The sequence below is a fragment of the Erithacus rubecula genome (assembly GCF_903797595.1).
Source record: "Erithacus rubecula genome assembly, chromosome: 11".
NCBI classification, from domain to species: domain Eukaryota; kingdom Metazoa; phylum Chordata; class Aves; order Passeriformes; family Muscicapidae; genus Erithacus; species Erithacus rubecula.
The window spans coordinates 19,976,389-20,032,142 of NC_136663.1; the positions used below are offsets into that span (position 1 = coordinate 19,976,389).

General features: G+C 52.3%; 4 protein-coding genes across 6 annotated transcripts; 2 read left to right on the top strand and 2 right to left on the bottom strand.

The window, feature by feature from the left end:
- Positions 1-5,232: 5,232 nt before the first annotated feature.
- PROCR (protein C receptor) lies at positions 5,233-7,428 on the bottom strand. Its single transcript, XM_079315394.1, has 4 exons — positions 7,312-7,428; positions 6,995-7,231; positions 5,867-6,133; positions 5,233-5,785 (listed from the first exon to the last, which is right to left on the bottom strand). The coding sequence occupies exons 1-4, from the start codon at positions 7,364-7,366 to the stop codon at positions 5,673-5,675; spliced, it is 672 nt and encodes a 223-aa protein (XP_079171520.1). The 5' UTR covers positions 7,367-7,428; the 3' UTR covers positions 5,233-5,672.
- Positions 7,429-10,362: 2,934 nt separating this feature from the next.
- On the top strand, positions 10,363-16,528 carry PFKL (phosphofructokinase, liver type). Its single transcript, XM_079315355.1, has 22 exons — positions 10,363-10,529; positions 11,018-11,091; positions 11,184-11,261; positions 11,347-11,536; positions 11,630-11,795; positions 11,887-11,931; positions 12,000-12,108; positions 12,424-12,519; positions 12,598-12,690; positions 12,985-13,110; positions 13,198-13,262; positions 13,432-13,495; positions 13,582-13,728; positions 13,827-13,897; positions 13,985-14,072; positions 14,185-14,337; positions 14,438-14,602; positions 14,775-14,836; positions 15,155-15,266; positions 15,355-15,454; positions 15,562-15,667; positions 15,753-16,528. The coding sequence occupies exons 1-22, from the start codon at positions 10,445-10,447 to the stop codon at positions 15,898-15,900; spliced, it is 2,343 nt and encodes a 780-aa protein (XP_079171481.1). The 5' UTR covers positions 10,363-10,444; the 3' UTR covers positions 15,901-16,528.
- A 3,285-nt stretch (positions 16,529-19,813) lies between these two features.
- Positions 19,814-26,908, bottom strand: CFAP410 (cilia and flagella associated protein 410). Its single transcript, XM_079315399.1, has 7 exons — positions 26,714-26,908; positions 24,691-24,709; positions 24,066-24,112; positions 23,238-23,467; positions 22,351-22,510; positions 21,891-21,981; positions 19,814-20,734 (listed from the first exon to the last, which is right to left on the bottom strand). The coding sequence occupies exons 1-7, from the start codon at positions 26,788-26,790 to the stop codon at positions 20,618-20,620; spliced, it is 741 nt and encodes a 246-aa protein (XP_079171525.1). The 5' UTR covers positions 26,791-26,908; the 3' UTR covers positions 19,814-20,617.
- Positions 26,909-35,816: 8,908 nt separating this feature from the next.
- On the top strand, positions 35,817-51,072 carry TRA2B (transformer 2 beta homolog). 3 transcript variants are annotated; one of them, XM_079315386.1, is made up of 10 exons: positions 35,825-35,975; positions 41,446-41,723; positions 42,000-42,133; positions 45,432-45,594; positions 45,831-46,019; positions 46,801-46,916; positions 47,751-47,834; positions 49,573-49,635; positions 50,088-50,161; positions 50,658-51,072. In XM_079315386.1, exons 4-10 carry the CDS (start codon positions 45,562-45,564, stop codon positions 50,666-50,668), a joined length of 570 nt encoding a protein of 189 aa, XP_079171512.1. In that variant the 5' UTR covers positions 35,825-35,975; positions 41,446-41,723; positions 42,000-42,133; positions 45,432-45,561; the 3' UTR covers positions 50,669-51,072. The 3 variants fall into 3 exon arrangements, with proteins under 3 accessions (XP_079171511.1, XP_079171512.1, XP_079171513.1); XM_079315385.1 differs by lacking the exon at positions 41,446-41,723 and having other exon boundaries at positions 35,817-35,975; XM_079315387.1 differs by lacking the exons at positions 41,446-41,723; positions 42,000-42,133 and having other exon boundaries at positions 35,839-35,975.
- The last annotated feature ends 4,682 nt before the right edge of the window (positions 51,073-55,754 follow it).

Here is a 55,754-nt window from a genome sequence, read left to right on the forward strand (position 1 = left end):
TCCCCTGGAGCAACTTAAGACCATTTCTTCTTGTCCTGTCCTTTTTGTTCCCTGGGAGAAGAGCCCAGTTCCTTCAGGGATCTTGAGGGCTGTGAAGTGGGATCCTTCCAGCTTCTCCCTGCTCCATTCCCAGTTTGGGAAGTGGATGGGCTCTGGGAAGTGTTTGCTGGGGAGCAGCAGATGCTGCTCAAGGTGGTTTAGTTTTTGCTTTATTCCCTTTTCCTTCCCTGGAGCTGGAGCAGCTGGAGGTAGGCACAGCCCCTGTGTCCAGCCAGTCCCACCCACCCCTGCAGCTCCAGGGGGAGTGACGCAGGGGAAGCAGCAGCCCCGGGAAGATTTCCTGTTGGATCCTGTGCACATTTGCCTTGGCAGAGCACAGCAGGGGTTTGGGGAGCAGCTGAGACAAACCTGCAATGCCAAACCCTTGGTCTCTGCTTCAGAGTTCATCAGGATAAAGTGGTGACCCCAGCTGAGGCTGCTTTCTCTGCCCATGATTCCCTGCCTCTTCCAGGTGCTGCCCTTGCTCCCTCTTAGTTCAAGTTTCTAGGAAACCTCAGATTTCAAAGAAATTCCTTTCCATATCCCTGTGCATGGGGCTGTTTCCTGTTATTCCAGCCCCTTGCAACCCTGCTCACCTGTAGCAGTAAATCCAAATAGCCAGGGTTTCACCCCTAAGCTCCAGGCTCTCCCCCAGGGGAAGGTGTAACCTCTCCTACCTGCACCCCCAGCAGCAGCCAGCAGGTTTATTTTGGGCCTCAGTCCTTGTTCCCACTGCTGCTTTTCCTTTCCCTGCTAATTCCTTTCCTTCCTGTGGTTTGTTTTTATTGCATTGTGGGGCCAGACTCTTTGGAGAACACAACAATGGCTGCAGAGCCCCGGCTTGCACACCAGCAAGGAGAAAACAGGAAAAAAGCCCCAAATTCCAACCAAGCATCCCTGCTTCCTTCCACCCTTTCCCCCCTGCTGCAGGGTGTGTTCAGACCTAGCATCCAATGCCTTTCCCACCTCCACACAAAGCTTCCAGGGCTCCCATAATTTTGCCCAGCAACAACAGCAGTGCTTGATCAAATGCTCCCAGTGGTTTTGGTTCTGACCTATTCACAGTGTGATTTTTTTAGAGTCATGGAATATTTTTCCTCCAACAACTGGGAATGCAAATGGTGCTATGTGTCTGTGACATCCTCTGTTCCCTTCTCCAGTGACATGGAGCTGGTGGGAGCGAGTCATGGCACATATGGACTTCTTTATCCACAGAAGTGCTTCCCACAAGGTTTAGATGTTCACATTGTGGTCTGGCACCAAACAAGGATGCTGGCTGAACCTTCAGGCTGAGAATTCTGTCATGCACAGCTTGAATTTCCAGTCCTTTCTAAGCAACACTATTCCCAAACTGGAGCAAATAAACACAAATTTCCTTGGAAATGTGAGGGTTCAGGTGGAGGGATGTTGTTCAATTCTAGGAAAGCACTTGCATGGAATGCACTCTGAGAAGTCCATGCTGCTTTTGGGAAGGCCTGGCTGAAAGGGGGTCCTGGTTTATTCCTGAAGGGAATGGTTTTCAGCACCTCCAGGGGCTGTGTGTGTTCCTTCAGGGCCAACCACAGGTTGGTTTTTAGATGTCATCACCTCTATCAGCCCCGTGTTCCCACCCTTTGGTTGGATCCTCCCACCCCAGGTGAGGGGAAGGAGCAGATGGAAGGAGGATTCCATAGGAGATTGATGATGGGAGGGAATGCAGGGATCAGATCCACATTTCCATCATGCCTTGCTGCCTTGTCTGTGTCTTCTGTCCCTCCACAGCCTGGGCTGGCTGCACCTAGAGGCACATTCCCCATCCCAGACTGGATGGTGAAGTTTTGGGGCTGCTCCAAGGAGTTTCAGCTCTTGGTGTGGGGATTTTGGAAAGAGGGCAGTCACAGGGAAGGCAGCTCCCAACCCTGGGACATGGGTGAAAGTGTTGCCATTTTTCCAGGGAAACTTCTCTGAAAGCACTGTGTAAACTTGGGTTTTTCCAAAGAAAAATCTTGGGTTTTCATGTGTTTATCTCTCTGAATCTTTCTGCTCCAGGGCTGGGCAGTGGAGGAAGAAAGGAGAAGGGGCTGGTGCCAGGAGTAGAGTTTGTGTTTTTGGAGTGGGAGCCTCCAGCTGGGAAGGGAAGGTGAAGTGCTGATCCCTCCCAGCTGTGCCCCATCCCTGCTGCTGGAGCAGCCTGGTGCCCGGGAAGAGGACAGCCCTCTGGGGCAGGCAGAGGTGTGGGATGGGTGGTACTCTGCCTCCATCCCGCCTGCCCCGTATCCCTGCTCCTGGCCAGCAGCCAGCTCTCTCCGCTCCCGGGAGGTGAGCGGGAAGGGAAGGGACGAGGGCAGCGCTGGGCCCCGGCCGCCTGCGGGGAGGGAGCGCCAGCGCCGCCCTTCCCTGCGCTGGAGGCTTTTCCAGGTCGCTTCCATGTGGGAGCAGGAGGCTGCTAGGAAGAGCCCCATCACCCCAGTGCAGCCCCCTGGGGTTAACAGGGGTGTCCCGAAGTCAAGAATCAAAACATCTGCGGCTGCGACACTGTAACCTCTGAGCATTTGGGTTTGTTTAGTCCTGAAAAGCCACAATGACACCAGTGCAGGCTCCGAGTGCGTAAGAGGTGTTTACAGGGATAATCCTGCTTCCTGCCAGATGCATCCCATCAGCCCCACTTTTTTTCCCTCTCCCACCCCCAGCAGGCACCAGACCCCATCACTGGTTTTGGGCAACTCCTGCAGCTTTGTCCTGAGCCACGGCAGCTCCCAAAGGATGAAAATTCCAACCTTGCAGAGGGAGCAGATGTTCAAAATAGAACCAGGTGACCTGCCCACCCCATCCAAGTTCGCCATGGGATGGAGTGAAGGAAAGAGCTGGTTCCTGGAACATGGGCATTGCCTCACTAGAACAAGGATCAAGGCTTGGGCATCTTATCTGAGCCCTTATCCAAGACAGCGACAGCAGTGGGCTGATGGAAACCATGCATGGAAAACAAAGCCTTGCCCAGCAATCCCTGCAGATAGCAGGGATGGGTCACTCTGGGAGCTGGGTGAAGGGTTCATTCACTCTCCTGCAGAACCCAGAAGTTCTCCAAAGAGAAAATTGAAACCACCCCTCAGTGATGGAATACGCACTGGCGCCCGTCCCAGGCTGTGATCCGGGGCGAAAGAGTGGCCAAATTTGGGAAGGGATGAGCCATGTTGTGGCTGCTGCCTGCCAGGAAGCTGGTCTGTGTTGGAGCAGTGGCAAAACAGGAGCTCAGCTCCCAGTTCTGAGGCAGCCAGGCCACTGTCCCCAGCTGCCACACCCAGCCAGGCTTCAGCGGCCCCAGCATGAGGCACTTGAGGGTTTTGGGGTGAGGAAGAGAAATGTTGGGGCAACAAATGGTGATGTCTAGGGTGAGGAAGAGAAATTTTGGGGCTATGATGTGTTGGAGGTGGGTGCTGCCACCATAACCCCTCTGTGCTTGTCACCCTGTCCAGGTCAGATGCTGATGTTGGTCACTGCCAGGGAGGTGCCTTGGGATGGAGGTGCCAGGTTTGGGTGCCTTGCCCATGGACACCAATGGAGGTGAGGCTGTTCCTCAGGGTTTTGCACTTTTGGGGGATCCCCACTGCCCAGTCCCTTGTGGAAGCCCAAGAAGAGCAGCAGTCAGCTCTGTTCTGGAGTGTTCTCCAGACATACACAGGGGGCTCAGGGCCAGGAAAAAGGATTTTCCAGAGCTGTGTGAAGTGGAGAAGCTCAGACTTGCTCGTCTGTCCAAAAGATGACACATTTCTGGAGCAAAAAGCAAAACAAACTCTGTTGTTCCAGGCCTTCCCCCAGGGTTTGCCACTTGGGTCTGTCCTGGGTGCCATTCCTGCTCCATCACAGCATCTCAGCCACCCCAGATGGAGCAAGGAGCTGCAGCCCAGGCAGAGGGGACTGGGAATGGGAATCTCTCCAAGTCTTGGGGACCATGGTGCAACATCTGCAGGTAGCAGAGATACCCCAAGTCCAAAGTTCAGCTGGGAGTGCAGCAGTTTCTCCCAGCTGGAAGGGACTGAATCCCTTTGTGAGCAGCCAGTGCAACACGTGTGACCCTGGGCAGTGCCCTGGTGTCCCTGGGTGCTGGCAGCAGGGACACAGAGCACACTCAGCTCAGCTCAGCTCAGCTCCTGCCAAGGGCGATGACGTTCCCGTGCCTCAGCTGCCTTGTTTTGGATTCTCCACCTCTCGGAGCCCGCCAAGGGTGGGGAGTGCCCCAGCCCCTGCTCCAGGGTGGCTGCAGGCCAGGGTGATGAGACACCTCCAGGGCTTTGGACACCTCCTCCTCCATCCCTCCATGAGGACAAGCCCTAAGATCATCTTCACATCCCTTCTGTCCCTCGTCTCTTTTCCCATCTTCCCTCATCCCAGCCTGTTTTGCTCACAGGGTGCTGCAGTCAGCGACTCAGGGGTCTCTGAATTCTTCAGAGAGAAATCAGACTGCAGGGATTGAATTAAAGCCTTTGGATGGATTGAAGTATATTAAGTCCCTCACACTTTAGTAGAAGTAAGTTAATAAGTTTTAGTATGAGCTCTAATGCTGTTAGTAAGTAAAAAGTAAGCTAACCCAGGAAAGCCTCTCTCCTGTGCTGTTCCCAGCCAGCTCCTGGCTCATCCCCAGCCCTTCCTGTCACCAGAGCAGTGGAGATGCACAGGAGAGCTCAAAATCCCCTTTTGGGTGAAAGGGAAATGTGGCCAAGAGTTTCTTATCAATGCAATCAAAGTTTAAACAGTCAGAGTGGAGTGTTTAGTTTGGACTTGGATTGTGGAAAAGGAAAAATGTCCCCTCACAGCTGTGTGTGCTTGACCTCAGCACCTCACACTGAGTGAGGAAATGAAAAACGTTGAGAAAATGATTTAATTGAGTCAAACCAAAGCTGGAAGAAAATGAGCTCAGGAGGTACAACACCCTCCTGCAAACACCACCAGTGTCTTCTGGAAAACTTAGCACAGAACCCAAGCTCTGGCACAGGGGCTGACAACACCAACAAGCCCACCCAGCACCAGCAGCCGTGGTCCAGGATGGATCCACAGCCCCTCATTGGTGCTGCCAAGGGGAACAAGAACAGCCAAAAGTGTGGTGAGAGCTGATGAGTGGTTTTATTACACATCCTCCCTCCATCCCCACTGGAACAGGGAGAAATGAGGGTTTAACACCATCCTTTCAAACATTCCATGGCTGTTTCACCTGCTGCTTTTCCCCCATGCTGCTCCCCCCCATTTTTCCATCCATGCCCAGTGTTTCTTTGTGGAGTCTCAGTTCACTGCCCAGCATGAGGACTGTCCACAAGGCTGCTGGAGAGGCCAGTTGGCTGGAACAGAGAAGCCACTTGGTGTCCTTGGGGAGCAAAGTCTGTGGCACAAGGGACTTGCATCCCTTGTGAGGGATGGGCTTGGTCCCCACCTCCACGGGGAAATGAGAGATCCATCCTCTGTCTCTGTGCAGGGATGATGGATCCATCCCCTGCCTCCCCAGGGTGATGATGGATCCATGGAGAGTTGCTGGACCCTTGGGAAGATGATGGATCCATCTCCTGACTCTGCAGGGAGATGATGGGTCTGTCCCCTGCCTCCAGAGGGTGGTGATGGATGCACGGGAAGATGATGGGTTTGTCCCCTGTGTCCATGTGCCCAGGCTAGCAGCTCCCTCCTGTGCACAGGAAGATGCCCAGGGCCATGCCCAGCAGGGCCAGGCTTCCCAGGAGCAGCCCCAGGACCAGCGGGGTGCGCGATCGGCCGCTGACTTTTCCTGCAAGAGGCGAGAGGGACGGAGGTGACGACTCGGCCACGCCACCACGGCCCTGTCCCCAGCCCCGGCCCCAGCACGGACCTGTCCTGGTGCTCTGAGCCTGCAGGATGCTGACACAGGTGGTGTTGAGGAAATACTGCAGGTCCTGGGTGGTTAGCGGGTATTTCATCAGCTGCTCCTGGGCGAAGGCGGCCACCGGGAGCTCTCCGGGCCAGCGCCGCTCCCAGGTGGCGTTGGGGACGTGGAAGCTGAGGAACGCTGTCCTGTTGAGGGTCACCTCGTAGAAACTCTGGGCTGTGCCGTTGGGGTAGAGGCGGCAGCCGAGGTGGCAGCGCAAGTGCTGGGTGACTGCGGGGACAGAGGGAGGGGACAGGGTCACCACGCTCCACCCTCAGTCCCACCAGCAGCAAACCGGGCACTGAGGTCACACAGCTCCAGCCCCGCACCACCCAGCCCGCCCACAGCTTTGCTTCCCCTCGGTTTGACCATGGCTGTGACTTTTCCAGCAGCCGGGATTATTTTCCCTTCCTTATCTCCACACAGCTGTGGTTATATAGAGAGGGAGGTTTGGGACACAGAGCTGCTCGTGGCTCTCGCGGATGGAGCGGGACACCGGGACGGGGACACCGGGAGGGGCGGGTGATGACAGCGACCCCGCGGTGACACCAGGCTCGCCAGGGGCACAGGAATGTGCGGCTGGGGCAAAACCGGTTCTGGGGTAACCAAGGGAAGGAAAGGAAAGCACATCCCGGGCAGGAGCAGCAGAGGTGACAGGGCTTGTGGGGCAGAGCAGGCAGGAGCACGAACAGCGTTCCCACAAGCTGGGGATGCAGCTGGGATGCAGCTGGGATGCAGCTGGGATGCAGCTGGGATGCAGGTGAATACAGGTGGGATGAAAGCAGGGATGCAGCTGGGATGCAGTTGGGATGCAGGCAGAGCACAGGCAGGGAGCAGACAAGGTTCCTACACCTCAGCACCCCACAGGCTGTAGCCCCCAGCCCTTCTCTTGAGGTGCAGCAACAGGTTGAGCATGATCCCGTTCCCAGGGTGTGCTCCGGATAAGAAATTCTCCGTTGCACAGAAGGGCTCCCTTTGCCCGCAGAGAGGTTTTGCACATGGCCGAGTTCCCATCCATCCCTGGAAGCCCTGGCAGCGCAGAAGAGGTTCCCCATCCCCGGGGCACCCACCCCCGTCCCGGGTACCACTCACATTTGGTGGGTCTCTCCTTGTTGAAGAGCTGCACCAGCTTCCTGAAGTTCCACAGGTAGGTGATCACCTCGTTCTGCCGCCGGGCCCAGGCGTCCGGAGGCTCCAGCGGGAGCACCTGGGTGACATTATTCTCGTCCAGGAGATGGCTGAGCTGCCCATTCAGGCTGGCGTTGCCCCGGAACATAGAATTGCCCATGTAGACGCGGGTCAGCTGGAGCATGGTGAAGGCGAGCGGGGCTGCGGGAGACGTGAGACATCACCCCGTGTGCCCCAAGGCAGCCCCAGTGTCCCCAAACACCGCCGCGTCCCTGCCTTACCTGCCTGCTCCGCCCCGCAGCCCAGCGCCCCGCTCAGCAGCAGCAGCCGCAGCATCGCGGGGTTGGCACGGATGGCTGCTGTCACCAGGGCTGGCCCGACACGGATGGCTGCTGTCACCAGGGCTGGCCCGGCACGGAGCTCAGGCTGGGGACGCGCTGCTGTCACCGCGGCTGGCCCGGCACGGAGCTCTGCCCGGGAAGAGCTGCTGGCCCCACGGGCGGCCCATGGGATGTTAAGCGTGCCGGGGAGGTGGGGCTGGAGGAGGAGGAGAGCGGGACTCCGGCCAGGTCTCTCCCATTTCCTTACCCTGAGCCACCCGCACCCCTTCCCTGCCGGATATGCCGGGCCCCGCGGCGCCTGAGGATGCAGGATGAGGCTCGGAGCTCTCCCCGGCACAGATGGAACTGGGCGAGCTGCCAGCACCTGACTCAGTTTCCCCAGCCTTTAGCTGGGCAGGGCCCTGTCCCACTCCCCTGGGGGATGTGGGAGCCCAGGGGGATACAGTGATGGGGACCATTCCCAGGGAATGGGGAATATCTGGTGTGGAGAGGGCATCCAGCAACAGGACCCCCCTCCCTGGAAAGAGGGGGCAGTCTGGGTAGCTGAGCTGGGTAGTGGGGATGAGAAATCCATGGCAGGGCTTCCTCCATAGGTTTGTTTTTTAATTGCACCAAAAATAATTATCAATTTAAAAATTTAAAATGTGAAATTTCTAGTAAAAGCTCCAGCTTGTCTCAATGGCAGAGCATGGCACAGCCTGGGGTGGCACATAATGGCATCACACAGCCTGCTATGGCATGGAATATTGCCATGGAAAGCTCAGGATGGGAAGGGGCCTGGAAGCCCATCTCATTCCACTCCCTGCCATGGGCAAGCACAAGTCCCACTAGCCCAGCTTGCCCCAAGCCCCATCCAACCTGGTCTTGGATACTTCCAGGGATGGGGCAGCCACAGCTTCTCTGGGCACCCTGTGCCAGGACCTCACCTCCCTCACAGCCAATTTCTTCCCAAAATCCCATCTAACCCTGCCCTCTGGCAGTTTGAAGCCATTCCCCTCTGTCAGGGCCCTTGGGATTATTCTCTCTCCATCTTTCCTTGTTGACTCCTTCAGGTACTGGAAAGCCACAGTGAGGTCACCCCAGAGCTTCTCCATCTGAACAATCCCGACTCTCTCAGCCTTTCCTCCCAGCAGAGCTGCTCCATCCTCTGCTCATCCTGGTGCCTCCTCTGGCTCCACATCCTTCCTGTGCTGGGCCCAGGGCTGGGGCAGCTCTGCAGGTGGGGTCTCACCTGAGTGGGGCAGAGGGGCAGAATCCCAATCCCTCTCCTGCTGCCCACACTGGGGACCAGCCCAGCTCAGGGGGGTCCTGGCATGGGGCATGGCCAGCCCTCACCACCTGCAGCCCAACTCCTTCTCCAGGGCTGCTCCATCTGCTCATCCCCAGCCTGGATTCATCCCTGGGGGTTGCAGTTCTTGTGCCTTATCTACTTCAGCACCAACACCTGGTGGTGTTAAACCTCATGAGATTCCCATGAGCTCATCCAGGGCCTCTGGATGGCCCTGTCCTTCAGGAGTGTCACTGCACCCTCAGCCTGGTGTCACCTGCAAACTTGCTGAGGGTGCCTCAAACCCTCTGTGTCAGTGATGCAGATCTTGAGCATCACTGCTCCCAGTACAGACCCCTGGGACACCACTGGTCATTGATGGCCACTCTGAGCCACTGACCCTCTGGATGTCACCATCCAGCTGTTATAAATGCATATTATGGTACTGGCTTTTCACAAATATTAGAGTGGATACTATATGTGTGGTGGTGAAATGGTTTTTAAGATATAGTTTTCTTTAGGAGTGACACAGGCTGATAAAGTGTTTTTGTAGTAAGTGAACTGCCTGCTTGGTTGGATAACACCCAATAAAGACACCTATTGCTGATACACCAGCTATCAGCACTGACTGACTGTAGAAGTTGAAGATCACAGCCCAAATTAAATCTGATAAGAAAAATACATTAAAACCACACCAAAAAAACATGTATGCTCTAAAAAGGCAAACTCAAGGAGTAGCCATGTAAAACAGTTCTTGGAATATGGAAAATAGTTTATATAAAGTTTGAAAATGTATGATGGGTCTATGAATATGCAACTGATGAATTTAAGGGGTGTCTCCAAAACAGCAGGTGTGCTGTTGGCTGAATGCCAAACACCCACCCATGATAACCTTTTGCTTTATTATTTGTCTCTTCTTAAATTTTACCAGGAAAGGGAATCTCGTTTTTCACACAACCAATTCCTTATCCATCTAACAGTCCATCCATGGAATCCAGCTCTGGCCAATGCAGAGAGAAGGATGTTGGGTGGGATTGTGTCCAGGCTGTATGGAAATCCGGATAAAATTACACCCACGACCCTTCTGAGGGAGTCACCCCACCAGAGAATGCCGGGGCTGGTTTGGCAGGACTCGCCCTCCTGTCCCGATCCACGTCCCGTCCTCCCCTGCCCCAGCAGAGCTTCCAGGGGGGTCTGTCCCGGATCTCCCCAAGCACACAGGAGAGCCTGATGGGCGCTGGGTCCGCTTCCCAGGCTCCTCCTTCCCCCCTTTTAAAGATGGGGACAATCCCCATTCGCCTGGGACTTGACCGGAATAGCCAGGACATTCCCGGGAGCGGCTGGTTCAGCTCCATCGGCCAATTCCCGCAGGACTCTGGCACGGACTCACGCGGGATGGCGGGGCATGTGCCCACTGTCCGCCACGATACGGCGCACCATGTCGCGACACCCCGCGGCGGCGGGCGGGGCGTGTCGCGGGGAGTGTCTTTGGGCGTGTCCTGGGGCGTGTCCCGGGGCGTGTCCCTGGTCCTTGCGTGTCGCGGGGCGTGTCCCGGTCCCTGCGTGTCCTTGGGCGTGTCCCCGGTCCCTGCGTCTCGCGGGGCGTGTCGCGGGGCGTGTCCCCGGTCCCTGCGTGTCGCGGGGCGTGTCCTTGGGCGTGTCCCCGGTCCCTGCGTCTCGCGGGGCGTGTCGCGGGGCGTGTCCCCGGTCCCTGCGTGTCGCGGGGCGTGTCCTTGGGCGTGTCCCCGGTCCCTGCGTGTCGCGGGGCGTGTTGGCGGCGGCGGCGCCGGTGCCGGGAGCGCAGCGATGGCGGCGGCGGAGCTGGAGCGGCTGCGGATGGCGGGGGCCGGCATGGCCATCGCCGTTCTCACCAGCGGCGGGGATGCGCAAGGTGCGCCCGGCGGGGCGGGGGGCTCGGGCCGGGCCCGCGGCCTCTCCGCGCGTCCGTGCCCGCGACCGAGACCGCCCGGGGCCGGGGTCCGGGCGGATGGGAACCCCATCCCCAGTGCTTCCCCGTCCCCATCATCCCCATCACCCTCGGGCCGCCGCCGTGGGAGAGCAGGAGCCCACGGGGGGAGCCCCACGGAGGGGATGTGCCCGTCCCTGTCCCCATCCCCGTCCCCTCCCCGGGATAAGCAGCTCGCTCCCGGGCAGTTTCTCGGCCCGGCTGTGCGCTGAGCTTGCCCGGTCTCAGCCCACGTGGCTCCCCGCCCACTCAAGGGGACCTCAGGGTCACCGATAGGATCCCCTCTCTGTGGGGTGCAGGGTCCCATGGGGTTCCCCCCGCTCGAAGGGACGCCTCAGGATCACCGATAGGATCCCATCCCTGTGGGGTGCAGGGTCCCATGGAATACTCCAGCTCAAGTATCACTTTTCCAGGCATGAACGCCGCTGTCCGCGCTGTCACCCGCATGGGTATATACGTGGGAGCCAAGGTCTTCCTCATCTATGAGGTTGGGATTCCCACTGCTCCCCATCACGGCTGGGGGGATCCACCCCCCCTGTGCCGGGGTACCTTTCACCTCCACCTTCTGCTTCTCCACAGGGCTACGAGGGGCTGGTGGAGGGGGGCGACAACATCAAACAGGCCAACTGGCTCAGCGTCTCCAACATCATCCAGCTGGTGAGGGTCACCACGGGGTCACGGGACCCCAGATCCCAGCCCCCCGAAGGTGTGTGACAAGCCAGGTGCCCCGTTCTGTCCCCAGGGCGGGACGGTGATCGGCAGTGCCCGCTGCAAGGCCTTCACCACGCGGGCGGGTCGGCTGCGGGCCGCCCGCAACCTGGTGGAGCACGGCATCACCAACCTGTGCGTGATCGGCGGCGACGGCAGCCTCACCGGCGCCGACATCTTCCGCTCCGAGTGGGCCGGGCTGCTCGAGGAGCTGGTCCGAGAGGGTGGGTGAGCGTTTGGGTGGTGTGACCCCTCCGAGGGCTGGGCTCCAGCGCCCTGAAGTGACCGCTGTGCTGTGGTGGCTGTGACCCCCCCAGGGCAGATCAGCGAGGAGGTGGCCAAGAAGAACTGCCGCCTGAACATCGTGGGGCTGGTGGGCTCCATCGACAACGACTTCTGCGGCACCGACATGACCATCGGCACCGACTCGGCGCTGCACCGCATCATGGAGGTCATCGACGCCATCACCACCACGGCACAGAGGTGAGCAGGACGGGGCTGGGGCTGGGGCTGGGGCTGAGCCGGCCCAGCCATCACTCCCACCCACCTCCTCCTCTCACCTCTGTCCTTGCAGCCACCAGCGGACCTTCGTGCTGGAGGTGATGGGTCGCCACTGCGGGTAAGCCCCCGTGGGTGGGAAGGGTGCCATGTTTTGGGGCCAGTGCTGCCACCACCGTGTCCCCCCAGGTACCTGGCGCTGGTGTCTGGCTTGGCCTCGGGCGCTGACTGGCTCTTCATCCCGGAATCCCCTCCGGAGGATGGCTGGGAGGACCTCATGTGCGAGAGGCTCGGGGAGGTGAGGGGGTTCCTGCCATCCCATGCCCTGCTCCCCCCGGGGAGTCCCCACAGAGGCCGGGCTGAGCCCTGCAGCCGGTGCCCGGCCCCTGGGAAGCTTCGGGAGCTGCCGCCATTGTCCCTGTGAACCGGGGCACTCAGCCGAGCGCAAATCCAGCCCTCGCGTGCCAGGGGCAGCGCTGGCTTGGGGGCTCGGCTGCCCGTGAGCCGAGGCACCCCCGGGGCAGCACAGGTGGCGGGAAGGGCAGGGCGCTCACACGGCCCACGGTGAGTTTTGGCTGAGCCGTGATGGCCGTTTGTCCTCCCCTCGTGCCAGACACGCAGCCGGGGCTCGCGGCTCAACATCATCATCATCGCCGAGGGCGCCATCGACCGCAGCGGCAAACCCATCTCCTCCAACTACGTGAAGGATGTAAGGACTGCCCCGGCACCAGCCTGCCACCCACGGACACCCGTGGGTCCCCAGGGTGACGTCCCCTCTTCCCCACAGCTGGTGGTGCAGCGCCTGGGCTTTGACACGCGGGTCACCGTCCTCGGCCACGTGCAGCGCGGAGGGACCCCGTCCGCCTTCGACCGCGTGCTGGTAGGTCCAGGGGAGGGCACAGAGAAGGGAACACCGCTCCTGCCATCCCTCTGCCCAATGGAAAGGGTTTGCCAGCTGGGTGAGGCTCGGATGGACTCAGCTCCGCTGTTCTGGGCAGAGCTATGCACCCATTTCTCCTCATTTACTCCAAATTTCATGGATTTTAAATAAAACTATCAGCTTTCCAGCAGTGAATCAGCAGCCACATGGTTTCCAAGCCTGTGCAAGCATTTCTGAGTGTCTCACCCAGCTGGCAGTGGTGGCAGTGTCACAGGTGCCCCTGTCCCTTTGCAGAGCAGCAAGATGGGGATGGAGGCGGTGATGGCGCTGCTGGAGGCCACGCCGGACACCCCAGCCTGCGTGGTCAGCCTGTCCGGGAACCAGTCGGTGCGGCTGCCACTCATGGAGTGTGTCCAGGTGGTGAGTACCAGGGAATTTGGGTGGGGGTCCCACTCCCCTCCCTGTGAATGTGAGTGTCATAGTGCTGCATCTTTCTCTCGGTCCAAGACAAAAGATGTGCAGAAGGCCATGGATGAGAAGAGGTTTGAAGAGGCCATCCAGCTCCGTGGAAGGTGAGGAGCAGGGACCAGGACTGGAGGAGACATCCCTCTTGGTTAGGGGCTTTTCCTTGTGGGGAAGCTGTTGGCTCCTGCAGCTAGAAGGGTGTCCCCAGTCACTCCCCACTGGGGACTCCCACTTCCCCCAGATGTGCCTTAAGGACACATCACCATGTCCTTGCAGGAGCTTTGAGAACAACTGGAACATCTACAAGCTGCTGGCACACCAGAAGCCAGCTCAGGAGAAGGTGAGGGGTGATGGGGAGCAGCAGGGCACACCATGCCCGCCTTGGGGACACACAGGGATGTGCTGTTCCCATCCCTGTCCCCTTAGAGCCCTTTCAGCATGGCCATTCTGAACGTGGGAGCGCCGGCCGCCGGCATGAACGCTGCCGTGCGCTCGGCCGTGCGCATCGGCATCTGCCAGGGACACACCATCTACGTGGTGAGCGACGGCTTCGAGGGCCTGGCCAAGGGGCAGGTAAGGGCACAGTGATGGGGTGTCCTGGAGGATGGGGCTGGCCTTGGGGGAGAGTGGCTGGGCTGTTCCCACCCCTAAGCTGTCGCTGGTGCCCGCAGGTCCGTGAGGTGGGCTGGCACGACGTGGCAGGATGGCTGGGCCGTGGTGGCTCCATGCTGGGCACCAAGAGGTGAGTGCAGCCCTGGGGATGGGGGCACAGGGGAGGGGTGTCCCCACCATCCTCACTCCACCATCTGCCCCCCCTTCCCCACCACAGGACGCTGCCCAAGACCTGCATGGAGAAGATCGTGGAGAACGTGCGCAAATTCAACATCCAGGGGCTGCTGGTCATTGGGGGCTTTGAGGTGTGTCAGAATCCTTGCTTCACTGGGGGCAGGGTGGCATCCCAGAGGAATCTTTCTGGAATGTGGATCTGGCTGCAGGGCCAGCATTTCCCAATCCCTGGGCTGCTTGCAGGCGTACGAGGGGGTGCTGCAGCTGGTGGAGGCCCGCGGGCAGTATGAGGAGCTCTGCATCGTCATGTGCGTCATCCCCGCCACCATCAGCAACAACGTGCCCGGCACCGACTTCAGCCTGGGCTCCGACACGGCCGTCAACGCTGCCATGGAGGTGAGGGACACAGGGACAGCTCCTCCACCTTGTGTCCTGGCTGATGCTGGGGGAGCAAAGGTGGCATTCCCTGGTGTGAGCTCCCCTTCTCTGGGCACAGAGCTGTGACCGCATCAAGCAGTCGGCCTCGGGCACCAAGCGGCGCGTGTTCATCGTGGAGACCATGGGGGGTTACTGCGGGTACCTGTCCACGGTCACCGGCATCGCCGTGGGCGCCGACGCTGCCTACGTCTATGAAGACCCCTTCACTATCCACGACTTGAAGGTGAGCGGGCAGGAACGGCTCTCTGGCTAAAATGAGAAGGAAAACTGGGGAAGGGAGGGCTCCAGAGCAGGGCAGGAGCTGCAGGACATGGCCATGCTGTGCAGATTGATGGGTTGATGTCAGCACTGGACACTGTGGGATGGCTGCTGGAATCTTGGTGTTCATCTTGCAGGCCAATGTGGAGCATTTAACTGACAAAATGAAGACGGATATCCAGAGAGGGCTGGTGCTGCGGTGAGTTGGGGGCCCTTGGGGACAGTCACTGCAACCCCCAGCCCTGTGGCAGGGAGCAAGGCTGGAGCTGAGCCCTTCCCATAGCCAGAGAGAGGTCCTGGGCACGGTGAGGTGCCTCTGCTGGGTGCACTGGGACACTGGGTGCCTCCACTGCCATCCCCATCCCTAGCCACAGGATCCTCCTGGGGACAAGGGCCTGGGCTCTGGGCCTCGGGGAGAACAAAACAGCACAGAAAAGGTGTTATGGGAAACAAAGGGGGACCCCTGGACATGCCAGTGGAAGGAGCAGCCCCCCAAGCCCTTCTCTCTGCTCCCCAGCAATGAGAAGTGCCATGAGCACTACACCACCGAGTTCCTCTACAACCTTTACTCCTCTGAGGGCAAAGGCATCTTCGACTGCAGGATCAATGTCCTGGGCCACCTCCAGCAGGTACAGAGGTACAGGGGACAGGATGACATGGGCCCTGCTGGCCCTGAGAGCTGGGCAAGGCCTGACATCCCCATTTCTCTGTCCCCAGGGGGGAGCCCCGACTCCCTTTGACCGGAACTATGGGACCAAGCTGGGGGTGAAGGCGGTGCTGTGGATGTCAGAGAAGCTGCAGCAAGTCTATAGCAAAGGTGAGCCAAGGACTGGGGTTCCCATGGGAGGTGGGGGAGGCTGGTGGCTGCTGCTCCAGGCTTGGCGTCTAGTGAAGTAGCCAAGGTCAGCAGTGTCCCCCTCCCAGGGCGTGTGTTTGCCAACTCTGGAGACACTGCCTGTGTGATCGGGCTGCGGAAGAAGGTGGTGGCCTTCAGCCCCGTGACAGAGCTCAAGAAAGTCACGGATTTTGAGTAAGTCCCCCTGCCCCAGCAGTTCCCCCAGCTCCTGGGGGAACCTTCCCAGGGTGTCTGCTCTAGAGCTCTGTCCCCCTGCCAGGCACAGGCTGCCCCAGGAGCAGTGGTGGCTGAACCTACGGCTGATGCTGAAGATGCTCGCCAACTACCAGATCAGCCTCACCGAGTACATCTCGGGCCAGATGGAGCACGTCACGCGTCGCACCCTCAGCATCGAGAAGGGCTTCTAGTCCCACCAGCCTGACCCATAGCCCCCGCCGTGTCCTCTCTGTGCCCACGTGCTGCTGGGGGAGCACTGTGTCCCCTCTGTTCTCAGTAGCCCTGTAGCTTTGCCATCGACCCCTTACAGCAGGCAGAGCCTGGTGCTGGCTCCCAGCACGGCACAATCCTGCCCCGAATCACTGCTGTGGGTTCTGGTCCCTGTGCGGATGCAGAAGAGTTGCTTGAGCCCAGCCGCACAGCCCAGACCCTTAATTTTCCCTTAATAGTTTATTCTTATTTAATGATGGGGTATTTTGAGTCCTTATTTAGCGGCTTGACCGCCTGAGCCAACTGCTGCTGCTTGTAGTCGCCTGCCCCACGTGTGGGAGGGGAGTGAGGAGGATGCAGAGCCATGGTTGGAGCTGGTCCCAGGAGTTGTGGGTGCCCTGGTGAAGCTCCATCCCCCGTGGGGGTCTGGAGGGCTGAGCACGGGGGTCCTGGCGAGCCCCTGTCCCCTTGCATGACGCTTGGCTGCGATGTCACCGCGTGGCTGTGGGCGCCGTGCCCGTCACCTCACTGCTGCTCTGTGACCCCCGGATCCTGCACCGCCCACGGCGCTGCTGCTCTCCTCTAGAGATAAAACCTGCTGGAGCCAAACCTGCCTCCTGGAGTGCTCATTGTGGGGGGAACAGTGGCAGGACCGGGGACAAGCAAAGACTCATGGCTTTCCCAAGCCGGGTTAATGCTGGGCCAAGAGATTTCCTGGTCTGGTGCTTCCTCAAAGCCTGGGAGAGTGGGACCACAGGCGGCTTCTCCTCCCTGTTCAGGTTGTGGTGGGTGTAAGGTCAGCATCCTTTCACAATTGAGTCACAATTCCAGAGAAAAATCACTGGGTTCCCACCTTTAAGGGAAACAGCCATGTGCTGTAGGGGGGTGCTATGCTTGTTTGTGAGGCAGTTTCTCAGAGTTCTGGCCAAGTGTGCTGGCCTGGCTGAGCTCTGTGTGCTTGGGCTGTGCCAGACGCACACAGGGAGCCCCTTTCCCAGGACACTTCCCTCCTGGGGCTCTTGGCTGATGGCTGCAGCCCACAGGACAGCACCAGCATGCATCACAGTCTTTGGGGTCAAACATGCTGTTATTTTGGAGCTGTCCCCAAGTGAAAGTGCCCCCTGACTTGCTCCCTGATGGAATGACTCCCTCAGTGAACAAGGGAAAGGTTATAGATGACGTTCATGACGTTCTATACAGCCTGGACACAATCCCACCCAACATCCTTCTCTCTGCATTGGCCAGAGCTAGATTCCATGGATGGACTGTTAGATAGATAAGGAATTGGAGGGATGATCACATCCAGAGGGTCAGTGGCTCAGAGTGGCCATCAATGACCAGTGGCGTCCCAGGGGTCTGTACTGGGAGCAGTGATGCTCAAGATCTGCATCACTGACACAGAGGGTTTGAGGCACCCTCAGCAGGTTTGCAGGTGACACCAGGCTGAGGGTGCAGTGACACTCCTGAAGGACAGGGCCATCCAGAGGCCCTGGATGAGCTCATGGGAATCTCATGAGGTTTAACACCACCAGGTGCTGGTGCTGAAGTAGATAAGGCACAAGAACTGCAACCCCCAGGGATGAATCCAGGCTGGGGATGAGCAGATGGAGCAGCCTTGGAGAAGGAGTTGGGCTGCAGGTGGTGAGGGCTGGCCATGCCCCATGCCAGGACCCCCCTGAGCTGGGCTGGTCCCCAGTGTGGGCAGCAGGAGAGGGATTGGGATTCTGCCCCTCTGCCCCACTCAGGTGAGACCCCACCTGCAGAGCTGCCCCAGCCCTGGGCCCAGCACAGGAAGGATGTGGAGCCAGAGGAGGCACCAGGATGAGCAGAGGATGGAGCAGCTCTGCTGGGAGGAAAGGCTGAGAGAGTCGGGATTGTTCAGATGGAGAAGCTCTGGGGTGACCTCACTGTGGCTTTCCAGTACCTGAAGGAGTCAACAAGGAAACTGGAGAAGGACTTTGGACAAGGGCCTGGAGTGTCACGCCAAGAGGGAATGGCTTCCCAGTGTCTCAGGGTTAGACAGGATATTATTAAGAAATTATCAACTGTGAGGGAGGTGAGGCCCTGGCACAGGTTGCACACGGGAGTTGTGGCTGCCCCATCCCTGGAAGTATCCAAGACCAGGTTGGATGGGTCTTGGAGCACTGTGGGCTGGTGCAAGTTGTCCCTGCCCATGGCAGGGAGTGGAATGAGATGGGCTTTCAGGTCTCTTCCCACTCAAAACCATTCCATGATTCCATTATTTCAGTGCTTTTCCTCTAACTGAACACATTTTGGGCTCCCGAGGAATATAATAACTTTTGTCTTCTCCCTGGACCCATAAGAAGCAGACCTTGCTGCTCTTGAATGAGTATCTGCTCTGGAGACCCCAGGCAGAGACCTGGCTTCTCCTGGAGCTCCATTTCCTGTGTGAGAAATGGGCTCTTCCACTTTCCCATTTGCCCCTCCACCTTGGGAGAGCTCCAGCCCACTCTTCCCCTCTCTGCCTCACACCTGCCTCTCCACCAGCCTCTCAGAGTCTCTGAGGATGGTTTGAAGGGAAGTGGCTCAGTACAGCTGCTGGCATTTTCCACAGCTGGGAATCATCTGCATTCACCACTCGATATTCCCAGCTGAGGCAGGGCAGGGTGACAGCAGGTCATGTGGAAAATCTGTCGGCAGCACAGCCCTGTAACAAACAGGTTTAGGCTGTGAATGGGGACAGGGGTGTCCCTAGGCTCAGACCAGCTGCACGTTGAGGGACAAGAGTCATTACAGCCCTCACACCTCGTTTCCACCAAAAAAAATACCTGGAGGCCCAAATTCCTGGGAGAAAAAGGACAGGCACAGCCACTGCATTCCGAGGATGAGCAGGAGGGGATGTGACTGTGCTCTCAAACTTCCCGGCACATCCAGCCCACCCTGAAAAGAGGGCAGAGTGAGGCTCCAGGAGCATCCTGCACTGGAAGGCAGGCTGCCAGGGCACTGGAGGGGCTGAGCTCCCACTGGGCTTTACTGGGATGCTGCAAGGAGCAGTTGGGAGCTCTGAGGGCAGCACCAGCAGCAGCCAAGGATAACAAGCACAGCACATAGGCAGTGAGCAGCCCGACTTCTCCAGGAATTGTGTCAGTGTGGCCTCAAGGGCATGGAGATTGCTCCACCAGCCCCATGACCGAGTCCTGATGGATGCTTCCTTTGATCATTCACATCCCAGAAAAGCTAGGGTCCAGCTCACCCCAACAAGTCCCCTGTTCCTTGACATGGACAGGCCAGGGGCCTGGGAGAAGACTTGCACTCAGCAGGGTGAGTCTCCCAGGCTCTGGCTGTCAAGGGAAGTCTGGGACATCATAAATCACACAACTGCAGCTGGGTTTAAAGGAGAAGGCAAGACCAAAGGTCTTTCGAGGAGCTAAAGGCATGAGCAAATCTCTCCCTGAGTGACGAGGGTCAAACTGTGTTCCTTCCCACCAAGGTCAGGCAAACAGGCTTGTGGACACAGGGCTGTCACCATCCCTGAGGAGAATTCCTTCCTGGTAGCTCAGCCTTGACACTGTACAAACAGGGGCAGGGGGCCATGGGACAGCCACATCCCCAGTGCAGCGCTGGGAGGCACAGAGGGCTCGTGTCCCGTATCTCGGGGCCACCATCCTGCCCACATGGCTCTGCACTGAGCCTTCCTCACCACCTCCTTTGCTTCCCTGTGGTTGCAGGGAGGTTGCAGGCAGCCCAGTGGCCCTGCAGAGCAGCGCTGGGAGCAGGCTCACCGTGTCAGAGGTGCAGTGAAGCGGGAAGGCGCGGGGCTCCCAGCCCTCCTCCTGCTCCAGGATTCACAATGCACTCCCTGAACCAGAGGTAATGGAGCAGTGCCCCCAGCCAGGCCTTTGCTGAACCCAGCCACCACTTACACAGCCTTCAGGGATAATTGGGTTTATTTGGTATGTCACAACAGTTTAGTCTGTACTTAACAGCTCTATAAAACTTGGAAAATGCAGTTTTATCAGTTAAAGAGCAACACCCACCCCTGATGCCTGTGCAAAGCAGGCAGAATGCTCAGGGCCTTTTAACAGGAATGTTTCCTTAAGCTGCTCTAATGCCTGCAGGGAATGTTGGGGTGAAAGGACAGCTGAGCATTCAGGATGTGGGAGTCATTTCTGGTTCACCTAAGCTGCTCTGAGCTTTCCTCTGGGCTGCCTGACCACCACAGCAGGCGCTGTGTGCACCAGGAGGGACCTGAGGAAGCCAGCCTGAGCTGGAAAATAAATTAATAACGGGACATTGACCTTCACCACCTGCATCAGCCAGTAACATCTCAGGCAGTATCTCCCTGTCAGACTTTACCAAACCAAATCTCTGTGGTACAAGCTGCCCTCAGAGGTGCTGTGCACTCCCAGACTCGCTGAGGAGTAGAGACCTTTCCAGCCAGCAGCAGGCTCTGCTCCCCCTCGGATCACACAGAACCTCTGGCTGCAGCCCTCTTCCTTTCTGCTTTGCTGACTTGTCTGCAGCTCCCATCCAAGAGCCCCAGCCAGACAGGACACAGTGTCAGAGCCTGCTGCACAAGCAGGAAATCTCTGGAGAAGGAGCATCCCACCCCAGCCCATGGCCTGGCATGGGAGGCAGAGCAGGGAGCACCGAGGCTTTGGCTGCAGGCAGGGATGTGTGGGCAGGACAGAGCCGCGGGGCTGGGGCTGCAGGGAGCCTGGAATGGGATGGGCGTTGTCACTCTTCCTGCAGCTCCTTCTTCTGGAGCCGCCTGGCCACCGTCTGCTGGATGATCTCCAGCCCCTCTGCGTCCAGTTCCTTCATGAGCAGCAGGATGGCATTCAGGACATTGTTCTGTCGGGATAAGGCAGACACTGCTTTGCACCAGCCGGCCAGGATAAGGACACTCGATTTTCCCTGCTCTTTTTACCAACTCCTCCACCAGCAGCAGCACTGGCAGCAGTTTGGAACAGCCACCTGCAGCCACGGGAGCGGGATTAACAAGGAAGCCCTCGGGGCAAACACAGGCAGAGGCTGCATGTGGCACGTGACGAGGCTGGAATGCAGGACAAACCCACCCGCCCAGTCCTGTGCGGGCTGCCCACACGCCTCTGGCTCCTGGCCATGCTCCTGCCTGCCTTCTGGAAGGAAAAGCACATTCAGGGCCGGCCACCCTCGCTCCCCAGCATGTGTAGGATGGGAAAGGAGAGAGGACTCCTGCTCTGAGGAATGAAGAGAGCTGGTGCTCTCTGCAAAGGACTCTTGAAGGTCCCCAGCCCTGCCACAGGACCAGTGCCAACACCAGGCTGTGGCTCTGTCAAATCATGTCCTGAAGAAGTCCAGGGAGAGATTCCACAGCCTAAATAACTGCCCTTCTAGGGAAAATCTTTTGCCCAACATCCAACCTGAACTTCTGCAGCTGCAATGGAGGGCCACTTCTCCCCTTTTTAACGGTCAGAGCCTGTGGTGCTGCTCTAGGCAGCTATGGCAGAGTGAGGCAGTGTGGGTTAGATCTTGCTCTGCTGATTGATGCAATGGCACCGAGTCCACTACCCTGCAAGTCCCAGTTGAACCACCAAAATCCAGGTTCATCCAAGGCTACATGATGGAGGGAGCTGAGGAACCACCTAAGCTTCCTGTTCAGCAGCCCCTTCACAAGGTTGGACCCTCCTCTTGCTAAAGAAACACTTCCTAATGTCCAGACTGAACCTTCTCTGGCACAGCTTTGAACCATTCCCGTCTCCTATTGCTGGATCCCAGATAGAAGAGCTCAGCAGCCCCTCCCCAGATCCCCTCCTCAGGAAGCTGCAAAGGGCATGAGGTCACTCCTTGATCACCTTCTCTCCAAATCAAACAAATTCACAGCCCTCAGTTGCTCCTGGACATTTCTTCCAGCCCTGGCATCAGCTCTGCTCCCCTCTGGGGACATCCAAAGTCCTTCATATCCTTCAAAGCTAGGGCTCAGCCCCACATACAAGGAAAAGCAATTTGGTGTTTAAAAGATACTCACTCTCTTACAGCTGCAATCTGTCTCTTGAGAGGAAAAGGAGGAATATTTATCCCTGGGAACATGCTTCATATCAAGCTCCTCCTGAGTTTTGCTAAAAGTAGGAAGGAAAAGCAAATGTTATTATGATCAGGTGGGAAAACATTCTTCTGCCAGGCCAATCCTTCCCCATCACAGGCAACCATGCAAAGAGTATCTGGCTGGAGGAGCCCAGGGAACGGACTGGAGCTCCCAGATCAGAGAGGATGCATCCCTGCCTGCACATGCAGCTGATGAGCTTGAGTCACCCCCCCCACAGCAGAGCCTGTTTGGCAGACACACAACCAACCCCAGCAGCGCCACTGACCCAGTAACCAGAACAATGGGAACCTGCCCCAGCAGCAGGCCTGGCCCCTGGAATGTCAGGGTCCTTTCCTGCTGCACGAGCTCAGCCCAGAAATGCTGCTAGCTGCCCAGCCCTCACATGGTGTCCTCCAGGCTGCAGCTGAGCAGCTCCGTGCTGGACGCGGCGGCGCTGGACGCGCTGGACCCGGACCAGCCGTTCTCCACGCTGCTGCGCGCCGGCGGGGCCGTGATCTCCACACCATCCACCAGCGCCTGCGACAGCTCCTCCTCTGTCACAGCTGCAAAGGCCACAACAAGTGACTGCTGCTATCGACTGCAGCAGCCCAGGGGGATGGCACCTCAGCTGCTGCACAGCTGTTCCCAAGGGGCTCGGTCTGAAAATTGTCTGGCATTTTGCTTTCACCCTCCTCCTGCTGTGAAACCTGTGCGGGAGAATGCTGGAAGCAAGCACCAGCCTACCAAAGTGAGAAGAGTATCAGGGAGGGATGCAAACACGCTTTGCTATTTCTTGTCTCTGGAGAAGGCTCCAAAAGCCACCCAATTGTTGCTACTGGATAGAAAAAAAAAACAGAGAAGCTTTTCTACAGCAGCAGATCCAGTTATAGAACCTTTGTCTGGCCACAGCAAAGAGAGAGCTCTAAAAACCACTAATTAGTGGTACTGTCTGAGTTATAATGAGGCACTCAGTCCTGCCTGAAGGGATAGGAAAGGGAAAAGGAAGGGGGGAAAAAAGGGAAAGAGGATGGGGAAGGGGTAGGAGATGCAGATGTGGATGAGGATAGGGATGGAGAAGGAAAAAGGGAACGGAGGAAGAGAAGGCAGATGGGAAAGGGGAAGAGAAACGGAAAGGGAAGGAAGACAAAGAGAAAACAGCATAGAAGCACTGGATCTAACTCAACCCCTAACACCTCCCAACTCCAGGAAAACTCAAAGGACGCCTCTGAGAGGAGCCAACACACCCCCACTGGCAGGCCCTGCAGGTGCCCGCAGGAGCCCAAAGCCCACCCTGGTTGTCGAGCTTCTGCAGGCTGGGCAGGTTGCGCAGCACGGTCATGCGGTAGCGGTGGGGGTCGGGCCCGCAGCAGGGGTTCTCCGCCAGCCACAGCACCCGCAGCCGCGGCAGCGCCTTCAGGTAGAACAGCTCGTCCAGGCTGCAGATGTTGTTCTTCCTCAGGTACAGCTCGCTCAGCTTCTGGCAGCGGTGCAGCGGCTCCAGGTCCGAGATGCCGTTCACGCTGCGGAGACACGGTCAGAGCCCGTCCCACCCTCGCTGCCCCAGCCAGGAGCTCAGCCCACGGCTTGTGGCACTTCATCTTTGTCAGCAGAGGGAAGAATTGAAAGAGCTGCTGCTCCACGCTGCTGAGGATGACAAAAGCCTCTTCTGCCCCCTTTCCTGTAGCAGGAGAACCCATGTAAGATTCCCAAGTTAAAAGGCTCAAATTTGCAGAGCATTGGATCCATGGGATCCTCAGGATAGGTGAAAGTTGAGCGTATTATGAAAGCTCTAAGAGATCCACAAAATATTCCAACAAGCATTTTGGAAACAGGTCACATACAGAGGCCAAGAAGATCCCCATCAAAACGATGGAATAGAATTTCAAGAGAAACAATCCTAAGGGGTTTTATCACTTGTCAAAACAGAGAATATTTTCTCAAGGAGCACAGGGAATAGTGCAGACGAGCTGCTGAGGAATAATCATTTCTGTATCTCTGCTGCTTGAGGCATGAAGAGCCAGGCAGCTCACACACACAAACCCAGCAATGTGGGAAGAAACCATCCCCAGGAAAAGCTGATTTCCCTGCCCTCTCCAAAGCTGGCAAACTGGCATTCACCTGAACGTGATCACCTCGATGTTGGGCAAATCCCGGCATATGGATATCTGGGCAGGAAGAGACAGAAACAACAAGTTGGCACTTGTAGGGGAAAATATAAATAAACCAAATTGAAATCACAAAAAGCACCATTAGGAATTTGGGTTTGCTTCAGTCTAACCCGAGCTTAACAGCATCAGAGATTTTCTGACACAGCGAGTGCAGCGTCAGCAGCTCCTCCAGCCTCTGCTCAGGAGTGGAAGTGCAGATACCAGCCAGTGTCACATTGTTCTTCTGCTCCAGCAACTCTGCAGCCTTTACAGGCAGGAAAGGCTCCCTCCCACCCCTGCTGGCCATCCTCTGCTGACAGAACCTCATCCAAAATCACCACAGAGGTAGGACTTAGGGTCATGCTCTCCGAGGCTTCATGCTGGGCCTTGGAAAGAAATTTTCCAATGTGGAAACAGCAACAATCACTTTTTTTTAATGGTGTGAGATGCTAATCAACCCTGAAAAGCCCTGCAGCTCACAGGCACGGGGCCAGCCTGAAGCCAGGCCCTCCCCAGTGCCCTGCCAACCCCGTGGCCTCCATGGTGTCCCTGCAGCAGCTGTGGGCCCAGGCTCCTCTGGCTCCTCCAGTACTTACATCCGTCAGGTGGCTGCCCCTGCGGGAGGAGATGGGGGTCAGCAAGAGCACAGCAGGGCTGAGCCTCCCCCTGCACCCCCATAGCCCCACCAGCCCCAGTCTGCTCCACCAAACTGCTCCAGCACAGTCATGGGCCTTGCTGTGCCTCCCCTTCCCCAGTCCTGCCTGTCCTCCCTCACCCGGCCCTGCCCGACACCCCTCACCCAGCCCTGACACCCCTCACCCAGCCGTGCCTGATACCCCTCACCCAGCCCTGACACCCCTCACCCAGCCCTGACACCCCTCACCCGGCCCTGCCTGACACCCCTCACCCAGCCCTGACACCCCTCACCCAGCCCTGCCTGACACCCCTCACCCAGCCCTGACACCCCTCACCCAGCCCTGCCTGACACCCCTCACCCAGCCCTGACACCCCTCACCCAGCCCTGCCTGACACCCCTCACCCAGCCCTGACACCCCTCACCCAGCCCTGCCTGACACCCCTCACCCAGCCCTGACACCCCCTCACCCAGCCCTGCCTGACACCCCTCACCCAGCCCTGACACCCCTCACCCAGCCCTGCCTGACACCCCTCACCCAGCCCTGACACCCCTCACCCGGCCCTGTCTGCCCTTACCCAGCCCTGTCCATCCCTGCCTGACACCCAGCTCTCTCCCTTCCTGCCCTCCCCTCCATTCTTATCTCCCCTCCCCAGCCCTGTCTGAACCCCCTCTCCATCTCTGCCTGTCCCCAGTCTCAGCCCTACCCACCCCATCTCCATCCCTGCCTGTCCTCTCCCCATCCTGGCCTGCCACCCCTCATTCATCCCTGCCTGTCCCCTCTCCATCCCCGTCCCCCCTCCATCACTGTCCTTCCTCTCAGCCTCATCCGAGACTCTCCTCCTTCCTCATCCCTGCCTGTCCCCCCTCAGTCCCTGCCTGTGCCCCCTCAGTCCCTGTCCCCCCTCAGTCCCTGTCCCCCCTCAGTCCTTGTCCCCCCTCAGTCCCTGTCCCCCCTCAGTCCTTGTCCCCCCTCAGTCCTTGTCCCCCCTCAGTCCCTGCCTATCCCCCCTCAGTCCCTGTCCCCCCTCAGTCCCTGCCTATCCCCCCTCAGTCCCTGTCCCCCCTCAGTCCTTGTCCCCCCTCAGTCCCTGTCCCCCCTCAGTCCCTGCCTATCCCCCCTCAGTCCCTGCCTGTCCCCCCTCAGTCCCTGTCCCCCCTCAGTCCCTGCCTATCCCCCCTCAGTCCCTGCCTATCCCCCCTCAGTCCCTGTCCCCCCTCAGTCCCTGTCCCCCCTCAGTCCCTGCCTATCCCCCCTCAGTCCCTGCCTGTCCCCCCTCAGTCCCTGTCCCCCCTCAGTCCCTGCCTATCCCCCCTCAGTCCCTGCCTATCCCCCCTCAGTCCCTGTCCCCCCTCAGTCCCCTGTCTCCCCTCAGTCCTTGTCCCCCCTCAGTCCTTGTCCCCCCTCAGTCCCTGCCTATCCCCCCTCAGTCCCTGTCCCCCTCAGTCCCTGCCTATCCCCCCTCAGTCCCTGTCCCCCCTCAGTCCTTGTCCCCCCTCAGTCCCTGTCCCCCCTCAGTCCCTGCCTATCCCCCCTCAGTCCCTGCCTGTCCCCCCCTCAGTCCCTGTCCCCCCTCAGTCCCTGCCTATCCCCCCTCAGTCCCTGCCTATCCCCCCTCAGTCCCTGCCTGTCCCCCCTCAGTCCCTGTCCCCCCTCAGTCCCTGCCTATCCCCCCTCAGTCCCTGCCTATCCCCCCTCAGTCCCTGTCCCCCCTCAGTCCTTGTCCCCCCTCAGTCCTTGTCCCCCCTCAGTCCCTGCCTATCCCCCCTCAGTCCCTGTCCCCCCTCAGTCCCTGCCTGTCCCCCCTCAGTCCCTGTCTCCCCTCAGTCCCTGCCTATCCCCCCTCAGTCCCTGCCTATCCCCCCTCAGTCCCTGTCCCCCCTCAGTCCCTGCCTATCCCCCCTCAGTCCCTGTCCCCCCTCAGTCCCTGTCCCCCCTCAGTCCCTGCCTATCCCCCCTCAGTCCCTGCCTGTTCCCTGCCCACCAGCAGTTGAGGCGGCGGACGCCGTCGAGCGCGGCCGCCTTGGCCTGTGCGAGCACGGCCGCCCGGCTCAGCCTCATGCCGGGCCGGGCCGGGCCGCGCCGCGGCTGCAGGGGCGGGAGCGGCGGGTCAGGCTCCGCCCGGCCGGGGCGGCCCCGCGGCTCCGGGGATGGATTTTTCTCCTCCCCTCCCTCCCTCCCTCCGCTCCGCTCCCCGCCCCGCCGCGGGTCCGGCCCCGCCGCAGCCCCGCCCGCCCGAGCGCCGCGGCCGCAAGGCGCGCGGCTTGAGGTGGTTATTCATATTTAAGGGTAAATCCTATTAGCCGTTTAATTATGTCTCATTAGAGAATGTTTTGTACACAGAGCTGCGCCTTTGTGGGTGCATATTTATGCGAAAGGATCACCATGGGATCGTGGAATGGTTTGGGCTGGATAGGAAATGCCCATCTCATTCCAGCCCCTGCCATGGATAGGGACACCTGCCACCATCCCAGGTTGCTCCAACGTGGCCTTGTAGATGCCCAGATTGTTTATCTGGGCAACCTGTGCCAGGGTCTCACCACCCTCACAGAGAATTATGTTTTTTTCCCCCTAATATCTAACCTAAACCTACTCCTTCAATTTGAACCCATTTCCCCTTGGAATAACACGAGTGTATAACTTCGTATCTGACTTTACACATATATCCCCATATACCCCTCTATCCATATATGTATGTGTGCATAAATAAAATATTTCTACATTTTCTATAATAAGTGTATAATTTACGCCCTCTCACCCATCCCTGCCTGTTCCCCATCTGCATCCTTGGCCCCCTTTCTCCTCAGCCAGTTCCTGAACATTCCAACAGGTGATGGTTCAGCCCTTGAAAAGTATGTTTTGTACAAACAAGAGTTAATAACTATCTCAAGAATGACTAATACAGCACTACAGTTTCTTACTCCTCTTATCCCATGGGGCAAAAAGAAAACTAACACTCACCTTTGAACCAGCCTTGGGACTCAAGTGGTTCAGGACTCGTTTTTACAGAGCCAAAGTCCTGCAGGAATCCTCTCCTGGACTGCTGGGTTTCTACCACAGAAAAACCTCCAGTTTGTATCTTCAGGGGTGTAACAGCAGCAGGTGGTTGAATGGGAGAGCTGGAAAAAAGGGTCTAGAGAAGAAGTGTGGTTAGTCCAAAAAAAGGGATTAACAGAGTGTTTCCACCTTATTTGGCAACAGAAACAACTGCAGGATGGAGGTTGGGTGTTCCATCTTTGGTTGTGTGGGTGTTTGGGTGCTGCTGCAAAAGGAAGGGTTCAGGTGTGTGGTTCACAAAATCACATAATCATTTCAGCTGGAAAACACCTCCAAGATCATCGAGTCCAACATGTGTCTCATCCCCACCTTGTCACCAGCCCAGAGCACTGAGTGCCATGTCCAGGCATCCCTTGGACACCTGCAGGGATGGGGACTCCAAACCTCCCTGAGCAGCTCCTACAAGGCCTGGTCATCCTTACAGTGAAGAAATTCCTCCAATGTCCAACCTGAGCTTTCCCTGGCACAACTTAAGGCTGCTCCCTCTCCTCCTGTCCCTGTTCCCTGGGAGAAGAGCCTGACCTCCCCTCCTGATTGCCACTTTTCCAGGTAAGGGAAGGGCTGAGGGATGTGTTTGTTGGGATCAATGGGCATGTACTTTTCAGGAAAAATGCCTCTCTCTGTCTCAGCATTTAGCTGCCATCAGACCCACAGACAGCCAGGACACAGGTGGATTTTAGAGCTGGATACACAAGCACTTGGAGGCAGATGGAAAAATTCTTGGAATTCTTGGGTTTTCTGCATGCAGCTGTCCACAGGCCGGCTGGCATGAGGAAACTCAGGATCTGGGCACTTGGGCTGTGTGTCAGTGAGGGCAGCAGCAGGACCCAGGAATCTGTGGTACTTTTGTTCACCAAATCCCAGGCTGCTTTCACTTCCACTGGAACACAGAAACACCCAAGCATGACTCCAACCCCCCAGCTCTGCAATCCCAGCCCAGCCCTGCATTGCTGCACTGTGGGCAGCCAAGCCCGAGACAGCCTAAGGAGATTAGGGAATCTTCTCTAGATGCCACAATGAGATTTTTGTGCTCATCCCTCTGGAAAAAGCACAGGTCAGCCAGTTTTACTGGCACTGTCTGATCTGACACCTCTCCTGAGATTAAATCAGATGCAAACATTTATTACATTCAGGTTAATTAAATAAAATCTATTTTAATCCACTGTTTAATTCTCCAAGTAGTAGCAATAATCATCTCAGGCAAACCTCTGCCCCAGTCTTTTAAAAAGAGAGCAGTTAAATAATGCATTTAGGCTTGTAAAGTGCATGGAGAGAACAGGAGAGCCCCTGAGGCCTGGCACCACGTGGCCTCTCCAGGCTGCACAGGATCACCTACAATCCATGGCATGTCCACATCCTGCTCACAGCCCTGCAGTGTCACTAAGAGATCTTTCAGTGCTCCAGAGCAGGGGTCAGATCTCCCCATGGCACTCATGAGGCCTCACCTCACCCCCTAATTCCTGATGGTGGGTTGTGATCACTTTTTGAGTCTGTGGGAGTCAGAAAGAAAAAATCTCTTTGTACACTTGGGCTTATATTTGAAGTATCTTCAGTCAGGTCTGCACTATGCAGCAGCTTCACATTTCCTTTCCAGCTTCATATCAGTGTTTTATAAAATGAGCCTATTAAAACCTATTTAATGGCTTTGTGGAAGGTGCAGGAAAACCATTTCTTGCATGCAATCCTTGTATGTAGTTTTACCTCTCAATTCCAACCAGGACATTTGCTGGGATCTGTGATTCCTCTATGCAGGGTCTCACAGCTCACTTGTGATTCCCACAATAGCCTCAGAAGGAAAAGGTGGAGTGTCCTGGCTACTGAACTGAACTGCCTGGATATGGTGTGGGATTTCTCTTGGAGTGTGTGACACACAGGGAATTTGAAGGAGCTGACATCTGCCAGTGATAGTGATGACTGCCCTTGCTGCCAGTAGCAGCCACACCTCCACACTGCTCTCCAGGCTGTCACTGTCACCGATGGATGTCTGCCCTCCCAGGTATCACAGAATCATAGAATCACACAATAACCCACAAGGATCATCCAGTCCAACTCCTGGCCTTGCACAGACACCCAGCAATCCCACCCTGTGCATTCCTGAGAGTTGTCCAAATGCTCCTGGAGCTCTGGCAGCCTTGGGGCTGTGCCCATTCCCTGGGGAGTCTGTTCAATGCCCCACCACTTCTGGTGGGAAGAACCTTTTCCTATTATCCAACCTAAATCTCCCCCCAGGACAGCTTCCTGACATTTCTTCAGGTCCTGCATGGAGTGGTTTTTTGTTCCATTGGCCATGTCAGATCTCACTGACACTTTCTGGAGATGGAGATGGCAGTGCCTGTTTGGACACCTCCTGAGTCCTGGCAGCTGGGATGGCAAGCAGAGCCATCTCTCCCAGTGCAACCCCACTCTGCTGACAGCAGCTTTATGTGCTCCAAAAGCTGATCCCTAACAACATCCTGATTGAGAAAAGCTTTAAACAGGATAGAAGAAGCAACATGGCTTTGGGAGAACTTTAACTTCCTGGTGTCCTGGAGAGGTGGTCAGCCCTCCTGGAGCTGGGCTCTGTTCCCTGCCCTTTACTTTTCATTGGAAAAGCCCCATGCATTTGAGAATGCCTCATTTCTGAGCAACAAGTTGTTCCTGTAACTGCTGCAGTGTGGGGTCACTGCAGCCTTGGCCACACTGTAGTTCTGAGGGTGCTCATGGCAGTTCTCCAGCAGCTGTTCCACCCACAGGACATTCCCTTTCTGCAGCCATCACTGCTGTGGGTAAGAACACCAAGAGCAATCACTATTTAGATGTTGGCAGGAAATGCCAAAGTTTGGCAAGAGCCAACAAAATAATCATGTCATCATGATGGATGGAGACAGGCATGTCACACAGGCTCCATCAGTTTTCCAGTTTGGGAAGCATCCCCTCTTTAGTCCCTCTGAAGAGCCAGCCAAGAGGAACACCTGTGTCTACAAGACTCTTCCAGAACCAGGGAGGCAGATGAGCACTCCAGGGCCAAATTAACAGAGAGGTTTTTGCAGAAATTCTGAGGAAAAAGCTTTGGAGAGGATTTCCAAATCCTCTGTTGTCTCCTGTGAGCACACCAGCACTAGCCCTGTATCACCAGAAAGCAGCTGAACAGGCACCACAGCCACACCTCAAGCCACCTGGGGCACTGCACAGCTCCAGTGGCCTGACCAGGAGGAGGAATTTCCCAACAGACAAGATCTGTCTCACCCAACAAATAAGAATTCCCAAGGCAGACATCCACAGTGAAGGGAAATCACAGCCAACTGCATAGAGTGAGCATTGAGGGGCTGGAGTGTGCCCAGAGAAGGGAACAGAGCTGAGGAAGGGGCTGGAGCACCAGGAGAGGCTGAGGGAGCTGGGAAAGGGGCTGAGCCTGGAGAAAAGGAGGCTCAGGGGGAACCTTGTGGCTCTGCACAACTCCCTGACAGAAGGGGACAGCCAGCTAAGGGTCAGATTCTGTTCCCAGAGAACAAGCTGTGGACTCAGCAGTGTAAGATTTATGGATAGATTTGATTTATCCAATCTAAATGATTCTGATCTGTTCTGCACACTTCCCTCTTCTCTTTCAGCAGGAAGGTGAGCTGGCACTTGAGGATAAAGTTTATTCCTAGCAGGATGGTTTCTGTGATCCCCTTGCAGCAAAGAGCTGCACAGCTGCTGGGCATGGCAGAGTTCTGGGCAGCACAGAGCCAGGAAGGGATGGCAGTGGGAGCTCACATGGAAAAGGTGCCACACACACTCCAGGGAAAAGCTGTATGAGAGCCTGGTCCATCCCCCTTGGCAGCAGAGCCACCAACATTCACTAATGATTCCCAAGCTGGCTCACTCCCTGCTGTAGTTCCTGGTGCTCTGGAAGTGTGTCCATGTGCTGTGTGGGTGGTTTGGGGGAAGAGAGGTGAAGGAGAGCAGGAGCTGCCAGGCTGGCTCTGCAGCTGCACACATGTGCTGCTGGAAAAAACAAACTCCTTTCCATAACTTCCAGAAGTGTGGCTTTTTCAGCCTGCAATTCAGTAGGTAAATGCCACAACCCCCCCAGGTGAGCATCCCTGTTTGCCTTTCACAAGGTAAACATGGCAAATATAGCAGGTGACTCATTCTATCGATCCTGAAAAGAAACTGTGCAAGTGGATTTGTGAAACTTCCAAGATACACTTGGAATCAGAAATTTAAGTAATTCCCACTTTTGTGTTTATGTTTGGTTTGTTGTTTTGTTTTGTTTTTTTCCTTTGGTTGGTTATATGTTAAAAAACTGAAAAAATTAACATCAAAGTTTGATCACAGCACAGATTAGCAAGACCTAAGGATGTACTTCAGTGTTTGCTAAGCTGAGGAGCAGCTGGAATGTTTCTACCAGGATATAGTCAGAGCAGCCCAAACATCTCAACAGTGTAGGCACAAGCCAGTCTTCTCCACTTGGGAAAAATTTTGGGGATTACACATAACTGGATAGAGGGAAATTGCTGTTCTGGGAGCTGTTACAGCAGCTCTGAGCCACAAACGTTTTCTACTCATGACTTTCCACTCAGTATTTGTTCCTAATCTTTAATCTTCACTTAAATGTTCTTAATCGTCATTTAATCTTTGTTCTTGCATGACATTGACCTCCTAAGGGGGGATGTAAGGAAGGAACAGGATTAAGAGGTGAAACAACTTGGCTGCAAAGCAGCATTGTCCTTGGTAGATCTGGGTGGAGAAAAGTGCTGGTTCAGCTCCCTGTGCTTCTTTGTGGCCTTCTCCAGATCCCTTTTTAATTCCCTACAGCTCCCACTCTGGGCTCCCTTCACTAAATCCTCAGAAGCAGGAAGGCAAGAGGGAGCCTCCTGGCCCACCTTGACTCTAAAGTTCTGCTCTTTTCCCATGTTTTTTGGTCTCTTTATAAGGGAGGGACTTGATATCATCCTGATCCCTTCAGGCTCTTTCCTGTGCATCTCACAGCATCACACACTCTGCATAAAGAAACATCATATTCTACTTTGATTTGCAAGTCAGCAGGATCCCAATTCCCATGTAAATGTATTCACAGGATGTGTGTTACTGGCAAAAGGAACTGATAACAACTCTATCTACAAGCACTGGGCACAGTGGAGCTTGCTCCTTATTTTAGCATTTCAACCCTAATCCTGAGGCTGTTTCTTCTCCTCCTGTCCCTGTTCCCTGGAGCAGAGTCTGACCCCCCCCAGATGTCCCCTCCTGTCAGGGAGTTGTGCAGAGCCAGAAGATTCCCCCTGAGCCTCCTTTTCTCCAGGCTGAGCCCCTTTCCCAGCTCTGGAGGTGCCTCACAGGTCCCAGCACAGAGGGACAGCCCCAGCCATCAGCCAGGTTTTTGCCCAGCAAAGAGTATGCCATGGAAGCCATGAGCAGCCAGTTTCTCAGGGAGAATGCTGTAGGAAGCAGTGTCCAAGGCACAGTTGGGACTGTTAATTGAACTGCAAAAGATGTTTTACAAACTCTGGCAGGAATATGTCTGTGGAGATCATGGCCAGGAGGCCCCCAACTCCAAATTGACATTGCAATACAAGCTGGAAGTGGCCTAAGCAAACAGAAAAATATCTTTTCAATCCAGCTGCACTCCCTGCACAAAAGGCTCCCTGTCTGGGCACTGCTGGGAGCAGGGAGATAATCTCCTTGGGATCATCTCACACATCTGTGTCCCTGCTGCAGAGGCCAGGCACAGAGGGCTCAGGTGTTCCCCAAAGGCAGGGAGGCTTCCCTAACTCCTGGTTACCCACATTCAAATGAAGGAAAGGATCAAAGCACACTCAGATCAGCTGTTTCTTTCTCCTGCTCAGAGTATTTTTGGGAGCATTGGGGTGTCTGCCACCACTGGGACAGGGAAGAGGCCCTAATTCCTAGGAAATTCTAGATGATTTATCCCTGCTTGTGTCTTCTTGTCCCACTGGTGAAGGGGAAGAAAGGTGGTCAATGCCTTGCCCTGCGATGAGGGTTGTAGGAAGTTTTGGGGTTTACAGGTTGAGTACTGCTTAGATTTTTAAATAGAGACCAAAAACAAATGGAAAAACAAATGTCCATTAAACTTGCTGAAAGAAAGGCAGGAGGAGCTGAGGTCACTTGGTCTCTTCATCCTGGAGGAGGCTGAGGCCAGAGCTTATCAGAGGCTGCAGGTCCAATCTCTGCTCTCCTTGATCACAGACAGGACCCAGGGAACAGCTGAAGCTGTGTCAGTGGGGTTTAGGTTGGATATCACAAAAAGATTCTTCCTCCAGAGGGTGTCTGGGCACTGAGCAGCCTCCCCAGGGAATGGGCACATCCCCAAGGCTGCCAGAACTCCAGGAACTTTTGGATAATGCTCTCAGGCACAGGGTGAGATTATTGGGGTGTCTGTGCAGGGCCAGGATTTGAGTCCTTCCAGCTCAGGATCAATGTGTCAGTAACTGTGCTGTAACACAAGCAATACATTGAGATGAAGCCACTGGCATTAAAAAAACCCCAAAAACTGTGGTATTTTTAAATCAGCAAAAGCTGTGAAAATACTGCTCACCTTTCTCTTTAGCTGATAAATTCACTTTGTGTTCTAGGACTGGCAGGGAGAGGGAAAGCAGCCAAGCAACCTCTGGCTTGTCTCTTCTCAGGAGTGTCAGGGGTGATGGAAATGGAGCTGGGGTTTCCCCTGGGTGTCTCTGTAATCATCACCTGTGAATGCACCACGAAGCCATCAGCAATTTGCTCTCTTCCCTTTCACTTTGCCTCCAGCCTGCTCTCCCCTCATTTTCAGCTGCTGCCACTTCTTCGATCTGTGTGGAGAATGGTGACAGCAATAAATCCCAGTGGCCAAAAATCCCACTTAGAAGAGGCACTGACCTGTTCAGGTCTCTGCCTTGCTGCTTGTTAACTGCACCATGGGGCAGGCAGGGCATTCCAGCCCTCACTGCACGGGAAATGCCTTTCAGTGAAGAAAAATAGCCACTGCTGGGATGTCAGATGGCTACAGAAGCATTTCTGGAGTAGGATTATGTCCTGCAGCAGCAGCTTGTGGAATAAAACATGCACTTTCAACTAGAAAAAATAGTTGGTTTAGATTAGATATTAGGGAAAAAATGTTCTCTGTAATGGTGGGGAGGCCCTGGCACAGGGAGTTGTGGTTGCCTCATCCCTGGAACTGTTCCAGGCCAGGTTGGACAGGGCTTGGAACAAGCTGGGATAGCAGAAGGTGTCCCTGCCCATGGCTGGGGTGGAAATGGATGAGTTTTAAGATCCCTTCCAAACTAGACAATTCTGGGACTCACTGGGATGAGCTGAGCAGATGCAATGTCTCCTCCTGTCTCCCAACTCCAACCCTTGTGCGTTTTGGTTTGAAAAGCACTGAAGAATGTGATACTTTGGTTAAACCACGGCTGTGTGTTTTAAATCTGGGTGGTCCTCTCTGCAATCCCTGCACTGTCCTGGCCCTTTGGGGCTGCTGGGGCTCTACTGATGCTGCTGGTGACATTAAACAGATACAATGGAGGAGTTCGTAACACTCCTCGCTGCACATGTTGTGTGGAGAAACAATGCCCCGCCATTTCAGCGACGCTCTGCTGCCCTCGAGTGGGTGCCTAGGATATATCCCGCTCTTCCCTCCCCACGTGCTCTGATGCCTTAACACTCAAAAAACACGCAAAAAAAAAAAAAAAAACAACAAACCATCGCGATCCCATTTTTAAACTGTTTCTGCGGCCTGGGGAGGGAGAGGGACGTGACCTCACCTGGGGGGGCGGGGAGGGGCCTCACCTGAGGGGAGGGCGGAACCCTCTTGTGACGTCACGGGGCGTGGCCTCAGTCTGAGGGGCGTGGCCATCGCGCGTAGGGCGGTGAGGGCTGAGTGGGTGGGGTTTTGTAGGGGGTGTGGCCACGTGTGGGCGTGGTTTCGCCTCACGGGCGGCCTCAGGGCAGGGGCGTGGCCTGTCCTGAAGGCGCGCAACCTCGGAGGCGTGGCTAAGGTTGGAGGCGGTGCCGTGTGGGCGTGGCTCTGGCGCGTGGGCGTGGCCTCCGGCTCAGGGATGTCTCCCTGAGGGGGCGTGTCCTGCCGAGCGCGCGCGCCGCCCCGCGGTCTCGTCACTTCCCGCGCGGACGGCGCTGTCGCCGGGGACGGTCGTGTCCGGTTCGGGCGGCGGCGGCGTGAGCGGCGGGACGGGACGATGAGCGACAGCGGGGAGCAAAACTACGGCGAGCGGGTAATACACGGAGCCCGAGCGCGCTGCGCGGCCGGGCCCCCCCCCGCTTCCCTCCTGTCCCCACACACCCCACCATCGCCTTCGGGTGGCGCCGGCGCCCCCGCGTTCCCCCGTGTCCCTTTTCGCGGGTGGCGGAGCCGCCGCGGGAGCGGAGAGGCGGGTGAGGTGGCCCATGGCGGAGGGGCCGCTCCCCGCGTGAGGCGCCCGGCGCCATCTTGGGCCGGGACCGCGCGCGCCCGGGAGGGACAAAATGGCGGCCCCGAGCCCTCAGGGGCTCCTCGTCCTCTATCCCACCCCTGCGCAAGGAGAATCCTGCTATTCTCCTCTCTCCAGAGCCGCCTCGCTAGCCATTCTCGAGTTGCTCTGTGATTTAGACCGCTCTTCCCTCCCTCTCCCCTGTACAATAATTCTCTCCACGGGCTGGCGTCCAGGTGTCTCGGGCTCTCTAATTTAAACTCGATGATCGGAGACAACCCCTTGGCTTTGTGAAACCTGCAGAGATATCTGTCAAGGCTCATAGTTTCGGAAAGATCTCCCTGTCCCCATGAGTTTTTATTAATGTCGAAGTAGGTCACTTGCTAAGTTTTAGATTTGTGATGCACATCTGTACTTCCTTTTTGTTTACTGGATCAGCTTTGTTTGCCTTTGATGTCTTTAATTAGGGTCAGTATTGTGTTCTGGGAATTTTTTTTTAGCATAATTCGAATATTTTGCTGCAGCATCGGAGGGAGTTGTGGAGGTGATAAGTTCCTAAGTTTTAAACTGGAGGGGGCAAGAAACAGTAGAGAACGTAGTAATTCTGAGCAATGTCTTTCTTAGAATATGGTTTTATGTTATTAATCCTCTGCAAGAAGCTGTAATATCTGAGTGTTTCTACTTCAAGGTAGGTAAAATGAAAAAAAAAAAAAAAATTGTTCTCCAGGGGGCTAAAAATGGGAATGAATGGGGAAAAACAGGGATTAAGGAATAGACTCGGGCCAGCGCCAGTGTTTTCATTTCATTCACTCTGAATTTTTTAGTGAGGGGGTGTTTTTTACTCAGGGTTGAATTATTTGTGTGTTCCTTTTTATAAAGATGCTTTAATTGTTGTGCAGGTCGGACTGGAAGCCAAATTAGCCTTAATAAAGTTTGCCAGGATAACTTGCATTGTGTTTTCAGTCAGAAAGTGTGGAAATAATAAAGCTGCTATGGCAAAGTCTCTTTGTGTAAAACACAATCGTGCAGAGTACTGGGGCTGGAATTGTTGTCTGCTGCGTTTTTATATTTTTAATTTAAAAGGTGTATTAAAGCATTTGCAGGCAGTCTTTGCCAGTGCCTAAAATGAATTATGTCTGAACTTCTGTGACTTTTAAATTGGTAAGTTGTTTGAAATTGACGTTTATTTGTGAAAGTGAAACCATAGAGCTACACACCTGCTGTTCCAGACTGGAGCAGGGATTAGTTTTCCTTCTGCTCCTGCCTGTGTTATTTATGGGGTTTTTTTTGCTTACTTAAGGCTTATGTTTTACTGAGTCAATGGCTTTTGTGCTTTTCCAAGCTGGAGTCTCTGCAGAGTGGATTTAAGTGTTTGGATAAATAGTTTGGAATATGATTGCAGCTGTTTTAAACTGTCCCAGGTACAGGCTGCCAGCAGGAATTGTGCTCCTGCTCTCTTCCATTGTGGTGTTCCTTCAGTCAGTCAGATCTGGGAATTCACTCAGCTGGATCTTGTTTTACTCCATTTCCAGCTGCTTTGGTTTGCAGGCCTGACTTGATTGAGTCCTCATGGCAGCTTTTGGGATGAAGAAATTCCAGGTGCATTTGCCAGGAATGGGACTTGTTTAAGCAGCAGCACTAATTTGCACTGGATTATGGCATTTTTTAAAAAAGGAGAGGAGGGGAAGAGAAGTAGTAAAAATCCCCACTTGAATTCTGTGGGCTGAACTCTAGAAACTTTTTGACTGCATAAACAATAATATTACAAAATGCTTCCAGTATTTAAATACGGGAATATACTTGAGATGTTGTTGTTATGCTGTAATGCTATTTCAATTTTCATTGAAATTGTCCTCACTGAAGCACATGAGATTCAGGCATGGAGGGGTTTGAAAAAGATGAAGTAAAAGCCAAATGAATGAATCCTCCCTTGTGAATTAGTTAGTTATGATAGCCGTGGCTTGGTATGTGGTCAGAAGCTGTTCAAGGTACAGGTGAGGGTGGGGGGTTTTGTTTGTTTGTTTTAATGTATAAAAGCTCGATTTACAGATTACTTGTAAGGTATTTAATACATGTACTTTGAAAGAGGAGTGATTTTTAATGCTACATGGTGTGAGAAGGAGGTCTGAGGAAGCAGTTTGGGGTTAGAGATGAGCTGAGCACTCAGTGCCACCAAAGGGATGTGTGTGGATGGATGGTCCTGCTCCAGAACACACATTCCCTGTGTTCCTCCCTCACCAGCTGGCACTTGATGGGGCCTCTTGGGGAGTTCATTCAGTGCCCAAACCTGTCAGAGGATAATTTGGGTTTTGCTGATGGATTAATTTCCAGTTTGAGGTGCTGCAGGAGCCCACAGGGCCAGTGGCAGAGGTGATGGGAGGAAGCTGTGGCCTGGTTTGTCAAAACCCAGTGTGTTCTTTCTGTGTGGAGTTTGGAAACCTGTGGGAAGGGGTGGTGAGACAATCCCCAGCAGTGACCTCGTGTCCCTCAGAGGAAGAGAGGCAGCTTCCATAATGGAGAGGTTGGGGAATGTAGAGTCAGCACAGTGACACCTTGCACAAAGAGGCTGCAGATCTGATAATGGCATGTGAGGCTGCACCTTTCCTTAGGAAAACAAGTGGAAATACATAACTTCATATGAATATATCATTATAAAACCTTAATACTTTTATTCCTCTGTATCTTCCATTACTTACTGAAATACTGTAACTTCCATTCCTGTGGGGAAAGCCTGAATCTCAGAAGTGCAAAGAACTGTGGCCATCACCTGCTTTCCAGCTGCTTCTGTCCATGGAAACCTTTCCTACCTCTGCCCCCCCAAATAATCCTGCTTTGGGACATTCCCTGCTCAGAATACATGGCTGTAATGCTCTTTGTGAGTGTGCTTACAGCTGTTAAAATCATCCTGGCACTTGGTTTGAATCTGCTCAAGGTCTGCAAAGAACCATTTGGAATCCACAAGCCTGGATTTCAGGGCTTCCACATGAATTCCAGAAGTGCCTGATGTAGGGGAAGAACTGTTGATAACTGTTCAAGGGATCTGGGGAGGGAGGTTAAGTTCACACTTTACTAACTTAAGGTTAGAAGGGCAAAATGATCATTATTTAGTGAATACCAGTCTGGATCTGCTGACCAACAGTGCTGGAATATAGGCAAGGTAAAGAAAGTTGTTTCCTCCCTCTTCCCCATGTCATGCCAGGAGCACACTCAGGCATTTTTTGGTGACTTAAAATTCACAGAGTGAAAGAACAAAGAACAACAAAACCAGATGGGAGAAAGGAGGTGTGGGAGTGGGTGATGTGAACCCTCAAGGGTGTAAAATAAATTTGCAGTGCTGCAGGCACAGGTTCATGGAATTTTGGATAGAGAAGATTTCCTGGGGCTTGGGGTGGAAAAGGGGCAACTTGGTATTTTGGGGGTTAGAATTCCTTTAAGGCTGGAATAAAGAAGTGCCATAATCCTGTGAAGTGTGGTGGATTGAAGGATGATCTGGGGAAAAAAATGGATATTTAAAGACTGGGAAATGTGAAATGCAGAGGAGGAGAATGAAAATGGGCCAGCTGTTTAGTTTTGGTTTAGGTAGGTAGTTGGCTTCAGGACTTTTCCTTCCCAAGCTTCTGCTCAGCTCCTCAGTCTAGATTCCACATCAACCTTACCATAATACAGCAAAGATTGCCTTAAAAATGTACCAAATCTATGAAGACTTACTGTTCTCTGCTTATTTCTTCAAAGCTTTTTGACTTCTAAAAGCTCTGAAAAAGGGTTTGGGGTCGGTTTTTGGGCACAATCCTGCCAGCTGCTTCCCTCTGATCCTGCATTTCTCCTTTCCTTTCTTGTCTCTGACCACCTATATTTGGACACAGCTCCTTCTGTTTAGCTCAGATTATCTTTAATTTAAGTATTCTTCCTCAGGTGAAAATTTGTGTTTTAGTCCTCATTCAATCTTGCTTTGTCTGACTTTGTTAAAGAGCTAAAACTTCTTAGGCAAAATTAATATATTAACTCAGAACTCATCTCTGTGGAGTGTTTTCTTTGGAAGATAGTAATGGATTTAGGTTAAGTTAGTTAATGTAACTTATTTTGCTCCTTAATATTCCCCCTGCTCTTTGCAGTGTTAGGACATGGGGAAACTGTAGTTTACAACCAAACCTTAAACATCTGTATGAAGAATACTTGGCCAGCTTTGTCCTATTTCTGTTGCTCTTGGGTTTAATTGCAAACCTGCTTTATCCTGTACCTCGTGTTTCTTTTCCCTGTATGGTAGGGAATTGTTAACAGGTAACATTTGGTTGAAGTTGTGGGGAAATGGTTGAAGCATGATTTAATTTCAGGTTGGCAAATGAAATTCTGAATGCTTAGTACAGGTTTCCCATAAAGTTAGTGTTCAGGTTTAAGAGATGTTAGAAAGATAAAGTGGGATTTTTGAGGAAAAATCTGGTATCCAGTGTCATTAGTGAGCTTTCTTCATCAGAATTTACACTAAATTTAGGTTTGTTTTTAGAAGGAAGTATAATTATGCTGAATTTTGAATTTTCTCTAATACTTTGAGATGAAGAATACTTTCTCCTAGTGTATTCAGCTGTTTAAAGCATATGACTGAAGCCAAGCATTACACTGATTTAAAAATAAAAACACCTAAGTTGGAACTGCTAATTAGGGCATGTCACTGCCAGGGGAGATTGCCAGTAAATAACAGAGCAGCTGGGGTGTTACTCCAGAGCAGTTCTGGTCAGTGGGAAATTCAGATTTCTGTGGAAACACGATGCCTGCACATGTAACCCCACTTGTGCAGGCAGCTGGGGGTGTGTGCTCCTAAACCTTCACACCAGGGCTGCCAATCTGCAGGAGGGGCCCAAAATTCCAATCCTTGGGTTTCGTGGAAGGACCAGCTGTGCTTTCTGCATTCAAAAGCACATCTGTCCGTGGCAGCAGGACCTCACTGGAGTCACTCCTTGGTGATTTTGTCTCAGTGTGTGGCTGATAGTGCAAATTATTTTGAGTTTCCTGGTGCTGCAATTCCTTAGTAGGTACTCAGTTGATCCAATTGCACTTGCTATTAAATACAGGAATAAATAGCAAATTCAGCTACTTAGGGCTAAGTTAAACTGAGTTGACTGAATCTGTTGATAAAATTGTAGGGCTTTGGTAGATTCAATCCTTGAACTGCATTTATAGTAAAAGTCCACAACACTTTTTTTTTTCTAGTTTCAGTTTTGGCACTAGATTTTATCCTGGAGTTCTTAAATATTCTTCATCCTGTTCTTTTTCTATTAAGGTTAATGTTGAAGAAGGAAAATGCGGAAGTCGCCATTTGACAAGTTTTATAAATGAGAATTATTTGAAGCTCAGGAATAAGTGAAGCTGAAATTTGAAAAAAAAGAAAGTGAATGCATGCTAATTATCAGACCAGAAGTCCCACTTGTAGAATATTGAGCAATTTGTGTGAAGTGGGGAAGATGAAAGAAGTCAGAATTTGAAACGGAAGAATGAAGAAAAGGAATAAAAATGAAGTTAAGATAAGAAGTAATCTGGAATCTGAAAGCACTACGCTAAGTAATTACTAGTCTGTTTATGTGTCCCTGTATATTTTGCTAAACATGCATGCATTATCTGTTTAATAGCAAAAGTACATGCAGGGTAAAGAAGTGTCTACCAGGGAAAAAAAAAAAAAAAAAAACTCCTTTAAAAAAAAAAATCTAGGCAGTGCTAATGCCGACTGCCCGGACACATAGCTATGAATATTTACCATTTATTTCACTGGAGCTTGTTTACAGCCCCTAGGTGAACAAGGAATTGTGTACAAATTAGGCTTTCAATATCTGCGTGCAGGAATCCCGTTCTGCTTCCAGAAGCGGAAGTGCTCATGGGTCTGGCAAGTCGGGGAGGCACACCCCTGCAAGATCTCGCTCTAAGGAGGATTCCAGGCGCTCCAGGTCAAAATCTAGATCCAGGTCTGAATCCAGGTGAGTTTGCTTCTTTTACCTCTTCCTCCTCCTCCTCACAAGTCAGATGTGGCCCAGCTTAGCCAGCGCTGTTGCCACAGTTAGTGGATTTTCTGTGGATGTGGAATACAAAAGGATGTGTGTGGTTTTAGGATTGGGAAAGCCAAATTATATAAATTCAGATATTTTTGCTGCTTCTTCCAACAGTTAAATCAGCTGTGTAAGTTTGTATCCTTGCTGATACACTTTGGAAGTGCCTGCCTTTTATCTCTTGGAATATTGACTTGTGTCTGAGGACTCTAGGTCTTAGTTTTTCTGTTTGGTACATCAGCAGATTTCCCACTTTAATCCATATTTGTGTATTATGTTTCCTCACCGGAAGCAGTGATGTTCCTGGAGTAGTGAAAAGAAGCAGTAGAGATAAATGTCAATTTCACAGTCTGACATTTTGAATACATTGATTTAAGTAGAAAATTGGCAGGGTAGGAAGCTTTGAATATTAGCTCTGTAAGCTCTCCAGAAAAGCTGTGGAGAGCTTGCTTATTGTATTTGTTAGGTGGCAGCACACACATCCATGTGCCTATTGCACTGTATTCCCTCCCCTGATACTCACCTGCCAGACAAGCTGGGTGCAGGCTCAGAATTCCTCTTAGAGGAGTAGATAGTTGGCTGCTGACTACAGAAATTAATGTGTTGGTAATTTCTCTACTAATTTGTAGGCATTCAGGCTAAAAAAAGTGAGGTTTCAGCAGTGTGGTTTTCAGGTGAGCTGTTCACAGCACACTTTTTGTGTGAACAAGCAATGAATTGCCAAAGCCTGGGGGCAGGCTGGAGGAAGATGCTATGCTGTCAGCACTCACCCACAGTTGGAAACACTATCAAATAGTGTGTTAAATCTTGCAAGGTGAAACAGAAAGGCTTTTGTGAGAAGGTAGTTGGGATGCTTTGACTGCAGAAGAATGAGGTTTTTTGTTTAATTCAGGCTCAGTCAGAAGTGTCATATCATGCACCTGGCAGTCCTTGTAGTGTAAGAAGAAATGTGTCAAATAAAATAATTAAATACTTGTTAGAGTAGTACCATCACTGAGTGTGGAATTGGAGTGACCCGTGGGAGTGCCAGCAGTGAGGGGCAGCTCAGGAAGGGCCCAGCCCCAGCTCTTGCTCAGAACACTCAGCTCTGGGCTCAGACCCTGCTGTCTTTATCAGGGCTTTATCCAATTGGGGTTTGAAAACCTCGAGAGAGGGAGGCTGCAAAACACCTTTGGGGAGCCTTTTAACATTAAAACAATGAAGTCAGGACACCTTCCCAGCATGTTCTCCTAAATCCATATGACTCCAGGGATTCCATATTCCTTGAAACATTTCCCACTATCAGAATAACCACAGTGTTGAGTAAAAATGGTACACAATTCTGAAGAAGCAAGATAAGGTATAGAATTTATGAGAGACTTGGCAAATCTTGACAGTGTTTAGATAATACTCTGTTAACTGGTTTCCTATTTTTTGATGACCAATAAGTAGAAGTTTATAACTAGCATGGCTTCCTGAGCATTTAACAGCTGTCTTGAAGATGCCTATAGCTGGAAAGAATGGAATGACATGCCAGAGTTAGTGTTGATTAGTAGATTTGGACAGAATTGTGTCGAGGCACATATTTAGAAACAACATACTTTAATCTCTGTTCAGTGCTGTCACACGTTGGGATGTGGTCACGTGCAGATCATTGAACTCTGGCTTCCCCCAGAGAAATAACCCTGTGATAACTTCTATATTTCTTGGTAGTTTCTGTTGCAAATGTATTTTTGAGTTACCAGCTTTATAAATTAAACTTTGATTTGGGAACCAACCTGTGTCCTGGTGTTTTTATCAGTTTGGGTGTGGATATACTTGATTTTAAAATCTTCTTTTGTTGGAGTTTGTAGCTCCTATCTTTGGCTGATACCATTTTGGTATCTGAAATACCAGTTCTGTGTTTGCCTTAGTTTTTTGGTTTTTTTCCTGTGTCAGTGGCTGAAATGTGGCTGTGTGCATGTGTGGAGCTTCTTTTTTTGTTATTATAATTTCTCTCTTTTTTTTGCTGTTTTCCCAGCTTTGGGGAAGTTCTCTCTCTTTTTTTTTTTTTTTTTAATTTTATTGCCAAAAATAATGTTTTCTTTATAAATACGTAGTGAAAAGTGCTGTAATGGGACATGTTGAATTAATTTCTCCTGTACGTGAATATTCATGTTATATTGAGCTTCCCTGGCTCATTCCTGATGAGATTGGAAGTGTTTTTTGAGGAGATAATATTGAACAGTTTGGCTGTGACCCTTGGTGAGAAATCCTGGAAGAAGCTGTTAAATGCTCAGGAGTAAAAACAGTTGTGAACTTTCCTCGTGCCAGTGGAGTGGTGCTGCTGTGGAATTACAGGAAGGGGGCATTTTAAGACTTGAAAGAGCCTGAAAATCAGCAAGTTCAGATCCATGATCCATTAACTGTTACAGTTTATTGCTCTTAGCCTTGCAGGGGCTTTTCTTTAGAGTGGTGTAGAATGCAGGTTATTCAGTGCAGCCATCAGCAGACCAAGATCAGATGTAGCCCCTGAGAGTGCCCTGCTTCTCTAGGATCAGCTGTGTTGGGAAGGCTGAGGCTTTATGAGAAGGAATTGAAGAGTTTCAGTCAGACCCTCATGTCCACAAAACTCACGATGTAAGAAAATATTTTTGGAGAAAAAGAATTAAGGAGCAGTTGCACCTTCTCATAAATGCACTTAAGAGTGTGAACATGTAAATATTCATGAGCAAGCAGTGCTAAATAACTGCTGAAATACCAGCAGGTAAACAAACCAGCTCAGGTTTGATTTTTTTCAGATTGTGTTCAGCTGTGTTTCAGGGGCATTTGCTTCTCAGTGTCACCCAAGGCAGCACTAACAGAGTGCCTCCCTTAGTGATGCATGCTTTGTGTTAAAAGGGAACAGTAAATATGCTTTGTCTGATATATGGGAAAAGAAAGCCACCCCACTTGTTTTTACCTAAACACTGAATATTGTAAGCAGTAGCATGTCACACACAGGTAGCTTTGTTGAAGGAACAGCTGACTGAGCAAGTGCAAGTTCCTGGACTGCAGAAAGAATGCCCTGAGAGCATCTGCAGTAATCTGATAGCAAAGATTTAGCACACAGTCCTTGAGAGTAGTGAGCAAATGGATTATAGCCGAGGTATGTGGTACTGCAGGATTTTGGAAAACAATTATTTGAGCTTTTTGTGACTACCTGATAGACTTTTGAAATGTTAAACAGCCCAACAAGCCCAACAGTGTACCTTTGTGTTGTTGCCCTCAGGTCTAGGTCAAGGAGGAGTTCCCGCAGACACTACACCAGGTCCCGCTCCCGTTCCCGCTCGCACAGGAGATCCAGAAGCAGGTCGTACAGCCGGGACTACCGGCGGCGGCACAGCCACAGCCATTCCCCCATGTCTACCCGCAGGCGGCACATTGGGAACAGGGTACGTGTCAGTCCTGGCTGCATCCTGGCACCAGCCTCTGGGCCCTCAGAAACACAGAGGGCTTTTCTGAAAGGCTGCTGTTCCTGTAGCTTTCATTTATTACTGTCTCTTAGCAGGGGGCCCAAATCTCAGCCCCACCTTTGTTGTTGTTCATCTTTAAACCCTGCCATTCACCGCTTGAGAAGTACATTGCACCGCAAATAAACCCATTGTAATATCTGCATCCCTCCCTTTAGGCAAATCCTGATCCAAACTGTTGTCTGGGAGTGTTTGGGCTGAGTCTGTACACTACAGAACGAGACCTGCGGGAGGTTTTCTCCAAGTACGGCCCCATTGCCGACGTGTCCATCGTGTACGATCAGCAGTCGCGGCGCTCCCGCGGCTTCGCCTTCGTCTACTTCGAGAACGTCGAGGACGCCAAGGAAGTAGGTTGGGTGCACAGTGTGGGCTGTGTTCTCTGAGCCCCTGGGGTGTGTGTCCTTCACAGGGGAAACTCACAGCCTGAAATATACTTGGAATTCTCACAGTTGTGGAATGCGGGCTTGAAAGTGCTGCAGAGTGAATTGGGAAGTCTGTAATTGCCCAGTAGAGAATCCTACACTTGTGCCAGTCATTGTAGAGTTGCCCTTTATTGGCTGGAGCAAGGTTTATATTCTGCATAAACTCCACTCCAGAAAGTCTCCATTCTTTTCCACATGTGCCATGGAGGTTTCCATGTTGGGTTGGAGCTTGATGTGTAGATCCTACAATTTGGCAGACAAAAAAAAAAACAACCCAAAATGCAATTTGTTTAGGCTTTTTACTTTTTATTTATGACTCTGATACTGTATTCAAGATTATGGTAGTTCAGAGGATACATTTTAATACCTTAGTGGTGGTGTTTCAACCTGCAATTGTTGTATGTTGTGTGGAGTAGTTACATCTCCCTACATCAGCGTATTCAAAGATTGCTCTTAATCATGTCAGAGTCACTGAAACAATTGCTCGGTGATGTTCCTTTCAGGGTTTTATTGCCACAGAAGTTACAGTTTCAGTGTTTCTTGGCACTTAAGTCCAGCTGCCCTGGAGTGTCTTACACAGTACATTCCCTGTAAAATGTGACACTCAAACCTGCCTCCAAACCGAGCCATTAACACTCAGCAGTGGTTAGAAATTCATGTTGCTAAAGTTCATACCTACAGCTAATGTTCTTCTGTCCCTCCTTAGGCAAAAGAACGTGCCAATGGAATGGAGCTGGATGGAAGAAGGATCCGGGTAGACTTCTCCATAACAAAAAGACCTCACACACCTACCCCTGGAATCTATATGGGAAGACCCACTTAGTAAGTTTTGTCTGTGTTTTTGGTTGGATTTTTTTCCCCCCAGACCAGTATAGGGTGGTATTCACTGTTGTGTAAAAGCTCCTGTTTCTCCTCTGAGAGACTTGATCCTGGTGGTTTTGCAGGTTTCTTGGGATCACACATCAATGCACAGGTTGTGTTTCCTTGTTTATGGCTGCTGTGCTGTACACTGAAAACACCACACGTGAGCATCAGTAGTAATGCATGCGCCAACAGGAAGATGTTTTGACAATTTCTGAATTAAGTCATTTTTCTCTGTACCTTCAAATATTCATGTCTTTTGCAAGCTCAGGTTTTCAAGAGTGAAAGAACAAATACTGGTCAGTGGCTCAGTTAACATTTGGGATTAGCAGTTTGCTGTTCGCATATTGCACTTTTGACTTCCAGTTGCCAACAGTGTAAATTCTTTTCCCAGGACATTTCCCCGTTCATTTCCTAAGACCTTGAGCTTACTGGTGGTTATAGTGATGTTGTGTTGACACTACAGGTTTCTGATTGTGTAGTCAGAAAAATGATTGAACAGGAGATTTTTTTAGAATTAAAAGTGAATGAAGACTTGCCTCAGAATGGAATTTCTCATGTGCCTGTGAAACCAAAAGGCTGAGGAAAATAACTGAAAGTTCAAGCATTTAAAGAGCAATTATTTAAGTAGTTCTGTTCCCACTTGCACTGGTGGAAAAACAGGAGTGCTCTTAGTCTTCCAACTGTAAGGATGGGAAAGCAATAACATAATCTAGTTAAATAGTGTGAATTTACCAGACTGCAAAAGTTACTGTTTTGTATCTTATCAAATGCAATTTCCTTCACTCCTTGCAGTGGCAGCTCACGGCGGCGAGATTACTATGACAGAGGCTATGACAGAGGCTACGATGACCGTGACTATTACAGCAGATCATACAGGTGGGCATCTCTGGAATATTTTGCTGCTTTCTCACCTGCCTGTGCAGGCAGTAGGCAGTTCATCCTACATAACTATTCCAGAATGTTTCTGCACTTGCTGTCGTTCTGGAATCTTCACCAAAATGACTGCTCAGTACAAATCAAATTGGTTGGATTGAGTAATACTTGATGGTGTTTAACCTGTGGCCTGGCTTAGTCCAAAAGGTTTTCTGAATCTGCACTGTTTTGAAAAATAAAGTGTGTTCTTTGTATTTTCATTTTGGAATCTTTAGTTGGTTCATCTGTTACCACTGAAATGGTGCAGATTAATATTCGAGTTGGTATTAGAGTGTTAACTTAAATTTTGAGCACAGTGTAGTAGATAAAAAGTGAGAAGTTTCAGTGGCCCCCAGCATCCCCTGCTCATAATTATGGCACCTCAAATGTTGTCAAAAATGAGGAATTGGGTGTTGGAATGTGTTGTATATTGTACATCTGCATTAAGAGGTTTTTTTAACACTCCTTGTCAGGTTGGATGTGTCTGTAGTCATGACTGGGGTGCAGTTGGTTTTGGTGATAGAGAAATTGGTTTTCTGCATTTTGCAGCAAAATCCTTGTCCCCTGCAAAATCCTCATCATTTCTGGGACACCTAAGTTGAACACAAAGATAAGAGTTGATTTCTTCTGTTTGCACTACCACACCTTCCTGCAGTTGCAGAAGTCTTCAGTGCTTAAGTGTTGCCTTTTCTTCTGACAGGGTTTGTGGATGTTACCAGAAGTTATGATAGGGTCAGGGGAAAGCCAGTGAGAGTGACCTGCTCCAGTGGGAGCTATCCCTGCCTGTGGCAGGGGTGGCCCTGGGTGGTGTTTAAGGTCCCATCCAACCCAAACCATTCTGGGAGTCTGTGAATAAATATGGAGCCACAAATTACTTGTGTGGCTGCTTGAAAAATGTCATGGTCTGCAACTTCCCCCCCCTGCAGATGTGGGTTGGTTGAGGGACAGAGAAGTGTTACAATGTTGTGAGTGCTTCCCTGAGGAAGGAAAAGTTGGAATTGTTCAAGATGCAGTGGAGCATTGCATACCCCACCCTAAAAATTCCATTGGTAACAATTCCTTTGCATTCCGTGCCCTCTGTGAAAATGAGGCCTTAAGGGGAATTCAGTGTCAGATGGGAATTGTCCTGTTAAAACTTCAGTTTCTCCTTGTTGCTGCGGGAGGCTTAATTTTACCTGAAAAAGTGCCTGTAAATCAGAGAATAACCTTAAAAAAAAAACCAAAAAAACAATTCCCTGAAAACAACTGGAGAAGATTTTAAACTTCATTTAGTTTCCTGGTAAAGCTTTGCTGATCTGAACCTAAGGAGATTCCAGTTCAGTCACTCAGTATTAATGATATAAAGTATTGTTTCTGTTGTCTGTAAGAAGTTACATCACAGTTCTTGTTTAAATGTGACTCTAAAGTGTTAAAATGTCAGGATGGGAGGGTTTTCCTTGCTTCCACCTTGGAATCAGTATTTTTCCTCAGGATAGTGAGTCGATCTTGCTACTTGAAAATAACAAATAAAAGGGTTTTTCTTGAGTAGATAAGTGCTTAAAAATCAATGTTAAATGAAGTAATTCAGCATCATCCAGGGTAGAAACTTAATATTGTCTTATCTTTACATCATTCTCTTACTCTGATGATGGGAGGGTTTTTACAGTGAACTGTTAGTTTATTTTTTTAATTCCTAAAAGTCATTCTGCTTTTGTTTTCACAGAGGAGGAGGTGGTGGTGGCGGAGGAGGCTGGAGAGCTGTTCAGGACAGGGATCAGTTTTACAGGTGTGTGCTGGATTAGTGGAACTAGGCAAGCAAACACTTGGGAGTGCCTGGATTGGAGGGGTTTGGGGGTGCCTGGCTGTAGCACTGACTGCAGGTCAAGGAAATCTTCACCTTGGACAAGTAATTCAGAAGTGAAGGTGGATTTGGCTTACTCTACTTATGTGGGATGCTCCTGGCTTCAGACTAAATTCACATGAAAGCAGATTGGGAGTGCAAGAGCTTGTATTTGTTGTTAGTCAAAAATAAAACTGGTAACAAAACCTGGTACCAAAAAAGAGAATTCAGATCTTTGCTTTGTTACCCAGTGGAAGTGTTGATTAGGTTTCCCATGCTTGTTAGCTTTCCCAGGTGCATTCCTGAGAGCAGGATGGGGTTAGAGCTACCCACATCAAGCTGCTGGCACTCCCCTGTGCAGGTTTTAACAAAAGGATTGTTTTGTCACCCTGTCACAGGAGGAGGTCACCATCCCCATACTACAGCCGAGGGGGCTACAGATCCCGGTCCAGGTCCCGGTCCTACTCACCTCGTAAGTACTCAGGGACTATGGGATGGGATTGGGATGGGTTGGGAGGGACCTTAAAGCTGATCCCTGCCATGAGCAGGAACACCTTCCATAGACCAGCTTGCTCCAAGCCCCATCCAACCTGGCCTTAACTAGGCCTGGCCAGTCACAGAGTTCACCTCTCAAAAGTAAATATCCCATTCTTTGAACCTCTTTTGAGCTTCTGTGTCCACTAAGATTGACTTTGGTGTGGATGTTTTATTGAGCCACACTTCTTTTAATGCTTTATCGAACAACTGGCAACCTTGAGGACAGAGCAAATACTAAGGAAAAACCAAGTGAGATAACAGCCCTTGTTTTGAGTCTGAGATGCTGTTTCTTCCTCCAGAACTCTGTTAAACTGGAGTTTGGCAGTTTGGTTATCTCTAGGACATCAGGCTCTGATCTGATGGAGAGGCAGTGGATTTAGCCAGAAATCTCTCAATCCTTGAAGTCTGACTGTTGGGTTTTTGTCTTTCAGGTCGCTATTAAAGCATGACACATAGAGGAATTTCTAGCTACAGCCTTTGAGTTGAAATTGCAAGTTTGTGGACAATATTTTTTTATTGTCTCTTCTGTTTAACCAAGTGACAGTGCCTAGTGAATTAGGTGACTTTTACACCTTTTATGAAGACAATTTCTGTGGTGTTCAATGCTGTTTCATTCTGCATATTTGTGTAGTTTGGTGCTTTGTTTCCAGTTGTGTTTTGAAAGGAATATGTTTTGCATGTATTTTTTTAGTCTCCATTTTGACTCCTGAAAGGTTTCTATTGTAAAGACAAAAACTGTTGAGTTAGTTTTTTCTACTGATTCCAAGTTATTCCCAAGATCCAAACCTGTGTAAAATGCTCTCGGAAAGCAAGAAGAGAAAATAAAATAAAAAGACGTTTGTTTTTTTTTCCTTTTCCTATTTATTTTTGCCAAGGAAACAAAAGCGTGGAGGTATTCCCAGGGCAAGTGCCATCCATTCCTTCCAGGAAGAACCATTGTTTTGGTGTCCCACAAGCAAATTGCACCTGAGGTGCTTCTTAAGTACATTTCTCACTTGTGAAATCAGCAGTGAGTCCCTCATTTGGCTGTTCAGCTGTCACCTCTTGCATTTTGAAGATTTTGGGCCAACACTTCATGGTGTATCTGTCATACCACGTAGTGAATCTGTGCACTTGGATCTATGAGCCAGTTATTTTTTAATCTTGTGTTGGAGGAGCTTTCCACATCAGTCTGTGGTGAGAATGTGGGGTTTTCTGGAAATAATGGAAATGTCTAAACTCAAAACTGATGATTTCTGTGGATGTAGGGAACAAAGTTTGAGGGATGGTGTGCCATCATGCAGAGGAAGGGAATAGGCCCTGCCTGCTTCAGCTGCCTAGAGAGGAGGTGGCCAACAGCAGCACACCAGGTGTCTTTACAAAAGGATTTACAAATTACCCAGACATTTTTTTAAACTTCCCTGTTTTTAACTGGCAAGAAGGGACAACAGGATCATGGCAGTTATTGTTTTAAATTGTCTGAGCAGCAGCAGCCCCTTCAGAGCTGAGTTGGCTCCTGGTGACACATTTTTTGGAATGTGTCACATGGCTCCTGGGCTGAGTGTCCCAAATCACTGTGCCAGGTCCCTGCTTGGTGTGAGCATTGCAAGGCTACAGTGCACCATGGAATCATTTAGTTTGGAAAAGTCCTCCAAGATGGTCTCCAGCCATTCCCAGCACTGCCAAGGCTACCCCTCACCCATGTCCCCAAGAGCCACATCCACAGGGCTTTTAAATCCCTGCAGGGATGGGGACTCCACCCCCTCTCCCAGCTCCTTCCAGAGCCTGGCCACCCTTTCCATAGAGAAATCCCACCTGATGTCCAGCCTCATCCTCCCTGGGCACATCTTGAGGCCGTTCGCTCTCCTGTCCCTGTTCCTGGGAGCAGAGTCTGACCCCCCCCCCAGCTGGCCCCTCCTGTCAGGGAGTTGTGCAGGGCCACAAGGTTCCACCTGAGCCTCCTTTTCTCCAGGCTCAGCCCCTTTCCCAGCTCCCTCAGCCTCTCCTGGTGCTCCAGCCCCTTCTCCAGACACACTCCAGCCCCTCAATGTCATTGTGAGGACCAGGGCTACTGGTCCAGATGAAAATTCCACTGCGGGTGCCAAGGAGCTGGGTGCTGTCTGTGAGCAGCATCTTGCTGAGGTGCCCCTCACAATCCGCACTGAAGCTGTTCCTGGGCTTTGGGGAAGCAGCTGCAGTGGGGAGAGCCTGTTGTCCAGCACTTCCTGCTGCTGAATCATTCCAAGGGCTCTCAGTGCAGAAACAGCCCAGGCTCTGATGCTGCCAGGGTGTACTGTTGCCCTGTGGCACAGCTGACAGGCAGCTGTGAGCTGCTGGAACTCGGAGCTGGCTGGCCTGGTGCTGCCAGCAGTGAGGCTGGAATTATCCATGGGAGGGGAGAGCCTACCCTGACCCCTGTGGATCCCACCAGGACAGTGAGGAATCTGGTGGAGCAACATCTGACTGGATGTGACAGGCTCTGCCCTTTCCTGACCTGCTTTCCTGTCAGCAGAGGACAAATAAAAACCTTGGATGCACGTGGAGGGGAAAAAGGAAACCAGGAGCTGTTTGTGCTGCTGTCCTCTCCCCAGACATGCAGGTGGAATTTCCTCTCCCTGCACAGGAGCTGCTCCTGCCTCTGTGGCCTCCCCTGGCTTTCCGTGGGCACGAAGAGGTGTCCAGGAGGGATTGTGGAGCTCGAGGGAGCTGTGCAGGACAGCACTTGTGGGTTCAGTACATTCAGGCATCCCTTGCACAAGTAGTGCAATAGCTCTCTGCTCCTCATGGAATTCTATGAGCTCCTAAAAATCCCATTTTTTCTCCAGCAGATTGATCACACACAGGGCAGGTGCTCCCATCCCAATGGAGCAGCTGTGGAGCTGGAAGAAGCAGATCCTTTCATTTTCCTGCTTGGCTAGGGAGTGTACAGCTCCACAGGACCCTCTGTAGTGCCCATCTCTGGCTCCACACCTGTAGATTCTCACTTTTGACATCACCTTTGGACAGTCAGCAAAACTTGGAGCTTGTTGGGAAGGAGCTACTGGTGCCTGTCCACCATTCCCATCATTAATGTCTCGCTCATGCTCAGCCCCAGTGCAGGTGTAATTAATACAAACACTAATTTAATTACCCAGCTATGCCAGTGCCTGCACCTTGGCATTGCCAGCTGTTACAGACTTGGAAACTTCTGAAATCACTCATGTCCCAGCAAAGGGTCAGCAAAATTACTGAAAAGCATGGATGCATTTTCCAACCAAACTGTGAATTATTTTCTCAGCTCTGTTCCTCCTGAGGGATAATCCCACCACCCAAGGTGATCTGCTTCCATCTCAGTTCCTGATGCTCTTCCCTTACCTCTGTAACAGCTGAACCATTCTCTGGCTGGGAGGTTTCTAAAAGCCAAAAACCACATTTCAGACAGTTCATCACCACCATATGAGGGAAATTTGGGATTGGATCAGCCTGGAGCTGCCTCATGGCTTGTTCAGAGTGGTGAGGGGCAGGTGAGAGCTGCTCTGGCAGCATGTCCTGATTCCACTTGTACAAAGGACAAACCAAGTCCTTTTGTGAAGGAAATGATTCATTTTTAGGCCAGGGTTTACTCGAGGCTTTTTTTAGGCACTGCCTCACCTGTGCAGTCTCTGCAGCCAGAGGTGTCCCCCATGGAGCAATGTGCAGCTGCATTCCCAGCTTGTTCCCAGTCCCAACAGTGTGGGGTGGGATGAAGCTCTCCTGAGTCTCTCTGTGTGATGAATAGTGAAAAATTTCCTTAAGGATTCAGGGAGAACTTGCAGGTCAGAGAGGTGTGGCAGGTTCCTCCTGGGCCAGGTCACTGCTCTTTTCCCACTAGATTGCTGCAGCCTCCTGGGGTATCTTCTGGAGCCAGCACATCCCTGCTGGCTGGAGGCAGGATCCTCCCTCCTCCCACTGTCCTTTGTCCTGTTCCCAGCACCCTGTGGGGCTGTGGGATCCAAGGAGAGATCCCAACACAGGTGCTCCAGCCTGCTCTGTTAGCAGGAACCCAACCAGTGCCCTGAGTGCAAGTCCCAGTAAGTGATGAAACCTCGTGCATCCCAACCTGCCTGCTCCAAGACAGGCTTACCAAAGGCTCAGGATGAAATGGAGTTGTGGGCCAGACTGTTTATCCTGAGCTCAGAGGCTGGCCCCAACATGGATTTGGTAGTCCAGATGTTTGCCTGACCTCCTCCCAAAGCCTCCAGCTGAGGAGCAGCATCTCATTCTCTTCCCATGTCCAGCCAACCAAACACTCAGCTTTTTTCCTAGTTTGTCCTGTTTTTTCAAGGCAGCCCTTCACACACAGCGGGTTATCCTGTCCTTTTCCAGACTAAACAAACCCTCCTTCAACCTCTCATGGCCTTTTGCTCATTTTATCAGTCTTGTTGCTGCATTCCAGGCTCATCCCATACGAGCATCTCTTTCCAGGGAAGAGTGATCTTGCCTACAAGGCTGCCCTTGGAAGATGCTTTCCCTTTCCTTCTGGATCCTGCACCACTTTTAGGACCTTTTTTCCCATCTGGTTGCTGCCTCTCCAGCAGTTTTGTACCAGTGCTCTGAAATCTTCCTCCCCAAAGCACAAGCTCCCTTGAGCATCACATCTGGACCAAGACAGATCCACCAAACCTGGGAAACAGTATCAGCTCCATAGAGTTGAGAAAGCATCTTCAGAAGTTTGTTGAGCTCTTTTTGCAAAGACAAAAATGAGGGGCAGGAGGGATGAGCTCATGCAGGTAACTGTAGGAGACTCCTCTCTTACATCCAGCTCTGGCAGAAGGCTGATTTGAGGAGTGGCAAATGGATATTGTACCCCATGGGCAATAATTAATCCCAAAACCTCGTGTTTCTCCCACTTGTGGCAGTGACCTCATACAATGAACCAGCAGCTTCCTGCCCCATTCCTGCTGACAGCTCGTCCCTGAGGAGGCAGGAATAACCTGAACAAGGATAAAATCTTCGAAAAGGCCTTTATCAACCAATTTCAGCCTAAAATCACCCAAAAAAAAAGTGCTGGGGATGAAGGAGCCACGAGCACCGGTGCCAAATGACAGCCAGGCAGGAGCCAGGCTGAAAGCAAAGCCGGGGAAATCGGAGGAGAAGGATTCTTCTGGCTTTGCATCATCACAGCCCAACCACATCTATTTTTGCTGTAGGCATGGCATCGAGCACCCGTCACCGCTATTCCTACTCCATCCATCTCCCTGTGCCAGGGAAGACTGGCAGTGGGATGGAGCAGCAGGAGGAGCTGTGCTTGAAGTGTCCTTAATTGCCTTAAAATCTGGGGAATTTGGGTTACTGCCCTTCACCCCCCCAGCACAGGATGGGATGCCTGGCCCTGGACACAGCGCTCTGTTCTGAGTGTACAAGGCCACTTGTCACCCACCCAGCCAGGATTATTCTGCACCTTATTTCTGTCTCCAGTCATGTCCTCAGTGTGCTTCTACAAGGAGATTAGGTTTTTATTCTCAGAAGGAGAGAGAAAAATGTCACTTAACCTGCAGGGAGGTGGTGACACCTGAGGACACCCTTCAGCA

Bases quoted from the DNA above. Each gene is read 5' to 3' on its own strand.
- PROCR (XM_079315394.1), bottom strand. From the start codon at position 7,366: ATGCTGCGGCTGCTGCTGCTGAGCGGGGCGCTGGGCTGCGGGGCGGAG. The intron at 6,134-6,994 runs GTGAGTGGTACC...CTGTCCCCGCAG, and splicing joins CAAGGAGAGACCCACCAAAT to TCACCCAGCACTTGCGCTGC. The intron at 5,786-5,866 runs GTCCGTGCTGGG...CGCCTCTTGCAG, and splicing joins GGCTCAGAGCACCAGGACAG to GAAAAGTCAGCGGCCGATCG.
- PFKL (XM_079315355.1), top strand. From the start codon at position 10,445: ATGGCGGCGGCGGAGCTGGAGCGGCTGCGGATGGCGGGGGCCGGCATG. The intron at 11,932-11,999 runs GTAAGCCCCCGT...GTGTCCCCCCAG, and splicing joins GTGATGGGTCGCCACTGCGG to GTACCTGGCGCTGGTGTCTG. The intron at 15,455-15,561 runs GTGAGCCAAGGA...TCCCCCTCCCAG, and splicing joins GCAGCAAGTCTATAGCAAAG to GGCGTGTGTTTGCCAACTCT.
- CFAP410 (XM_079315399.1), bottom strand. From the start codon at position 26,790: ATGAGGCTGAGCCGGGCGGCCGTGCTCGCACAGGCCAAGGCGGCCGCG. The intron at 22,511-23,237 runs GTGGGCTTTGGG...TGGCCTTTGCAG, and splicing joins GCAGAAGCTCGACAACCAGG to CTGTGACAGAGGAGGAGCTG. The intron at 20,735-21,890 runs GTGAGTATCTTT...TTATCCCGACAG, and splicing joins CAGATTGCAGCTGTAAGAGA to AACAATGTCCTGAATGCCAT.
- TRA2B (XM_079315385.1), top strand. From the start codon at position 35,940: ATGAGCGACAGCGGGGAGCAAAACTACGGCGAGCGG. The intron at 42,134-45,431 runs GTGAGTTTGCTT...TGTTGCCCTCAG, and splicing joins AGATCCAGGTCTGAATCCAG to GTCTAGGTCAAGGAGGAGTT. The intron at 49,636-50,087 runs GTGTGTGCTGGA...ACCCTGTCACAG, and splicing joins GACAGGGATCAGTTTTACAG to GAGGAGGTCACCATCCCCAT.